Below are 72089 nucleotides of genomic sequence, written 5' to 3' on the forward strand. Positions count from 1 at the left end.
ACACTGAGCGGTACTGCAGGACAGGGGGCGCTGGGGTAATATACATGGCAGCCTATGGACAGACAGACATTACACTGAGCGGTACTGCAGGACAGGGGGCGCTGGGGTAATATACATGGCAGCCTATGGACAGACAGACAGACATTAAACTGAGCGGTACTGCAGGACAGGGGGCGCTGGTGTAATATACATGGCAGCCTATGGACAGACAGACATTACACTGGGGTGGTACTGCAGGACAGGGGGCGCTGGGGTAATATACATGGCAGCCTATGGACAGACAGACATTACACTGAGCGGTACTGCAGGACAGGGGGCGCTGGTGTAATATACATGGCAGCCTATGGACAGACAGACATTACACTGGGGTGGTACTGCAGGACAGGGGGCGCTGGTGTAATATACATGGCAGCCTATGGACAGACAGACATTACACTGGAGCGGTACTGCAGGACAGGGGGCGCTGGTGTAATATACATGGCAGCCTATGGACAGACAGACATTACACTGGGGTGGTACTGCAGGACAGGGGGCGCTGGGGTAATATACATGGCAGCCTATGGACAGACAGACATTACACTGGGGTGGTACTGCAGGACAGGGGGCGCTGGGGTAATATACATGGCAGCCTATGGACAGACAGACATTACACTGAGCGGTACTGCAGGACAGGGGGCGCTGGGGTAATATACATGGCAGCCTATGGACAGACAGACATTACACTGGAGCGGTACTGCAGGACAGGGGGCGCTGGTGTAATATACATGGCAGCCTATGGACAGACAGACATTCCACTGAGCGGTACTGCAGGACAGGGGGCGCTGGTGTAATATACATGGCAGCCTATGGACAGACAGACATTACACTGAGCGGTACTGCAGGACAGGGGGCGCTGGTGTAATATACATGGCAGCCTATGGACAGACAGACATTACACTGAGCGGTACTGCAGGACAGGGGGCGCTGGTGTAATATACATGGCAGCCTATGGACAGACAGACATTACACTGAGCGGTACTGCAGGACAGGGGGCGCTGGGGTAATATACATGGCAGCCTATGGACAGACAGACATTACACTGAGCGGTACTGCAGGACAGGGGGCGCTGGGGTAATATACATGGCAGCCTATGGACAGACAGACATTACACTGAGCGGTACTGCAGGACAGGGGGCGCTGGTGTAATATACATGGCAGCCTATGGACAGACAGACATTACACTGGGGTGGTACTGCAGGACAGGGGGCGCTGGTGTAATATACATGGCAGCCTATGGACAGACAGACATTACACTGGAGCGGTACTGCAGGACAGGGGGCGCTGGGGTAATATACATGGCAGCCTATGGACAGACAGACATTACACTGGAGCGGTACTGCAGGACAGGGGGCGCTGGGGTAATATACATGGCAGCCTATGGACAGACAGACATTACACTGGGGTGGTACTGCAGGACAGGGGGCGCTGGGGTAATATACATGGCAGCCTATGGACAGACAGACAGACATTACACTGAGCGGTACTGCAGGACAGGGGGCGCTGGGGTAATATACATGGCAGCCTATGGACAGACAGACATTACACTGAGCGGTACTGCAGGACAGGGGGCGCTGGTGTAATATACATGGCAGCCTATGGACAGACAGACATTACACTGGAGCGGTACTGCAGGACAGGGGGCGCTGGTGTAATATACATGGCAGCCTATGGACAGACAGACATTACACTGGGGCGGTACTGCAGGACAGGGGGCGCTGGTGCAGCACTAGTTCCGAGGACCCTGCGGTTTCTGCAGCACGTTGCACCCGCCTCCTGCTGTAGAGGAGGGGCGATGACCGGATCCCACATCTCTGATGGATGTCTGCCCGGCTCCTGAAGGGTTAACCCCCCCCCAGTCCTCCCGCAGTTCCTTCAGAGCTGCACTCGTGGAGCTGAGTATCTGTGAGGTCTCTATGGTGCCATGTCCTCCCCCGTGCTGCTGCTGCTGCTGCTGCTGCACCTCTTGGCTCCCTCCCTGCAGAAGAGCCGGGACTTCTACACCTTCAAGGTGGTGAATATCAGGGGCAAACTGGTGTCTCTGGAGAAGTACCGGGGGTCGGTGAGTGCCGCCACACAACCGCTCTAACAATTGCTCTAGAACCTTCATGGATTCTATTAGACTTTATAATCTATCTACATAATGTATAGAACGTTCTAGAACCAAGCTGGACCTGTGCATTACATCTGCTACATAGATCGCTAGAACCTTGCAGTAGATATAGCTAGCTGCTGCATAGAACTTTCTTCTAACCCGTATATAACAACAATCTGCAACACCTAGAACCTTACAATACAGTATCTGTAGAACATCATAGCATTTTCCTTACATAATATTTGCCACATTAACACTTTTCTGTAACAAGCTGGAACCCATATGTAACTCATCTAGAACCTTACAATACAGTATCGTCATAGAATTTTCCTTACATAATACATAGCACTTTTTCCACACCTAGAACCTTGCAGAACTGAATGCAACATTATCGGTTGCACAGAACGGTCCTGTAAGCAGCTGGAACCTGTATTTACCACATCTAGAACCTTGCAATATTGGCACAACATCTCCAGAACACATTTCCTAACCAGGTTTGGGCCTGTACATACCATCTGCTTCATAGAACTCTACACATAGAACATCTATCTACTACTTAAAACTTTGTAGATCCGTCTGCATAGAACATGTTCTATACTAAAAGTAATAGAACCCTGCAATAAATCTGTCTGCACAAAACTCTGTAGCTGCAAAACTACAGCTCCCAGCATACCCGGACAGCCAACGGCTGTCCGGGCATGCTGGGAGCTGTAGTTTTGCAACAGCTTGAGACCACTCAATGGTCTAGAACATTGCATGGAACTTTCCAGCAACTAAATAGCAAATTCTGAAAAGATATATATCACCCTCTATGTCTGTCTGCATGTAAATCTAACATCTGACTCCTGTACTAACCAGCTGTGTGTACCTTCCTCCCTATAGGACGCCCGGCTCATCCATTCCTCCTCTCACACTATCTTGTCAGCTATCCCCAATAAACCAAGGTACTTTATGTCCCGGGCTGTAAAGCTTCTCACTGTGATGTCACCTAGATGTTGCATTGTGCTTGTCTGTTCTTGTCTGAGCACCAAGGGGTTAAGCTGCAATGGAATGAAGCACCCTCCCTCCCTCCAGCAGCCTGTGGACGTGGCATGCGCTGTCATAGAACGTCCAGCACATTGCACTGCAGACTGTGGATACATGTACGGGTTCCATACAGAGTCTCTACCAGCGCCTTGTGTGGGTTGTATTAGTATTTTGCTTCTTCACTTCGAGGAATTTTCTATCAGATAATCTTGATGATCTGTTAATCAGACGTGTTATATTAACCGTGGGGGTCCAGATGTTGTGGCCCCCCAGCAATCCTAAAAATGAGGGAGTTCTGCACTCAGGACCCTGAGAGTACATAATGGGCTCTGCTTCATCATGGGGAGTAAGAAATCTTACAGGCAATAGGAGATAGCAGGGAACTGTTCCTGAAGGAAAAAAAACTCTTTATTGCCACCTAGAGGTAGTTACTGCGTCTGACCCCCATAGAAATTGAAATGGGGTATTCCGGGAACAAGTTCTTTGTTTTTTACATTTCTTTATTAAAGTTATAAAACAGCGTAATATAAGTTTATTAAAGAATTTTTACATTTTTATTTTGAGTAGCAGCAGTTAGGGGTGACACTGCTCTCTGCTGCCACCAATGGCTGCATAAGGAACTGCAGGGCTGCTTAAGACCTTATACTGGAGAAAGCTGTCAGTGTCACTAGTGCTGCATACCCTGATGTCTATATGGTACATGTTACCATTAGCATAGACATCACACTGGGGGGAGCTGTCTGTGTCACTAGTGTTGCAGCCTCCCCCGATGTCTATATATTAAAATGTTACCATTAGAATAGACATTACACTGGGGAGAGCTGTCTGTGTCACTAGTGCTGCATACCCTGATGTCTATATAGTACATGTTACCATTAGCATAGACATCACACTGGGGGGAGCTGTCTGTGTCACTAGTGCTACAGCCTCCATTTATGTCTATATATTACATGTTACCATTAAAGGGGTTGTCCGGCGATAAAAAATTATTCACAGAATAACACACATTACAAAGTTATACAACTTTGTAATGTCTGTTATGTCTGTGAATGGCCCCCTTCCCCGTGTTTCCCCCCCACCCACGCTAGACCCGGAAGTGTGGTGCATTATACTCACCGCATCTCGTGTCGTCCACGGTCTCCGATCCTCAGCAGTGACGTCTTCTTCGGGAGGCCAGTGGATCTTCCCGAGTGCCGGCCACCCTGTGCAGCGTCATCCGAAGCTCAGCCGCGATTGGCTGAGCATAACTGAGCTCAGCCAATCGCGGCTGAGCGGCTGATGACGCGGCCATGTCATCAGCTGCTAAGCCGCGATTGGCTGAGCACAGTTATGCTCAGCCAATCGCGGTTGAGCTTCGGATGACGCTGCAGAGGGCGGCCGGCACTCGGGAAGATCTGCCGGCCTCCCGAAGAAGACGTCACTGCTGAGGATCGGAGACCGTGGTCGGCACGTGACAGGTAATGTATAGCGCACCACACTTCCGGGTACACGGGTGGGGGTGGTGGGACACGGGGAAGGGGGCCATTCACAGACATAACAGACATTACAAAGTTGTATAACTTTGTAATGTGTGTTATTCTGTGAATAATTTTTTATCGCCGGACAACCCCTTTAAAATAGACATCACACTGGGGGGGGGGGGGAGCTGTCTGTGTCACTAGTGCTGCAGCCTCCCCTGATGTCTATATAATATATGTTACCATTAGAATATACATTACATTGGAGGGAGCTGTCTGTGTCACTAGTGCTGCAGCCTCCCCTGATGTCTATATAATACATGTTACCATTAGAATAGACATTACACTGGGGGAGCTGTCTGTGTCACTAGTGCTGCAGCCTCCCCCAATGTCTATATATTACATGTTATCATCAGAATAGACATTACACTGGGGGAGCTGTCTGTGTCACTAGTGCTGCAGCCTCCCCCAATGTCTATATATTACATGTTATCATTAGAATAGACATTACACTGGGGGGAGCTGTCTGTGTCACTAGTGCTGCAGCCTCCCCCAATGTCTATATATTACATGTTATCATTAGAATATACATTACATTGGAGGGAGCTGTCTGTGTCACTAGTTCTGCAGCCTCCCCTGATGTCTATATAATATATGTTACCATTAGAATATACATTACATTGGAGGGAGCTGTCTGTGTCACTAGTGCTGCAGCCTCCCCTGATGTCTATATAATACATGTTACCATTAGAATAGACATTACACTGGGGGAGCTGTCTGTGTCACTAGTGCTGCAGCCTCCCCCAATGTCTATATATTACATGTTATCATTAGAATAGACATTACACTGGGGTAAGCTGTCTGTGTCACTAGTGCTGCAGCCTTCCCTGATGTCTATATAATACATGTTACCATTAGAATAGACATTACACTGGGGAAGCTGTCTGTATCACTAGTGCTGCAGCCTCCCCTGATGTCTATATAATACATGTCTCCATTAGAATAGACATCATGGGAGGCTGCAGCACTAGTTCCACAGACAGCTTCCCCCTAGTGTAATGTCTATTCTAATGGTAACATGTATTATATAGACATCAGGGGAGGCTGCAGCACTAGTGACACAGACAGCTCCCCCAGTGTAATGTATATTCTAATGGTAACATGTAATATATAGACATCAGGGGAGGCTGCAACACTAGTGACACAGACAGCTCCCCCCAGTGTAATGTCTAATCTAATAGTAACATTTATTATATAGACATCAGGGAGGCTGCAGCACTAGTGACACAGACAGCTCCCCCCAGTGTAATGTCTATTCTAATGGTAACATGTATTCTAATGGTAACATGTATTATATAGACATCAGGGGAGGCTGCAGCACTAGTGACACAGACAGCTCCCCCCAGTGTAATGTCTATTCTAATGGTAACATGTATGATATAGACATCAGGGGAGGCTGCAGCACTAGTGACACAGACAGCTCCCCCCCAGTGTAATGTCTATTCTAATGGTAACATGTATTATATAGACATCAGGGGAGGCTGCAGCACTAGTGACACAGGCAGCTCCCCCAGTGTAATATCTATTCTAATGGTAAAATGTATTATATAGACATCAGGATGCATGCAGCAATACTAGTGATATGTAACTGTGTTGAGAGTACTAGAGCTTGGGTTGCCCTGCAGTTCCCTACACATCCATTTGTGGCAGTAGAGAGGACATGTTGCGTCTTACTGCTGCTACTCAATATATATTTTTTTTTCTTCACATTTTTAGGTTTACTATAAAACAAAGCAGGGCTATCAGTCGTCCCAGATACAACCATCTATAGGCGGCTGTTTTGGGGTCTATGTAGATTCCCGGTACACAACAGGGTACCTATAGGTGGCGCTATAAGGACAGGTTCCTGCCTTCACGTACGTTATTTATAGAGTTCCCAGCAGTCATACGGATATAAATGTAATTGTCTGGGAACTCCTGTATATACAGACTTTACCTCATTTTAGGGGATATATTACTGTAAAGGCGGCCCCATAGGCCGTGTCATGTGAACAAACCCTCTAAAAGTGATTCCCTCTTGTGGGACTTTAGCCCTAAAGGGATGTGAAGCCGGGTGACTGGACCCTGTTCATACTGATAACCTCTGCCGCCTAAAGTGCATCTGTCCCTTTAAATATCATTTGAAATCCGCTATATCAGGATACGTGATTGGTGGTCCCCTGGGCTGAGACCCCCTCCGATTACCATGCCGCCTCTTTGGCTCCAGCTCTCCGCATGTCGGAGTGAAGCTGACGTCGGGGCGATCAGGGTGAAGCTATAAGGGCGCAGTGTGCGCTGGAGCACGGCCGCCTCCTCATTCTGACGATCGGTAAAGGTCTAAGATCACAGACGTCCACCGAGAACAACGTCCAACATGTGTCGGGGGGAAATCAGGAGACGTCTAGAGCTGCAGCTCATTCAGCTGTACGCGGTCAGGTCTTCTTCATAGCCGTGCTGCAGGTTTATCCATGAACACAAGCCTGGCATATATCATTATATTATATACAGTCACCATTATAGTACATCTTCATGCCCCTGTGCACCATATTACATCTTCATGCCCCTGTGCACCATATTACATCTTCATGCCCCTGTGCACCATATTACATCTTCATGCCCCTGTGCACCATATTACATCTAGATGCCCCTTTGCACTATATTGCACCTTCATGCCTCTTTGCATTATATTGCACCTTCATGCCTCTTTGCATTATATTGCACCTTCATGCCTCTTTGCACTATATTGCACCTTCATGCCTCTTTGCATTATATTGCACCTTCATGCCTCTTTACATTATATTGCACCTTCATGCCTCTTTGCACTATATTGCACCTTCATGCCTCTTTACATTATATTGCACCTTCATGCCTCTTTGCACCATATTGCACCTTCATGCCTCTTTGCATTATATTGCACCTTCATGCCTCTTTGCATTATATTGCACCTTCATGCCTCTTTGCACTATATTGCACCTTCATGCCTCTTTGCATTATATTGCACCTTCATGCCTCTTTGCACTATATTGCACCTTCATGCCTCTTTGCATTATATTGCACCTTCATGCCTCTTTACATTATATTGCACCTTCATGCCTCTTTGCACTATATTGCACCTTCATGCCTCTTTGCATTATATTGCACCTTCATGCCTCTTTGCATTATATTGCACCTTCATGCCTCTTTGCATTATATTGCACCTTCATGCCTCTTTGCATTATATTGCACCTTCATGCCTCTTTGCATTACATTGCACCTTCATGCCTCTTTGCATTATATTGCACCTTCATGCCTCTTTGCATTATATTGCACCTTCATGCCTCTTTGCACCATATTACATCTTCATGCCTCTTTGCATTATATTGCACCTTCATGCCTCTTTGCACCAGATTGCACCTTCATGCCTCTTTGCACCATATTGCACCTTCATGCCTCTTTGCATTATATTGCACCTTCATGCCTCTTTGCATTATATTGCACCTTCATGCCTCTTTGCATTATATTGCACCTTCATGCCTCTGCACTATATTGCACCTTCATGCCTCTTTGCACCATATTGCACCTTCATGCCTCTTTGCACTGTATTGCACCTTCATGCCTCTTTTCTCCATCTCCCTAGGTGACATTGGTTGTGAATGTGGCCAGTCAATGTGGCTATACCGATGGCCACTACAAGGCGTTACAGAAGCTGCAGCGGGACCTGGGCCCTTACCACTTCAACGTCTTGGGTTTCCCTTGTAACCAGTTTGGACATCAGGAACCAAACAGCGAAAAGGAGATCGATTCTTTTGTCAAAAAGAATTACAACGTTTCCTTCCCCATGTTCAGCAAGATAGCGGTGACCGGGACCGGAGCCAACGCTGCCTTCAAATATCTGACAGGTTAGTAGAGCGGTCGTGGCGGTGACGCGTGTATGTGCCGCGTGGTGTCCAGGAGGATCAGGGGTCGACCAATTAAATGGGCAGTTCAGCAAAAAAAAAAAAATCTTTCCAATCAACTGGTGTCAGAAAGTTGCGGAGATTTGTAATTTACTTCAAATCTTAAGTCTTCCAGTACTTATCAGCTGCTGTATGTCCTGCATGAAGTGCCATATTCTCTCCAGTCTGACACAGTGCCCGGAGTGCCCCTTTATTTTACCATCTCATATATTCTTCTTATTGATATCTTTGCACTTTCTTTCATGTTGTCAGAATCCTTTGGCAAAGAGCCGGATTGGAACTTCTGGAAGTTTCTTGTGGGTCCGGATGGAAAAGTGGTGAATGCCTGGGGTCCCGGCGTCTCTGTGGAGGAGGTGAAGCCTCATGTTATGGACATGGTGCGGAAACTGATCCTGAAGAAGAAAGAAGAACTGTGACACCCGGTGTGTGTGACTGTAACATGGCAGCTCAGGGGATGGGACATAATAAGGAGCCATCAGGCCGTCTTCTTAGAGGCGCCCTCCACCGGTGCAGCACACGGATTGGCTGGTAACGCTGCCATGGAATAGGTGGCTATCCCTGGTAATAGGACAGTGAGAAGCACCGACCATGACTCAAGGATTTCCCAGGATGCTGCAATAAGGAAGCTGTGGAGGCCCGGTGCTGGCTTCACGCCTCATCTTAAAGGGCGTTGACAACCATCACAACACTTTGTTTTTTTAGATTTTTTTTTGTGACCACTAAAATGGCCAAATTTGCTACTAGAACCTTTTCCAATAAAAAAAAAAAGCGAAACTAAATTCCTTGTGTTATTTCGGTGGCGTCTGGGTATTAGATATCGTTCTGGGTTGGCGGCACAGGGGTCAAAGTGCAACCCTCCAGCTGGCGCAAAACTACAGTTCCCATCATGCCTGGAGAGGTAAAGCTTTTTTTTTTTTTTTTTCAAATCAATTGGTGTCAGAAAGTTATATAGATTTGTAATTTACTTCTGCTTAAAAATCTCCAGTCTTCCAGTGCTTATCAGCTGCTGTATGTCCTGAAGGAAGTGATGTATTCTTTCCAGTCTGACACAGTGCTCTCTGCTGCCACCTCTGTCCATGTCAGGAACTGTCCAGAGCAGGAGAGGGTTTCTATGGGGATTTGCTGCGGCTCTGGACAGTTCCTGACATGGACAGAGGTGGCAGCAGAGAGCACTGTGTCAGATTGGAGAGAATACACCACTTCCTGCAGGACATACAGCAGCTGATAAGTACTGGAAGACTGCAGATTCCTAAATAGATGTACATTTACAAATCTGGATAACTTTTGGACATCAGTTGATTAACTTCCTCTGGAGTTCCCCTTTAAAGGAATTCATAAACCTTAAACTTAATTTGGTCAACTATCTGAGCTGATAGAGCCGTGTGGCTGCGCATTACCACTCCGCTCTAGATGGGGGAAACAGGAACGGGGGAGGTTGGGAGAAATAACAGACAAACACTAGAAGGTTATTATAACTATGGATTTGGCCTAACCGTGTGGGATAGAGTCACCCAGACTGTATAGAAGCCATAGTGTCTGCATCCATACAGGAAGCTGTGCTCAGTCTGGGGAACACTGTGCTGTGGCGTCCTATCACAATGCAAGATTGGTGGCCATAGAGACTGGTACATACCCGCTGTCTGTGATGGTGCTCCTCGCTCCTCTTACATAGTAGATATAGAGACTGGTACATACCCGCTGTCTGTGATGGTGCTCCTCGCTCCTCTTACATGGTAGATATAGAGACTGGTACATACCCGCTGTCTGTGATGGTGCTCCTCGCTCCTCTTACATAGTAGATATAGAGACTGGTACATACCCGCTGTCTGTGATGGTGCTCCTCGCTCCTCTTACATGGTAGATATAGAGACTGGTACATACCCGCTGTCTGTGATGGTGCTCCTCGCTCCTCTTACATGGTAGATATAGAGACTGGTACATACCCGCTGTCTGTGATGGTGTTCCTCGCTCCTCTTACATAGTAGATATAGAGACTGGTACATACCCGCTGTCTGTGATGGTGCTCCTCGCTCCTCTTACATGGTAGATATAGAGACTGGTACATACCCGCTGTCTGTGATGGTGCTCCTCGCTCCTCTTACATGGTAGATATAGAGACTGGTACATACCCGCTGTCTGTGATGGTGCTCCTCGCTCCTCTTACATAGTAGATATAGAGACTGGTACATACCCGCTGTCTGTGATGGTGCTCCTCACTCCTCTTACATGGTAGATATAGAGACTGGTACATACCCGCTGTCTGTGATGGTGCTCCTCGCTCCTCTTACATGGTAGATATAGAGACTGGTAGTTTCCCTTCCTTATCGCTGAGGCGGTAGTCGTCCCACAACCCCATTCCTGAATATGTAACTATCATAATAAATAAGGGTGTGAGCAGCAGAGGAAGAAATGAAACTGCAACCAAAGCCGCAGAGCTTGTACACACAATGACTGTGAGGAAATGTCTATGTCAGTGATATACCAGCACCTCATGTGTGCACTTTTGCAACTATTAATTTTATTTCATGCTTGTTTCTCCTAAGAATTTGTTATGGGGCTTTATCTGTCTCCATGGTAACAGACTACATATGTGTAGTCTGATCCTGCACTCTTACATGCTGTAGGTTAGCAAGAAGTGACCTGTTGGTTCCCACCTCTGTGACCCTTGTAATAATACAGTGTAGGGGAGTCCTTCACAGGTTCTTGGACACCAATAGGTGAGTAGTAAGATATAAAAAAAAATAAGTTGCCCCCTAGGGGACAAGTTATTTTATGTTGGAGTACCCCTTTAAGCTCAGTCTGTCTCTAGTAGCTGAGACAGCAGGAAAAAAGAAGAAAGAGTCTGGACTGTTCACATTCCCCAGAGGGTCCACGTTGTCCCTAAAAGGTAAATCAAGACTTTACTCACCACCCATAAAGTAGATTGCCACCTTTTCGTGTGCCTTCGACTATATTTACCCATTGTTCCTCATGAATGTGATCCCCCTCCCCCCCCATATTGTCATCTTCATCGGACGCAGTACATTGCTTAGTGTAACCCTTTACTTTCTGGGATGATGCTGCTGTTTCTTTCCTTTCTGCTCACATAGCATCTTGCAAACACAGTGCATCAGTACTCTTGTGGACTATAACAGGGGTGAGAGGACTAACATCCCTAACGCCCTCAAGGGTTAATGTAAGGGTAATAAAAATCTGACAGGAACCTTAGTGGGACAGAAAATAATAAATCTAAAAAAATAATAATAAAAAATGATGACATAGGAAGAACTCGATGCGCTCAGTCATGGCGCTGGCGAAGCGGCGGGGGCGCCTGACCTATATTATTAAGTGACTTGTAATTAGTGATAGATTTCCCATAGGATGCTGGGAGTCTCCGCTATAATATTAGTCCATCACAGTATAAGATACGGTACTCCATGTACATGTTATTGAGGGCGGGGCAGGCAGCCATCTGCGGGACGACTTATATTAATAGAGCAGATGATACGGCTGATCCGCGATCACAACATCCTGATTACTTGTATTGATCCAATTTAAGAAAACGCAAAAAACCTATTTATAATTAACCGTCTCCATGGTAACTGGGCCTGATGCTGAAATCTGTCAATGAGGCGGGAAGGGGGGGCACCATGGTCCAGCACCACCACCATACAGCGGCAGGCCTCCATGACAGCCACCATGTCCCGACACCACCATACAGCGGCAGGCCTCCATGACAGCCACCATGTCCCGACACCACCATACAGCGGCAGGCCTCCATGACAGCCACCATGTCCCGACACCACCATACAGCGGCAGACCTCCATGACAGCCACCATGTCCCGACACCACCATACAGCGGCAGACCTCCATGACAGTCACCATGTCCCGACACCACCATACAGCGGCAGACCTCCATGACAGTCACCATGTCCCGACACCACCATACAGCGGCAGACCTCCATGATAGTCACCATGCCACACCACCACCATACAGCGGCAGACCTCCATGATAGTCACCATGTCCCGACACCACCATACAGCGGCAGACCTCCATGATAGCCACCATGTCCCGACACCACCATACAGCGGCAGACCTCCATGATAGTCACCATGCCACACCACCACCATACAGCGGCAGACCTCCATGACAGTCACCATGTCCCGACACCACCATACAGCGGCAGGCCTCCATGATAGCCACCATGTCCCGACACCACCATACAGCGGCAGGCCTCCATGATAGTCACCATGTCCCGACACCACCATACAGCGGCAAGCCTCCATGATAGTCACCATGTCCCGACACCACCATACAGCGGCAGGCCTCCATGACAGCCATCATGCTCCAGCACCACCATACAGCGGCAGACCTCCATGACAGCCACCATGCTCCAGCACCACCATACAGCGGCAGACCTCCATGACAGTCACCATGTCCCGACACCACCATACAGTGGCAGGCCTCCCTGACAGTCACCATGTCCCGACACCACCATACAGCGGCAGACCTCCATGACAGTTACCATGTCCCGACACCACCATACAGTGGCAGGCCTCCCTGACAGTCACCATGTCCCGACACCACCATACAGCGGCAGACCTCCATGACAGTTACTATGCCCTGACACCACCATACAGCGGCAGGCCTCCATGACAGTCACCATGTCCCGACACCACCATACAGCGGCAGGCCTCCATGACAGTCACTATGTCCCGACACCACCATACAGCGGCAGCCCTCCATGACAGTCACCATGCCCCCTGGATAGTGGATCCTGTATAAACCTAGCTAACAATACAAATTGCCACTTATCATTTTTTAGGCACAAATTATAGTCTTGAAAGGAGTTGCCCTTTAATCCGGATAGCATATTATCATTAAAGGGATAGTTCACAAAAAAAAAAATTCTTTCATATTAACTGGCGCCAGAAAGTGCCAGAGATTTGTAATTTACTTCTGTTAAAAAATCTCCAATCTTCAAGTACTTATCAGCTGCTGTATGTCCTGCAGGAAGTGGTGTATTCTCTCCAGTCTGACACAGTGCTCTCTGCTGCCACCTCTGTCCATGTCAGGAACTGTCCAGAGCAGCAGCAAATCCCCATAGAAAACCTCTCCTGCTCTGCAAATTGGGAAAAAAAATACCACTTCCTGCAGGACATACAGCAGCTGATAAGTACTGGGGGACTTGAGATTTTTTTAATAGAAGTTAATGACAAATCTCTGGCACTTTCTGGCACCAGTTGATATGAATGAAAAAAAATAAATAAATTGGTGAACAATCCCTTTAACCATGAGGCTAGACTATGGATACCCTCCATCTCCCTGATTCTTCCTGTCTCTTTGGTCCTTGCTGTGCACTTGTCACATATTGTATTACTGTCATAAGTAGGAGCTTAGCGCAGATGGAAGCTCTTGTAATAATGGAGACTGGTGACAGCTTTTAATAATTCTCATCGATCCCATCTAAGAAGGTTGTTATTAGACTCCAGAGTCTTGGGACGGATCTTGGCAGCTCTGAGAGCGTCTATCTAGCAGCAGATACATCACCTTGTAATTAGATATATATATATATATATATATATATATATACACACATAGCCTTCTAGCATGACATTGGTTTTGTGAGCAGCTCGATGGTCCTGACTCATACATCCAGATATCTCAGAAAACCAAAGAGGGTTTGTACATTACTTATTGTCAGGTTATTCGGTGTGGGAACACAGGCTGATACTCACCCCTCCCTGATCCTGTCTGTGTCCTGGCATCTTCCCCTCCACTGCTCCCTCTAGTGGCCATCATGTGATCGTAAGAGGTTGCAGTGCAGCTGAAGATACCGGGCCGGGACACAGCCAGGAGCAGGGAGCGGTAAGGGTTAAATCCTCACAGAGGAGCAGCTGCAGGACATCCGTCAATTTGACAGGAGTTCTGCTGCTCTGCAGTAAGCAGCAATCTATATGAGTAGGTTAACGTGCGTTTACCCAGAGAGATTTTTTCTGACAGATTTTTGAAGCCAAAGCCAGGAATGGATTTGAAAAGAGGAAAAATCTGTCTTTCCTTTATGACCTGTTCTTAGAAAGTTATATAGATTTGTAAATTACTTCTATTTAAAAAAAATATCCAGTCTTCCAGTACTTATCAGCTGCTGTATGTTCTGCAGGAAGTGGTGTATTCTCTCCAGTCTGACACAGTGCTCTCTGCTGTCCATGTCAGGAACTGTCCAGAGCAGGAGAGGTTTCCTATGGGGATTTGAAAACGATTTTCGCTGGACAACCCCTTTAATAGAAGTAAATTACAATTCTCTTGCACTTTCTGGGACCAGTTAATTTGAAAGAAAAAAAAATATTTGTGACCTACCCCTTTAAGTGATATTTTCATACTTGGAGTTTTACTTGTCAAATTAAATATTTTTGCAAACAAATTCATGACAGATGACAGGGAAGAGGAAAGAAGTTTGATAAGTGGGGAAGGAAGCATTTTTTGTCTGATAAGATATATTACAAAGTTTCTTCTATTCTATTGATCTGTACAATGTTTTTGTTCAATTTGTGCAATTACTCTGCCTGTAAGAGGAGAAGGGACAATGTATGCAGACACAAGGGCGCATACACAGCGGCCATCACTAGTCTCATTGGATGCAGACAGGTGACCATGCTTACTCTCCTGCCCTCATCTTACCTCTTATTCAGTCTCTTCTCCCTCTGGTGCCGCTTGGGGTTTTTTAATATGTTGGAAGAATCTCCAGCAGCGTCTGGTGAGGCGCAGACAAAGGACTCTCCAGCTTCTATTACACTGGAGCAGCGTGCTTCATCCCGACTCCGTCCTCTCATAGAGGAATCCTAGCAGGGGTCCCGCACGTCTCATATTGCTTCAATTATGGGAGTCATAGAAAGTGCAATCGGGCTGTATTATTCCTGATATCAGGCGACACATAAACTTATACATTAGGTCTCTTCTTAATGGGAATCGCTTCTTATTATTGAGGTTTTTATAGTCTGAGAAGACGGGATACAATGTAGACAACAAGCGTTCTTGTTTCTATTGCAAAGAACGTGCAAATTCAATGTGACCGTTGCCCAAGGCCTGATGTGACCCCAGCACCCCAGTCCTGTAAGACACCAAGACCATTGAGCCACCGTGCTAACCACTGAGCCACCGTGCTAACCACTGAGCCACCGTGCTAACCACTAAGCCACCGTGCTAACCACTGAGCCACCGTGCTACCATTGAGCCCCCATGCTAACCACTGAGCCACCGTGTTACCATTGAGCCACCATGCTAACCACTGAGCCACCGTGTTACCATTGAGCCATTGTTCAGGTTTCCACCTCTGTCATCTCTTGGTGATTAGCTGCCGCGCCCCCTGCTGGTTGCACATCCCTAGGGTACTAAGGGGTCTGTGTGCACCAAAGATCGGCTTCCCCACCCATGCTCTCTGCCTATGGCCTCTATAATGGACTGCTGAGCAAGAAGGTTCCTATTGCTGTTATTGTTTTCTCTGATCCTGATAGGACTATTTTCCTGACCTACTGTCTGCTGCCTGCCCTGCTGTCTGCTGCCTGCCCTGACCTACTGTCTGCTGCCTGCCCTGACCTACTGTCTGCTGCCCTGACCTACTGTCTGCTGCCCTGACCTACTGTCTGCTGCCTGCCCTGCCCTGCTGTCTGCCCTGACCTACTGTCTGCTGCCTGCCCTGCCCTGCTGTCTGCCCTGACCTACTGTCTGCTGCCTGCCCTGCCCTGATCTACTGTCTGCCGCCCGTCCTGACCTACTGTCTGCTTCCTGCCCTGACCTACTGTCTGCTTCCTGCCCTGCCCTGACCTACTGTCTGCTTCCTGCCCTGACCTACTGTCTGCTTCCTGCCCTGCCCTGACCTACTGTCTGCTTCCTGCCCTGACCTACTGTCTGCTTCCTGCCCTGCTGCCTGCCCTGACCTACTGTCTGCTTCCTGCCCTGCTGCCTGCCCTGACCTACTGTCTGCTTCCTGCCCTGCTTCCTGCCCTGCTTCCTGCCCTGACCTACTGTCTGCTTCCTGCCCTGACCTACTGTCTGCTTCCTGCCCTGCCCTGACCTACTGTCTGCTTCCTGCCCTGACCTACTGTCTGCTGCCTGCCCTGCCCTGCTTCCTGCCCTGACCTACTGTCTGCTTCCTGCCCTGCCCTGACCTACTGTCTGCTTCCTGCTCTGACCTACTGTCTGCTTCCTGCCCTGACCTACTGTCTGCTTCCTGCCCTGCTGCCTGCCCTGCCCTGCTTCCTGCCCTGACCTACTGTCTGCTTCCTGCCCTGCCCTGACCTACTGTCTGCTTCCTGCCCTGACCTACTGTCTGCTTCCTGCCCTGACCTACTGTCTGCTTCCTGCCCGGCCCTGCTGCTAATCCCATCTCTGCCTGTCCTGACACTAGTCTGTCTATTGTGCTGACTAGCCCCTGCCTGCCCCGACCTCTGCCAGTCACTATTATCTGTCATCTCTTACACTACAGCACTCGGATTGGTCACCTGCAGCTATCAGAGACCAATGCTGCAATGTGTGTGATCTCTGCAGAAAAGACCAGATCCAGATCCCTGTATAGAGGTTAAATGGTAAAGACTACGGAGCCACGCAGACTCTGCTTCTCAGTATTACGGTACACAAAATCTTAAAGGGGTACTCTAGTTTCTTTCTTTCAAATCAACTGGTGTCAGAAAATTATATAGATTTGTAATTTACTTATATTTAAAAATCTCCAGTTTTCCAGTACTTATCAGCTGCTGTATGTCCTGCAGGAAGTGGTGTATTCTCTCCAGTCTGACACAGTGCTCTCTGTTGTCACCTCTGTCCATGCCAGGAACTGTCCTGAGCAGGAGAGGTTTTCTATGGGGATTTGCTACTGATCTGGACCTTACACGGCACAATTGTGACAACATCATAAAGGAGCGATTACCTTGTCTACCAGATCATTCCTCATTTTTATTGATTTTCCCGATGACAGCGCCAAAAGCCATCAGAGTGACGGCGTGTATTATTGTTATTATTATTATTATTATTATTATTATTATTATTGTGTATTATGTGTATTATTATTATTATTATTATTATTATGTGTATTATGTGTATTATTATTATTATCATCTGTATTATTATTATTATTATTATCTGTATTATTATTATTATTATTATTATTATTATTATTATCATTATCTGTATTATTATTATTTTTATCATTATTATCTGTATTATTATAATTTTTATTATTTTGCTGTTGTAAATCATTGAATTGTCTTATTGATGATCTGCTAGTCCATTCTGCCTATGGAGCCGATCCGATCCCTAAACCATTGCTGATATAACTTATACCTTTCACTGTCTGTATTAATAGCTTAGATTGTTCCATGTCAGCTATTAGTATCAGTCCTTAAAGGGGTATGCTGACATGCAAGTAAAATGATAAGCACCCTTTAAATGCTAGAAGCAGACGGGATTTACCAGGTATGCAGTACACTGCATATCAGGAACTGTCCAGAGCAGGAGAGGTTGTCTATGGGGATTTGCTGCTGCTCTGGACAGTTCCTGACATGGACAGAGGTGGCAGCAGAGAGCACTGAGTCAGACTAGAGAGAATACACCACTTCCTGCAGGACATACAGCAGCTGATAAGTACTGGAAAACTGGAGATTTTTAAATAGAAGTAAAACCACATCTATATAACTTTCTGACACAAGTTGATTTGAAAGAAAAAGATTGTAACCGGAGTACCCCTTTAAACTTGTTTGTTTTCTATCCACAAGATAAAAGGAATGGTGCTAAATTGTAACACCACACACAACCTGAGGACAGGGGTGGCGGGGATTTTCAAAAGAGCAACTATGTTGTTCATACCCTGGATAACCCCATTAATCCCTGTGATTATTTCCTATTGTGTGCAGTAAGGTTTCTCATTGTGAGGAGGTCGGCGATCCGTCTCCTGTCTGGGGTCTGCTATGCTTCCATTCACCACCAGAGGGCGGCAGAGATGCATCCTGTGGCAGCAGCAGCAGCAGTCGGTTATCCTGGCGGCTCCGGCGCTGGAAGCATCATTGTGGTCCTGAGGAGAGCGCTGGTGCTGAAGCTGCAGCTGTGAGGATCTCCTGCCATGCGTCTTCTCAGGAGTAAAGCATTCGGCATTTCGTCTATGGGATGGTGGTAAGAGAATTTGTCAGCCCTCCGCTGGACTCCTGCCGTCCTTTCATGGTGGTGATTTGGTGAAGCGCCGGGGAGGACTATGAGTGCAGAGTGCTCCAGTTACACCACAGTGGAGAAGGTGCTGGTTGGGGCGTTCAGCTGTCCGAGGGCGGACAGCGACCTGGGAGCCGTATACTGCTGTGGATTTAAGGACTTCAAGTACTGCTGCGATGACCCCAACAGCTTCTTCCCCTACGAGCACAGTTACATGTGGTGGCTGAGGTAAGAGCGCGCCCTCGTGCGCAGTACCGATGACTTTACGAACAAGGAGCAAACAGATAAAAGTTAGAGGTTACTTATTATTATGGCTCCCCGATGCAGCAGAGCTGAATATGTCATGTGGTTCTGGATAACGACTAATAACGAAACATTGTACCAAATGACAAACTGAGCTCTGCTACATGGATCAGGTCTAACTGCAGGTGCAGGGCTGCTGGTTACAGAATATCTCCCTGTGCTGCGTATAACGTACAGTATATACCTCCGGTTACTATGGTTGCTGTAGCGCAGGTCTCTGCATAGTTATATATTACTATGTGCTTGGAGGGGAGATCAAGGATGGGTAAAACATAGCTGCTTGTTTATACAACAGCGCCACATCTATCCTCAGATCACAGGTGGTATTACGCCTCAGCTCCATTCATGTTACAGAAACTGAGATGCAGTACCGCACACGACCTGACGACAAGAGTGGCGCATTATTCAGAAGGAAATTATATAAACAATCAGACACAATTACACACCAAGAAGAGAGTAAGGACCCTGCTCACAAAAGCTTACAATCTATGATATAGGTGACTGGTACAGCAGAAGACATCAGTATAGTGACTGGTACAGGAGGAGGAGACATCAGTGTAGTGACTGGTACAGGAGGAGGAGGAGACATCAGTGTAGTGACTGGTACAGGAGGAGGAGACATCAGTGTAGTGACTGGTACAGGAGGAGGAGACATCAGTATAGTGACTAGTACAGGAGGAGGAGGAGACATCAGTGTAGTGACTGGTACAGGAGGAGGAGACATCAGTGTAGTGACTGGTACAGGAGGAGGAGGAGACATCAGTGTAGTGACTGGTACAGGAGGAGGAGACATCAGTGTAGTGACTGGCACAGGAGGAGGAGGAGACATCAGTGTAGTGACTGGTACAGGAGGAGGAGGAGACATCAGTGTAGTGACTGGTACAGGAGGAGGAGGAGACATCAGTGTAGTGACTGGTACAGGAGGAGACATCAGTGTAGTGACTGGTACAGGAGGAGGAGGAGACATCAGTGTAGTGACTGGTACAGGAGGAGGAGACATCAGTGTAGTGACTGGTACAGGAGGAGGAGGAGACATCAGTGTAGTGACTGGTACAGGAGGAGGAGAAGACATCAGTGTAGTGACTGGTACAGGAGGAGGAGGAGACATCAGTGTAGTGACTGGTACAGGAGGAGGAGACATCAGTGTAGTGACTGGTACAGGAGGAGGAGACATCAGTGTAGTGACTGGTACAGGGGGAGGAGACATCAGTGTAGTGACTGGTACAGGAGGAGACATCAGTGTAGTGACTGGTACAGGAGGAGGAGACATCAGTGTAGTGACTGGTACAGGAGGAGACATCAGTGTAGTGACTGGTACAGGAGGAGGAGACATCAGTGTAGTGACTGGTACAGGAGGAGGAGACATCAGTGTAGTGACTGGTACAGGAGGAGGAGACATCAGTGTAGTGACTGGCACAGGAGGAGGAGGAGACATCAGTGTAGTGACTGGTACAGGAGGAGGAGGAGACATCAGTGTAGTGACTGGTACAGGAGGAGGAGACATCAGTGTAGTGACTGGTACAGGAGAGGGAGGAGACATCAGTGTAGTGACTGGTACAGGAGGAGGAGACATCAGTGTAGTGACTGGTACAGGAGGAGACATCAGTGTAGTGACTGGTACAGAAGGAGGAGGAGACATCAGTGTAGTGACTGGTACAGGAGGAGGAGACATCAGTGTAGTGACTGGTACAGGAGGAGGAGACATCAGTGTAGTGACTGGTACAGGAGGAGGAGACATCAGTGTAGTGACTGGTACAGGAGGAGGAGACATCAGTGTAGTGACTGGTACAGGAGGAGGAGGAGACATCAGTGTAGTGACTGGTACTGGAGGAGGAGACATCAGTGTAGTGACTGGTACAGGAGGAGACATCAGTGTAGTGACTGGTACAGGGGGAGGAGGAGACATCAGTGTAGTGACTGGTACAGGAGGAGACATCAGTGTAGTGACTGGTACAGGAGGAGGAGACATCAGTGTAGTGACTGGTACAGGGGGAGGAGACATCAGTGTAGTGACTGGTGCAGAAGGAGGAGACATCAGTGTAGTGACTGGTACAGGAGGAGACATCAGTGTAGTGACTGGTACAGGAGGAGACATCAGTGTAGTGACTGGTACAGGAGGATGAGACATCAGTGTAGTGACTGGTACAGGAGGAGACATCAGTGTAGTGACTGGTACAGAAGGAGGAGACATCAGTGTAGTGACTGGTACAGGAGGAGGAGGAGACATCAGTGTAGTGACTGGTACAGGAGGAGGAGGAGACATCAGTGTAGTGACTGGTACAGGAGGAGACATCAGTGTAGTGACTGGTACAGGAGGAGGAGACATCAGTGTAGTGACTGGTACAGGAGGAGGAGACATCAGTGTAGTGACTGGTACAGGAGGAGGAGGAGGAGACATCAGTGTAGTGACTGGTACAGGAGGAGGAGACATCAGTGTAGTGACTGGTACAGGAGGAGGAGACATCAGTGCAGTGACTGGTACAGGAGGAGGAGACATCAGTGTAGTGACTGGTACAGGAGGAGGAGACATCAGTGTAGTGACTGGTACAGGAGAAGGAGACATCAGTGTAGTGACTGGTACAGGAGGAGGAGAAGACATCAGTGTAGTGACTGGTACAGGAGGAGGAGACATCAGTGTAGTGACTGGTACAGGAGGAGGAGACATCAGTGTAGTGACTGGTACAGGAGGAGGAGACATCAGTGTAGTGACTGGTACAGGAGGAGGAGACATCAGTGTAGTGACTGGTACAGGAGGAGGAGACATCAGTGTAGTGACTGGTACAGGAGGAGGAGGAGACATCAGTGTAGTGACTGGTACAGGAGGAGGAGGAGGAGACATCAGTGTAGTGACTGGTACAGGAGGAGACATCAGTGTAGTGACTGGTACAGGAGGAGACATCAGTGTAGTGACTGGTACAGGAGGAGGAGACATCAGTGTAGTGACTGGTACAGGGGGAGGAGACATCAGTGTAGTGACTGGTACAGGAGGAGACATCAGTGTAGTGACTGGTACAGGGGGAGGAGGAGACATCAGTGTAGTGACTGGTACAGGGGGAGGAGGAGACATCAGTGTAGTGACTGCTACAGGGGGAGGAGGAGACATCAGTGTAGTGACTGGTACAGGAGGAGGAGACATCAGTGTAGTGACTGGTACAGGAGGAGACATCAGTGTAGTGACTGGTACAGGGGGAGGAGGAGACATCAGTGTAGTGACTGGTACAGGAGGAGGAGGAGACATCAGTGTAGTGACTGGTACAGGAGGAGACATCAGTGTAGTGACTGGTACAGGAGGAGGAGACATCAGTGTAGTGACTGGTACAGGAGGAGGAGACATCAGTGTAGTGACTGGTACAGGAGGAGGAGGAGGAGACATCAGTGTAGTGACTGGTACAGGAGGAGGAGGAGACATCAGTGTAGTGACTGGTACAGGAGGAGACGTCAGTGTAGTGACTGGTACAGGAGGAGGAGACATCAGTGTAGTGACTGGTACAGGAGGAGGAGGAGACATCAGTGTAATGACTGGTACAGGAGGAGGAGGAGACATCAGTGTAGTGACTGGTACAGGAGGAGGAGACATCAGTGTAGTGACTGGTACAGGAGGAGGAGACATCAGTGTAATGACTAGTACAGGAGGAGGAGGAGACATCAGTGTAATGACTGGTACAGGAGGAGGAGGAGACATCAGTGTAGTGACTGGTACAGGAGGAGACATCAGTGTAGTGACTGGTACAGGAGGAGGAGGAGACATCAGTGTAGTGACTGGTACAGGAGGAGGAGGAGACATCAGTGTAGTGACTGGTACAGGAGGAGGAGGAGACATCAGTGTAGTGACTGGTACAGGAGGAGACATCAGTGTAGTGACTGGTACAGGAGGAGGAGGAGACATCAGTGTAGTGACTGGTACAGGAGGAGGAGACATCAGTGTAGTGACTGGTACAGGAGGAGGAGGAGGAGACATCAGTGTAGTGACTGGTACAGGAGGAGGAGGAGACATCAGTGTAGTGACTGGTACAGGAGGAGGAGACATCAGTGTAGTGACTGGTACAGAAGGAGGAGACATCAGTGTAGTGACTGGTACAGGAGGAGACATCAGTGTAGTGACTGGTACAGGAGGAGGAGGAGACATCAGTGTAGTGACTGGTACAGGAGGAGGAGGAGACATCAGTGTAGTGACTGGTACAGGAGGAGACATCAGTGTAGTGACTGGTACAGGAGGAGGAGGAGACATCAGTGTAGTGACTGGTACAGGAGGAGGAGGAGACATCAGTGTAGTGACTGGTACAGGAGGAGGAGACATCAGTGTAGTGACTGGTACAGGAGGAGGAGGAGGAGACATCAGTGTAGTGACTGGTACAGGAGGAGGAGGAGACATCAGTGTAGTGACTGGTACAGGAGGAGGAGGAGACATCAGTGTAGTGACTGGTACAGGAGGAGGAGGAGACATCAGTGTAGTGACTGGTACAGGAGGAGACATCAGTGTAGTGACTGGTACAGGAGGAGGAGGAGACATCAGTGTAGTGACTGGTACAGGAGGAGGAGGAGACTTCAGTGTAGTGACTGGTACAGGAGGTGGAGACATCAGTGTAGTGACTGGTACAGGAGGAGGAGGAGACATCAGTGTAGTGACTGGTACAGGAGGAGACATCAGTGTAGTGACTGGTACAGGAGGAGGAGACATCAGTGTAGTGACTGGTACAGGAGGAGACATCAGTGTAGTGACTGGTACAGGAGGAGGAGACATCAGTGTAGTGACTGGTACAGGAGGAGGCATCAGTGTAGTGACTGGTACAGGAGGAGGAGGAGACATCAGTGTAGTGACTGGTATAGGAGGAGGAGGAGACATCAGTGTAGTGACTGGTACAGGAGGAGACATCAGTGTAGTGACTGGTACAGGAGGAGACATCAGTGTAGTGACTGGTACAGGAGGAGGAGGAGACATCAGTGTAGTGACTGGTACAGGAGGAGACATCAGTGTAGTGACTGGTACAGGAGGAGACCTCCTAAAACTATAGGAGATGGGGCTGAGCTAGGGTAAATAGATAACACAGTATAATACAAACATTTGTAATAAATTTAAAGCCTACTGAGTAAAGAAACATATAAGTAAACATGTAAGTATACACCAACAAGGAGAAGCCATCCAGGTGACTGTGAGTGAGTATACACCAACAAGGAGAAGCCATCCAGGTGACTGTGAGTGAGTATACACCAACAAGGAGAAGCCATCCAGGTGACTGTGAGTGAGTATACACCAACAAGGAGAAGCTATCCAGGTGACTGTGAGTGAGTATACACCAACAAGGAGAAGCCATCCAGGTGACTGTGAGTAAGTATACACCAACAAGGAGAAGCCATTGCATGGTATCATCCTGAATGTGACGTGACAGTATATGACATGTTCTATAGAGGCAGATGGATATACTACCAGAGCGTCTTCTCTGTATACTTCGCCCCCTGTGACATCATTACAATAGTTATTATTCTGAATACAATTATAGCCAGAAAGATGGACGCCGCCCCCTCCGATTATTACACAACGTTATGTAATAATACATCTGTCTCGGCCAATGGGGGTAGTGGGGGATTCGGAAATATAGACATTGCCATCAGCGGGAGACACTCTCTAATGGATATATATATATATATATACCTGCTGTATTTTACATTCTGCGGATTATCTGATTTCCTTCTCAAGTGGTTTTTTATTGATCTCGGCAAAGCGAGGAGCCAGAATGCAGCAATAAAAAGTGACGTCCTGACATAAACCATCTGCAGAATATATGGGGGATACAGGAACCCCCTCCTCCTCGTGCAAACACATTGCAGCTATTACTAGACAGATCACTGCCGTGTGCCCGGGAAAACGTCCAAAGAATATAATGATAGTGAGCTGGCCGAGGATAGCCGGGTATACAGGGGTCCAGCTGACAATTAGGCTTGCCTCTTACTGCTGCATCATACACACTCAGCTCTTCTACATCAAAATACACACACATAGCTCTACTACATAAATGTACACAAACATACAGTGCTACTACATCAGTATACAGAAACAGATCTCTGCTACATCACCATACACAAACAGCTGTTACATACAGAGATACACACAGCTCTGCTATATAAATGTACCTACAGACATACACACCTCTGCTACATCACCATACACAAACAGCTGTTACATACAGAGATACACACAGCTCTGCTACATCACCATACACAAACAGCTGTTACATACAGAGATACACACAGCTCTGCTATATAAATGTACCTACAGACATACACACCTCTGCTACATCACCATACACAAACAGCTGTTACATACAGAGATACACACACCTCTGCTACATCACCATACACAAACAGCTGTTACATACAGAGATACACGCAGCTCTGCTACATCACCATACACAAACAGCTGTTACATACAGAGATACACACACCTCTGCTACATCACCATACACACAGCTGTTACATACAGAGATACACACAGCTCTGCTATATAAATGTACCTACAGACATACACACCTCTGCTACATCACCATACACAAACAGCTGTTACATACAGAGATACACACACCTCTGCTACATCACCATACACAAACAGCTGTTATACAGTATATAGAGATACACACAGCTCTGCTATATAAATCTACCCACAGGCATATACACAGCTCTGCTACATCACCATACACAAACAGCTGTTACATACAGAGATACACACAGCTCTGCTATATAAATGTACCTACAGACATACACACCTCTGCTACATCACCATACACAAACAGCTGTTACATACAGAGATACACACAGCTCTGCTACATCACCATACACAAACAGCTGTTACATACAGAGATACACACACCTCTGCTACATCACCATACACAAACAGCTGTTACATACAGAGATACACACACCTCTGCTACATCACCATACACACAGCTGTTACATACAGAGATACACACAGCTCTGCTATATAAATGTACCTACAGACATACACACCTCTGCTACATCACCATACACAAACAGCTGTTACATACAGAGATACACACACCTCTGCTACATCACCATACACAAACAGCTGTTACATACAGAGATACACACAGCTCTGCTACATCACCATACACAAACAGCTGTTACATACAGAGATACACACACCTCTGCTACATCACCATACACAAACAGCTGTTACATACAGAGATACACACAGCTCTGCTATATAAATGTACCTACAGACATACACACCTCTGCTACATCACCATACACAAACAGCTGTTACATACAGAGATACACACAGCTCTGCTACATCACCATACACAAACAGCTGTTATACAGTATATAGAGATACACACAGCTCTGCTATATAAATCTACCCACAGGCATATACACAGCTCTGCTACATCACCATACACAAACAGCTGTTACATACAGACATACACACAGCTCTGCTATATAAATCTACCCACAGACATACACACCTCTGCTACATCACCATACACAAACAGCTGTTACATACAGAGATACACACAGCTCTGCTATATAAATCTACCCACAGACATACACACCTCTGCTACATCACCATACACAAACAGCTCTGCTATATAGAGACAAACACACACTCATTATCCCTACAGTATCTGTATCTGGACTATGTGACTAATCACATGACTATGACATCACTAAAGGTCCTGCAGGTTCTTCATCTCTTGAGTTCTCAGATGAGGCTTCTACATGTGGGAATCCACATCACCCCCAGATTCCTCCCCTGCCCGGCCCTCATCTCACTCCTCCCATCCATATATCTTGTTGGGCTCCTGCATCTACCCAGCAGCTTATCAGAGCACATAGATCTTCAGAGGAGAGCAATGCAGAGAGACACAGCAGCCTGACCCCTGACCCCTGCATAAGATGGCGGATATGTCACATGATCCCTGTACAGGAGGCTCCTTGTCCTGTACTTAGATCAGGGATGGGGAACCTCCGGACCTCCACTGTTGCAAAACTACAATTCCCATCATGCCTGGAGGGCTGAGCCTTCCCCCACCGCTGCCATACACCCTCATTCCTGCACATCCTTGACGCTTGGCGAGGAGCCACGTTCAGCTACATTTTGGCCGTTGTTCGGGTCTTGTTAGTTGTATCTCCGACAGTAGAAAGTCTTTTGCGCAGATGAATTATTTCTCCTACAATGAAAACCCATCTGAACATTCATTTCTAGTCATTCAGGAACAATGAACCCGAAGGCCACAGAAACCCATTGTCAGCCGAATGCTAAACAACCTAGAACATCGTCGGACACAACGGATACGTATTTCCATGGAACATCAGACAATTCCAGTCGAATTTCAAAAACATTAAGCATTTTTTTTGTTACTGTTTGTTTATATGGTTGTTGGTCTTCTTTTTACTTTATGTGATTGGAGCCGCGCGCAGCGTAGACCGCTCTGTCGATATCTCGAGTGACCTGACACGCTTGGCCTCCAACCGAGACCGAGATTGGTAAAAACGGCCATTGATTGCTGCAGATAGAGCACATTGTTTGGTTCTTGTTATGTTTTCTTGGTATCGATTCTCCAGAGGACGAAGCGTCAGAGATTCTCACCGAGCGCAGACGCTTTTTGTAAAATTGGATGAAATAATAATCAAATGTTTCTTCGTCTTCGGCCGTAAAGTTTTCTCATGGTTTTTTTTTGGCCCCTTTGAAGATTTACTACATTGGAAGTACCTGCCGTACACTCTCCATTGCTGAGATAAAGGGATTTTAGTACAAGATGATCCTTGTGTGGATAGCACAGCGACCGGCCATGCTATTCACATGTGCAGTGAGCCAGGCAGCCCAATGACTGGTTACTTTGGCGGCCCATCGTGCATTTGCCCAGTTCACCGCATTGCCAGTCCGGGCCTAACTATTTCTACTTTTCACTAAATAGTCAGGAGGGCGGAACCTTTTGCAAAAGGGGGTATGAATGTTAAACTATGGGATTGTGATTAGGAGGCTGAGGGGACGTGAATTGTGATTAGGGGGCGGGATTATGAAGATTCTAATTAGCAACCTTGAGCCTAATGGTAACTCCCTACTTTGCAAAAAAGTCCCCACCTATTTGACCATTTAGTGAAAAATACAGACAGTCAGCCAAATAGTAACCCCCCCCCCCCCCCCCCCCATATCTCAGGAACAGAGGCGTTGACTTGAAATCAGGACATCCCAAGGCCATGGGGTAAAAGAAGTGGGACTTTTTAGGACTGACCACAGGTCCCTTTAAGCCTCTTCTCCCTGTTTTCAGTGACGACCGCTGAACCTCTTCTCACTACTGAACTGCACAATCCTCAGATATAGTAATATAATATAGTAGTCAGCATTACTACTCCATACAATTGTCCAAAAAAAGGCTTAAAAAAATTTTTTTTAAATTTTTTGGGCAAAAAAATGGCCCAATGCAAAAACAAAGTATAAAAAACACTTCAAATCTCGTTGACTTTTTTTGAACACATGTAAATTCATCATGAGATGAGTGAGGGGTTTGATTGGCCGATGCCTCCCCTGTACGATGTCCCACCTGTGCTGGTACTTGTAGTGCATAAAGGGGAGCAATGAGCAAATGCAGCAATATTACAGTATGGTTTATTTGTCTGTAAGTGCATTAAATTCAAGTGTCAACTTTAGCCCAAAACATAGAGAACAGAACATTTCTGAATTTCTTCTGCTATCGGCCATCTTGGTCTTGTTGGGGCAGGGGGCTCAGAAATGGAAACAGTCAGCAAGTAGTGTGTCCCTGCTGGGGTCTGTACTGCTATTGGTCCATTGTGTAGACATTGAGTGTGTGCTCTTGTCTCTGCAGCGTGGGGGCGCTGGTGGGCTTGTCCATAGCTGCGGTGGTCCTGCTGGCGTTCATCATCACCGTCTGTGTCCTCTGCTATCTGTTCATCAGTAACAAGCCGCACAACAAGCTGGACACCGGGCTGAGCCTACAGAGCACAGGTGAGACCTCAGTATACAGTATATACCCGGGGGGATACAGAACATAATGCTCCTCCCACCGTAAAAAGGATGAAAACATAAAAACTGCCGGCAGATTCACAAAGGGCTACAGTATATACCACGAGGAGGATAGAGGAGGCCGACAGCGAGCAGGATAGAAAAGACACAAAGAAAAATGACAGGCCTGATAAAGGGTTCAAGTGGTAAAATTAAAGTATACAGATTTGTAAATCTCCAGTCTTTCAGTACTTATCAGCTGCTGTATGTCCTGCAGGAAGTGGTGTATTCTCTCCAGTCTGACACAGTTCTCTCTGCTGCCACCTCTGTCCATGTCAGGAACTGTCCAGAGCAACAGCAAATCCCCATAGAAAACCTTTCCTGCTCTGGACAGTTCCTGACATGGACAGAGGTGGCAGCAGAGAGCACTGTGTCAGACTGGAGGGAATACACCACTTCCTGCAGGTGGCAGCAGAGAGCACTAAAGTGTGTATTATGTTATCTATCTATGCAAAAACCTGATAGAAGACAAGAAGTGCAATAGGGGAGTGTACAGTCAGGATACGCTCCATGTGACCTCACAGGACACGTAGTGGGACACTGCAGTAATGCCACAGGTTATTTATGCAGATAATGTCACCGCCATGCGTCCACCTCCAGGCACGTACTACAAGGTGATGCGTCATTGGCATTTCTCGTACTTCTATTGCGTGATTAGAAATCTATTTATTCCAACTATTCTCTAAATTGACTCTTGTGATTACGAAATTGATTCCTCTATAACTCAATAAAGGTTTTTTTTCCGATAACTTTTTCCTAGAAGCGTTCATCAATATCTGGTTGGTGGGGGTTCCGCTCCAAATACAGTATATACTGTGTATAGTATATAGCTCTGTGTATAACTTGGTACATGGTTATTATTATAATCCCTGCTCCTGCATGGCTTAGGTGTCCAGTGGGCGGTGCTAATCAAAGACTGAAAGCAAACTCTATGCATGAATGCTGCTAATCAGGAAACAAGACCGCCCATTGGACTCCTAAGCCCAAGATGAGCATTCATTTCATGGTATATTACATCTTATTATTATTATTATATATTATTATTATATATTAATCTGCTCTGACTATAACACAATGCTCATAGATTGCACTGCAGTCTTATGGTGTCAGGTTCCCTTTAACTGTTCCGCTCCCAGGTCACAGTCCTCAGAGCTGCCAGACGCATTAGTTATGGACATAGATGGCGGCTAGGAGTCAGATTGGAATTCTCCAGTCTTGCAGTACTTATCAGCTGCTATATGCCCTGCAGGAAGGGGTGTATTCTCTCCAGTCTGACACATTGCTCTCTGCTGCCACCTCTGTCCATGTCAGGAACTGTCCAGAGCAGGAGAGGTTTTCTATGGGGATTTGCTGCTGCTCTGGACAGTTCCTGACATGGACAGAGGTGGCAGCAGAGAGCACTGTGTCAGACTGGAAAGAATACACCACTTCCTACAGGACATACAGTGGCTGATAAGTACTGGAAGACTGGAGAATTCTAAATAGAATTTAATTACAAATGTTGACAGCTCATGTGTTTTTACCCTAATCTCTGGTGCGTTAGCACTGTGATCATCCAGCGTTGCCCCCCCCCCCTCCCTTCGAGGGCCCCCTAGTCGCTATATGGGCCATGTCAGTACTTGGAACCCACAATATGTTTAAGCCTGAAGGATAAAGAAGTGGGATCATTACTGCGGATACATACGTTATTGATCTCTTTGGCACCTATGACCACCTGTATATACTGCAGACATGTTTCTCATTATCTGTTCCCATAGGATTCAGGTGAATACTAATATGTAGTGAACAACACTAGATATATCACTGCCGGTCCGGGGCGTTTCTGTATACTTGTGTACACGCTGACCCTATAATAGACGGAGAGAACATAAGTCCACGATTAACAATTACCAGAAATAACATAAATTAGAATAAAACATAAAGCCGATGTTTCCTTAGTGCGATATATCAGCTTAATGAAGTCAATTAGGTAGAAAAGCTGTTTACATAGGGTCGGCTGGCCGGCTGCCACGGATTGCCGCTGCCGGAGAGTTCTTTAATGAGAAAAAGTGTTCATTTAACATTGAAGTGAAGATGAACCATAACAAAGTGCTGCAGTGTGACGATAAGACGAACAAACAGCGTTTTAATCTTCCGTAAAGTGTAACTGAGAGCCACCTATTCTCCAGTCTTTGTCTCGGATCAGTAGTGGCGTTACGAACAGGATGAGATCCAGTTTTCTCATTTTGTTTTGGTCTTTTGGGCATGTCATTAGATATTAATCCAAATGAAGTTAGACGGTAGGAGAGACAGGAGCCCAAGCTGTTTCGGAGCAGATTTATATAGACGCCTCATTAAGTAACATCCCAGACACTACTACGCTGACTTTAGTGGTAACCACAGTGTATTGTTTATTACAAATGCAAATGTAATCAGGATTTTATTGTCCCACAGTGATTACCGCCTGGTGAGTGAACATCTCCTATATGATCCGTACATACATGAAATGATATCTCATTTTATTCAAACTACTATCAGGATAAATTCTCATTTGTCCCGGGGGGGGGGGGGGGGGGTATGTTAGAGTCCAACTACCTGATCTTTCTCTCCCTTTTTTGTGACACCCCCATGGAAGGATGGATGGTCGGAAGGTTTGCCAGACATTAAGGTTTATAGACAGCATAAGACATTGGGTTTTACTGGACACCATTGGAGCTGATGTGTAAAAGTTGGTTGAGGCCTGTTGGACAATGGGACTACCATGCTCTTAGGAACTTCTGGAGAAGGTTCTGGCTACTGGCTGTTTAGGGGTGCTACCTCCCATAGGTGGCACCAAACAATAAACTCTCTTCCTTCTGGAGGAGATCTACTTTAGTTTACATATTTTTGTCCCAGTGGAGCATCGCATGGCCTTAAAGACTCCACAGTCCTCTTTGCTGTACTTCTTAAAGGGTTTTTTGAATTTATAGTAGTTGTCCTCTATCCTCATGATATGGGACAAGTATCAGGGGATTCTGTAGACCCGGTTGGTGCGCCACTCTAGAGATCTTCAGGGGGCCCAGAGGTCGGACCCTCCTCAGTCTTATTGCTTATCTTCTATGTTGTGTATAGGGGACGAGTCATATTAAATTTAAAAACCACTTTAAGGAGAAAACTAACCCACTCAGTCCTTTGCTCAGTTAAAGGGAATTGTCACGGACAGAGCTTGCCCGACCCCCAGTAGAGCCCCAGACACTTAGGGGCCTAAGTCCCTGCAGCCCTCGCTTAACGGGGTCGTGGAATAGGCCCAGTAAACGAGCTAGCAGATCGGCGCTCGTTTACATCATTGCTCGGTCCGTGGAATAGGGCCCTTACTCACTCACCGCTCCAGTGATTTCCTATGGACGTTGCACTCATCCCTTCTAATTTACATATTGAGCATGCAGAGCGTCTGGCAGCGATTTTTGATAGTTGTCAAGTCTTATGTAGTCAGTACCTCATCTCTTTGACAGCTTCGTCTGTCCAGGCATGATGGGATTTGTAGTCTTGTACCACCTGGAGGGCCGCAGGTTCCCCGTTCCCAGTATTAGACTATGTTCACACTACGTATTAGACCGGCCCCGCCGGGTCACGGAACGGCCGGTCTCTGGCCGGATGATCTTCCTGGCTGCAGAGCTCTGATGCGAGTGCATTAGCGCGCACCCCCATCAGAGCTTCCCATAGCGCACAGTGAAGTAAGGGCCGGAGCTGCTCGCTTCACTGTGTGAACTGAGAGGGTTTCCTACGGCCGCAATTCATTGTCAGTCATTTGCGGCGCCGCACGGGATCCCGGCCGAAGCGTATACGATGTGTCTATGCTCCGGCCGGGATCCCATTGAAAATAAGGCATTGTTCCACATCACAAAAAGTACGGCCGTTGTTGCCGATGGCAACAACGGCCGTACTTTTAGGTAGTGTGAACAGCCTTAAGGTTGAAGTTATTCGTACATATACAAACCAGTGTGAATGAAGAGCGGGGCCATCATTTCGGAGGATACGGCATGGTTTATAATTCATAACGGATCTCGGAAGGGTTAGAATAGTCCAGAAAAGTGCGTTTCTTCTCGTTGTAAAAACAATTTGCGGAAACGAGATTTTGAATGATAATAAGGGAATTAGTATTCCTTTGTGGATTACGACTAATTAGGACTCGTGTCTCGGCACAATATTTCCTAAAATTCCTAATGAACTAGTTTAGGCCTCCGACCCCCTGGGAAGCTTCTAAATCCGTATCCTCTGGGCTATTAGAGCTGGAGGCGAGATCTTCTCTCACACTTGAGATCCTCATGGAAGTGGCCGTCCTTCTCTGAAGAAACCTTCCATATAGAAGTGTTATTAGCGTTCAGTCCTGAAGGACACAGCGCGCGTCCATAGCGCCTCCCTATTCTATCTGCATCGTGGTGATGGGTCCTCGGCAATTGTGCGCAGTCCGGAATAATGGCCATTGTACAGGGAGGATTTGTAAAGGATTGTATTATTTGCTGTATTATTCTTCTCCATGAATATGAGAGTCAATGAACGGACTCCATCGCTCCTGAATGGCCGTCCATAAACTGCATTGTTGGTTTCAATGCCGGGTTATGACTCAAGGATAAACTGCATCTTCTATAGACAAAGCAAAGTATCTGAATGCTGGTGATTCATGGTAACCTTGAAACTATGGCCAGGTGCGTGCTATTCCTCAAGGCCGACAGTAATAGAAGGCGACGACCTACATTACATCATATACAGTATGACATCACATAGGAGAGAACCTCTCTATAACGTAAGGCCATTATATGCTTCATACATGCGCAATGTGATGTGGGATTGTGTCCACGGATCCTGGTCCTGGGGTCTGTCTGTCTCCTGGGGCCGGTATTTGGGCTAAAAACATCTTTTATTCCTGCTCTAAGGTGTCAACCAGGCGGGGCCTAGAGTATCAGTGCCCTACTAGGCCCAGCAAAGACGGAGATCCCGCTCAGGGGGGGTGACAACAGAAGAAAGGCGGACAGCGAGGCGCTGCAGTTGTTTCTAGCTCGAATACCAGCCCCAGGAGGCAGTCAGACCTCAGAACCAGGAATACAGTAATGAAGACAACAGAACGGTACAGGTAGTTTGTGGGGGGGGGGGGGGGGGGGGTTCCCGTGCCCATTTACTTGGCGGTAAAGCCAGCGGAACCTGTATAGAAATAGATGAATCTTTACACGGACTTCAGTGCTTAAACTTAGTGATGCTGAGGAGGTGCTTGAAGAAGTAGAAGAGAAGAGGTAGTTGTAGCAGTGCTTGAAGAGTTGAGAGTAGAGTAGAGTAGCGTAGTGGAGTTGGTTGAGGGAGTCCTAACCCAATGTAGCAATGTACTCTGCCGGAACTTGGAAGAAATATACTGTAGTGAAAGTTACTTGTACCCATGTATAGACTTTGGTCTGACCACCTTGTGCCCTACAGTGTCGAGTGACCCGTCCTAATAGGGTGATATAAGCCCCAGTCGTGGTTACCTGGATGAAGCTAAGCTCCCGGGGGTGTCCCAGTTACCTGCACTGTGAGATAGGATACGTATACCTTCTGGTAGCTTTGTCCTATCCAGGCTACTTCCTCTTTGTGTCTCAGGATACTGCTCTACACTTTTTAGACTGGTTCATGGCGTGGGCTAGGATGTTCCTGGACTCTTCTCCCTTGTACGGTTTAGCACTCCATAGTAGATATAGTAAGAATACTGTAAGAACTGGTTGTCTGTAGCTGCATCTGCATACACACGTGTCTTAGACTTAACCAACTAACACACTGAACTGACTTCCTCCCACATGGGGATAACTAACTCCTCCTACAGGGGCTGTGTGTGTGTGTGTGTGTGTGTGTGTGTGTGAAGAGCAGAAGAGGTTTTCTACGGGGATTTTCTGCTGCTCTGGACAGTTCCTGACATGACATGGGAGAGCACTTTGTTAGACTGGAGAGAATAAACCACTTCCTGCAGGACATACAGCAGCTGATAAGTACTGGAAGACTGGAGATTTTTTAATAGAAGTAAATTATAAGTCTCTGGCCATTTCCAGTCAGTTGATTTGAAAGAAAAAAACAAGCCCTTTAATGACTCCATTCCCTTCTTTTTCTGGCCGCCTTAGTAAATCACGTCTTGGACGCTACATTTAAACCGAAATAATTACAGAAGTAATTGACCTGGTTTCATCTGACGGAGAGCGAGGCAAAGATTACCGCTGGTAAGGATAAAATTAAAGTAGAGAAATCGATGTTGCCTATAAATATGGCTTAATGCGAGTAACGGGGAGTACAGAACGTTACGGCTCCATCCACTTCATCACATGTCTGATCGGCACATGGGTCACGGCTGTCAGGTCAAGTGGCTTCCGGGAACATGAAGTCCGTCCTTGTGAATCACCGAGACGACTGTAAAGCGGCTTCACCCACTTGGGGATAAGTGGCCATATCAGGTCCGGGGTTATTGGCGAGGAAGCAGGTGTTGTGTCACCGAGACCCGACTATTAGCTGCACAGTCTATTATAGTCCTCCATTGTATTAAACAATAGGCGGCTGAAGTCCCCGAATTCATCATCACCGGCTCATAATACCTTTTGTGTTCTTGTCCATTGGGACATGTGTAAGTGGCATGTGGGCAAGTCTGATACAAGAATAGTCAATGTTGCCGGGAACAGGTTGTCTTTTGGTGCCCAGAGCCCATCTTATAGAGGGTATTACTGCAATATGCTGCCGTATGTAGTGAAGAATGGGAAATCTCTGCCAGGGACAGCTCAGACTTAGAATAAGCATGTATACTATAGCTGCCTATGGGGGGAAAGGTGGAGTAGTCGGGGCAGCTGAGGGTAGTAGTTTTAGAGATGTCTTTTGTGGTTCTGACCCCTCATAATTTTTGTCAATGGGGATCCACACAAGATGGAAGGTCTTTGTCCCCGGGGGTATCTGGAAGCCTACAAAGAGTAAAGTGCTGCAGGAGAGTCCTTGCTCAGCTGTTCCCTCTCCTCTTTTGACAATAGATAGCAAATGGATCAGGATTCTATTCTTTTGGGGCCTACAAGTCTTTGATTACTTGATTATAGCAGGTGTTAACTGGGAACTGGATCTTACCTGTGTGAGGTCGTAACTGAGCGCTGATCAGCGTGATCGGCACTTGTTCGTGGTGCCTTTACATAGCAAAATTACAGGGAACCTGGCACTGCGACAAAGCTATTTGATCTATGGCCATCATATTATAGAGCAGGAAGAGCTGAGTGGATTGATATATATCTTTGTGGGAAAAGATTCCCAATAACTTGTTGATTGAAATCCCTACTAATTCAGTGTTAAGGAGTCCAGTGGGCGGAGTCACATAGTGGACTGGACTCTTTAGCATGGAGACGTCACAGTTAACTATAAGCACTCATTAGAGCTTATAGTTAAAGGTGTGGGGTCGGCAGGAGCGGGGCTTCCCACGGCGGGGAGCGGACATACCTGGGACATGGTTTTGACGGAACTGTCTCCTGTCTCAAAATCTGGACAGTCCCAGCAAAACCGGCACTGTTGGCAACTATGTAATTGCCGCCACCTTATCATTGTCACCACATCATCCGGTCACCACATCATCCGGTCACCACATCATCCAGCCACCACATCATCCAGCCACCACATCATCCAGCCACCACATCATCCGGCCACCACATCATCCGGCCACCCCATTATCCTTCAGTCACTCCATTATCCTTCAGTCACCCCCGTAGTTCTGTGCCGCTCGCGGCGGTAATGTACTCTATGCTCCGGTGAGCCACATGAGACCAGGGCACGCGGCGGCCCTGTCTGTTCTTTTCTTCCGGAGCTTTTTGTATCAGTAATTGAAAATACTTCGAGCGTGAACGGACTGAGATCCTTTTTTCCTGACAGTTATTTCTTTTTATTGAATCTAAATGGCATCTAAAAAACACAGATTTCTGGGAAATGCCGTCATTGGATTCGACTTAGTGACTCAAGTTAAAAGTCTTAAAGATTTTCAGGCACAACGTCGGCTCTTGTGTTTTCAAGGTCCCTTATGAAATCCATTTAGAGTGATCCTCCGGCAATTTAAAGGGGTTGTCGGGTTCACACTACCGCTTCTCTCACGTCCCATTGGGTCATCCCTGAAACCATCTATTAGCTCTGAGCTCTGAGCGGCCATTGGAATCAGTGAGAGTATTGATTCCTGTTCGTCTTAAGGTGAATGTACCACTAGATACATCGCTTCGGGTTTTTCATATGAACAGACCCACGAGAATGGGGATCGGCAGTGCACATGCACGTCCACCATTCATTCAGTACGGCCAAACATTGTTACGTACGGAAGTAGATTTTAGAGGTGCTTGGACATGGACATTGCAGCTTCTTTTACTAGAGGGACAATTGATCTCTGTTCTCATGATCAGTGGACGGGGATGATGTTTAATCTTGGCATCAGCCCATTTACACACATACTAATGCACATTTGTGGCGGTGCTTCCTAGAGGCCCTTTAAGCTTAGAGTTACAACAACATATACAGGCGAACGGTTCTTATAAAAATTATTGCAAACCTCTCCTGCTCCGGACAGTTCCTGACATGGACAGAGGTGGCAGCAGAGAGCAGTGTGTCAGACTGGAGGGAATACACCACTTCCTGCAGGACATACAGCAGCTGATAAGTACCGGAAGACTGGAGATTTTTAAATACAAGTAAATTACAAATATGTATAACTTCCTGAAACCAGTTGATTTGAATTTTTTTGCCAGAGTGCCCCTTTAAATGTCTGAATCCAGAACCAATGGGATTCTGGCACTGGCTCTTTAAATTACATTTGATCTTCTTGTCCTTGTGTCAGGAAGCTGAAAGGTTTGCGGTGAGTGATCTGATGAAGAAGAAGGAAGGAACAAAGTTATTGTTTTACAGCAGATTTAGAGACTGAGCTAATAACAAGGTTCACACACAATAGGAACGTGAATAATTATAAGCAGAGCAACAAGATACAAAGAAGTAAATAGGAAGAAAACAACAGGAGACACTTAAAGGGACGGTGTCACCTTAATTTTCTCTTACCGATTAGAGTCAGATACTAAAACTTCTTCTTTTATTCTAATCTGTCTCTATTTTCTTACTTAAATTTTTTATATTTCCCTATTTGTACATTGTTATGGGGGCGGCCCATTGCCTGGGCTGTTCTTAACAGCATTTAGTAACCTTCTTTACAGCAAGACTCATGGACATAGACCACAATAGACAGACTATCCCCTTGAGGTGAATGTGAGACATTACTGAGCGCGTTGTGTGACCTGAGAAGAGGTCATTCCACAGGGAGCTGCTATTGTCTCCTCTATCTACTGGTGTCACATGACGCTGCAATGCTGTGCAGATCACTTTACTGCAGCCTCCTCTTATCACCACAGACACAACAGGAAGTCTCAGCTTAGTTTTAGCCCCAGTGGTGGGAATGAGAACTGCAACATATCAGGATTATTATATAATGTAGATAGAAAAATGGAAAATTAGACAAATGTCACCAAAAATTCTTTAAAAATGTTTACCATAAATTATTTATACAATAAGTCATTTTCTGAGGACACTGTCCCCTTAACTATACAGCACACAATAGTCCAGGGGGTCTGGGCTGAGGGGGAGGGGGGCACAGTTACATTGCTGCGAGTTACCGGACTGATGGCCTCTCCAGCTATTATACTCCCCAACTCTTTCAGAAAGTCCTAACAGATCCTGAATAGCTTCCTAATTCACAGTCATCCAAGCTGTGCATTACATTACAGATAAGAAGACTGAATTAGAGATTAACATCCAGAGCTGAATTCACAATTCTTTAGGCTTCAGAGCAGAAATCTCCCAGAATTCCTTATTTGTGCGGTGATGTATAGTCTTTTCCTGGTAATGAGTTATTGGAAACCATCAGTAATCTTTTTACCTTATTATAATCTGACACCAAAATTGCTGCCAGTTTTATTTTTTCTAGAAGCGTGACGGTCCGTACAGTATGAAGCCGCGCGGCGTATCTGCCAATGTGTCAGCTTTCAATTACAGACGATACGTATGAATATTCAGCGTCTAATGGTGTTTATTTATCTGTAATTCACTGTTCACACATTCCTGATACCGGGAGAGCTCTCAGGTCATCACATTACTACTGCGTGTTTCTCTGACAGCGGCTTCATCAGGTGACAGTGTATGATGGCTGCCAAACTTAGAGGGAATATATAAACTTGTACATCTCTTTTTTGCTGTGTGTGATTCCAGCATAAAAATTATGTGACGACAATAGTTGTGTCTGCTGTGTGTGAGGCCAATCTTTTAAGTGATGCTCAAGTTTGAAGTGAAGTTCCATGGTGAAACCATTTTTAAGGGGTACTCGTGATGTCATAAAGTTATACAGATCTGTAAATTACTTCTGATAAAAAAAATCTCCAGTCTTCCAGTACTTATCAGCTGATGTATGTCCTGCAGGAAGTGGTGTAATCTCTCCAGTCTGACACAGTGCTCTCTGCTGCCACCTCTGTCCATGTCAGGAACTGTCCAGAGCAGCAGCAAATCCCCATAGAAAACCTCTCCTGCTCTGGACAGTTCCTGACATGGACAGAGGTGGCAGCAGAGAGCACTGTGTCAGACTAGAGAGAATACACCACTCCCTGCAGGACATACAGCAGCTGATAAGTACTGGAAGACTAGAGAGTTTTAAATCGAAGTAAATTACAAATCTGTGAAACTTTCTGAAACCAGTTGATTTTATAAGAATAAACATTTTGCTTGAGTACCCCTAAAGGAGACCTTAGGGGATATTGCTACACCAGACAGTGACACAGTGATCCTATGTAGCCCTAAAACCTTATCGTAAGGGTCCCACATACTGGAACAATACAGCATATTGGAGGACATTTTAGGAAATCTCATCTACAGGCTGCGACTTGAAGAAGGAACAGATAGTGAAGCTTTGCAGTTTGTTTTTTTTTCATTGGCCTCAATAACAAAGTCAGAATTCACAATAAATCTGCAAATGTGGATTCAATACTTCCCCATTTTTAAGACGTTATCAGAGGATTAAAAAATGTTGTATGTGGTTGAGGGGGGTGAGGTAACACTAAAAGGTGGTCACAGGCTCCCGATGCCAGAACATGTGCCCTGCGCCATGACCTCATCTCATGCCGCCCTGTAACATGTATATAACAAAAGTCTGGTGCAAAACCAGGTCTATATTCTATTATCTACAGGTGTGTATTCTATTATCTATAGTACAGGTCTGTATTATCTATAGTACAGGTGTGTATTCTATTATCTATAGTACAGGTGTGTATTCTATTATCTATAGTACAGGTGTGTATTCTATTATCTACAGGTGTGTATTCTATTATCTATAGTACAGGTGTGTATTCTATTATCTACAGGTGTGTATTCTATTATCTATAGTACAGGTGTGTATTCTATTTTCTATAGTAGAGGTGTGTATTCTATTATCTATAGTACAGGTGTGTATTCTATTATCTATAGTACAGGTGTGTATTCTATTATCTATAGTACAGGTGTGTATTCTATTATCTATAGTACAGGTGTGTATTCTATTATCTATAGTACAGGTGTGTATTCTATTATCTACAGGTGTGTATTCTATTATCTATAGTACAGGTGTGTATTCTATTATCTACAGGTGTGTATTCTATTATCTATAGTACAGGTGTGTATTCTATTATCTACAGGTGTGTATTCTATTATCTATAGTACAGGTGTGTATTCTATTTTCTATAGTACAGGTGTGTATTCTATTATCTATAGTACAGGTGTGTATTCTATTATCTATAGTACAGGTGTGTATTCTATTATCTATAGTACAGGTGTGTATTCTATTATCTATAGTACAGGTGTGTATTCTATTATCTATAGTACAGGTGTGTATTCTATTTTCTATAGTACAGGTGTGTATTCTATTATCTATAGTACAGGTGTGTATTCTATTATCTATAGTACAGGTGTGTATTCTATTATCTATAGTACAGGTCTGTATTATCTATAGTACAGGTGTGTATTCTATTTTCTATAGTACAGGTGTGTTTTCTATTATCTATAGTACAGGTCTGTATTATCTATAGTACAGGTGTGTATTCTATTATCTATAGTACAGGTCTGTATTATCTATAGTACAGGTGTGTATTCTATTTTCTATAGTACAGGTGTGTTTTCTATTATCTATAGTACAGGTGTGTATTCTATTATCTATATTACAGGTGTGTATTCTATTATCTATAGTACAGGTGTGTATTCTATTTTCTATAGTACAGGTGTGTATTCTATTATGTATAGTACAGGTGTGTATTCTATTATCTATAGTACAGGTGTGTATTCTATTATCTATAGTACAGGTGTGTTTTCTATTATCTATAGTACAGGTGTGTTTTCTATTATCTATAGTACAGGTGTGTTTTCTATTATCTATAGTACAGAAGTGTATTCTATTATCTATAGTAGAGGTGTGTTTTCTATTATCTATAGTACAGGTGTGTTTTCTATTATCTATAGTACAGGTGTGTATTCTATTATCTATAGTACAGGTGTGTATTCTATTATCTATAGTACAGGTGTGTATTATCTATAGTACAGGTGTGTATTATCTATAGTACAGGTGTGTATTCTATTATCTATAGTACAGGTGTGTATTCTATTATCTATAGTACAGGTGTGTATTCTATTATCTATAGTACATGTGTGTATTCTATTATCTATAGTACAGGTGTGTTTTCTATTATCTATAGTACAGGTGTGTATTCTATTATCTATAGTACATGTGTGTATTCTATTATCTATAGTAGAGGTGTGTATTCTATTATGTATAGTACAGGTGTGTATTCTATTATCTGTAGCACAGGTGTGTATTCTATTATCTATAGCACAGGTGTGTATTCTATTATCTATATTACAGGTGTGTATTCTATTATCTATATTACAGGTGTGTATTCTATTATCTATAGCACAGGTGTGTATTCTATTATCTATATTACAGGTGTGTATTCTATTATCTATAGTACAGGTGTGTTTTCTATTATCTATAGTACAGGTGTGTTTTCTATTATGTATAGTACAGGTGTGTATTCTATTATCTATAGTACAGGTGTGTATTCTATTATCTATAGTACAGGTGTGTATTCTATTATCTATAGTACAGGTGTGTATTCTATTATCTATAGTACAGGTGTGTATTCTATTATCTATAGTACAGGTGTGTATTCTATTATCTATAGTAGAGGTCTGCATGGGAAGAGGTTATAGCAGGATGAGGGACGGAGAGGAGAGCTGGAAGCACCAAGGAGGAAATCCACCTGGAATGATAATCTGATACGTCCCATAGACGGACGCGGTAACGTCTGTGCAGCATTAAGGCTTCCATAGAGACCCTGCGGGTCATACGAGCTTTCATCATTACATATGATGGTATTTGATGGAATTGCCCTTTAAGGAAAAATAGAAGTAGAACTTCCACTCTAACTATAAATTGCTACTTTCATCTCTTGCATGTAATGGCCGTGTCCGTCACTGGGATCCTTCTGCTTTGTGTAAATAGATTGAAGTGTCTGTCACCGCCATGTAATATTCTCTCCTCCTTTAGATAAATGACGCTGCTGATTATTGGCGCTGGGGATACATGTATACACAATCACCGGATCCGCTGACGGCCGGCAACTCATCTGCCTCTCAGCCAGTAATAACTTCTCTACAGACAATGAACCTGTGCAGCATACAGATACACTATATACGGTATTATACACTATATACACACACACACACATATATATATATAAATACACACACACATATACTGTATATATATATATATATATATATATATATATATATATATATATACACACACACACATATATATATAAATACACACACACATATACTGTATAGATATATATAAATACACACACACACACACATATATATATAAATACACACACACACACACATATATATATAAATACACACACACACATATATATATATATATATAAATACACACACACACAGAAAAATAAGACAGGTTTTTTTCATGAACAACAATCCTATTCTTGTCCTCCATGGAGAAGCTTTATTTCTGTTTGAATTCAAGTTGTCTGGGGGGTAAAATTGTTCCGTTGTTATGGATAAAATAGCATAGCAGTTAATTAAAAAGATCACACCTACCGGCACAGGTCTATGTCTGGTCTGGACCGGGTGATATATACATCTCACGCGTTTCCTAGACAAAAAATACTGAGCGCTTTTTTAAGACGAGCAAAATTTTTCATAAATTCACCAAGCAAAGTGAGAAATACAAACAACTAAAACAAGATAGAAGAATCGCAGCCATTAGACTCAACAATAAATGTTCCCCTCTCCAGGTTTTATCTATTATACATTACTTTTTTTTAAAAACACAGGAAGTTGTCATGTCAAATCCCCATAGAAAACCTCTCCTGCTCTGGACAGTTCCTGACATGGACAGAGGTGGCAGCAGAGAGCACTGTGTCAGACTGGAGAGACTACACCACTTCCTGCAGGACATACAGAAGCTGATAAGTACTGGAAGACTGGAGATTTTTAAATAAATTATAAATCTAAATAACTTTCTGACTCCAGTTGATTTAAAAGAAAGAATTCTTCGCTGGAGTTCCCCTTTATTCTTCCTTTGCAGTAAATATATCCCTCATACCCACTTCTAAGACTATTTGACTGAGTAATGATCTATTCAGAACTTCACGTTTTCTGTGTTATAATTGTAATCAATGTAAATGACTCTCTAGTGATTTCTCACATGAAAGAGTCTTTCTCATTTGATCAGCGTCAGAAGGCTGTGATAAAGCCACAGAGCAGAACACAGCAAGGCGTGGATCCTTATTATGGGCACTGGATGAATATAGAGACATGTGACCCCCCCCCCCCCCCCCCCCCCCGGGGTGTCCGTGCATGGCGACCACTGTAATGAGTTCCTGTATGCTGAGAAGATCTTCAATGCAGAATCAAAGTAGGATGCGGCTCTGCGCCGGGCATAAAAAATGCATCAAAAACACATAAAACCTGCATCTGGCCGTGCGTCCAGGAGGAAACTCCCAGTCCTCCCAATAGATTTAACATAAAACATTTTCTGGATTGTAGAAACAAATGAGAATCCTCATAGATCAGTTGAAGGATTTTATGGAGAGTTTTGTTGCCTTCCAGTGAAATGAATGAAATGCTCTGAACCTTGTACGTCCGCCATCCAAACCATTCCCAATAGTTCTAAAAAAAAAAATTATAGTTTTAAAATTAATTAGAAATGTCCTATCAGTTTGTGTCTCCTCTGTGGATCTATGTCAGTAGTGGAGGCATGGAGGCAGACCACACAACTGCTACAGGGCCTGTGCAACAAGGGGGGCCCAGGAAAACTGTGGTCTGCCCCCATGGTACTAGCTGGTGCTCACAGGGCAACCCAGCAGCTGCCTAAACATCCCACCCGGGCAGCAAACACTGAGCCAAACAGTTTAGTCAGCTGCCACCCCCCGCCCCTTCCGGCCCCCGGACACAGAGCCACACAGCAGAGCCGGCTGCCACCACTGATACCCATTCCCATCCCACACCAGAGCCAGCTTTCACCAGCGATACCTTCTCCTCCCCCAGACACACCCAGCAGAGCCGGCAGAATCCTAGTTAGGCCCATGATTTATCTATCTCCATGGTAACAGACTACAGTCAAACCCTGTGTAGTCTTAGGCCTAACTTACTTGTTCAGTAGTTTTTGAGGACCGTATATTATGTCCGCAATCATACTCCGCAGTTCTCAAAAATATTTGTCTGCAGTGCGTCCATAGTGCATCTGTAATCCGTATTTTTTGCAGATGTGCAAAAAAAATGGGAAGGTGATGGTTAAATTAAGGAGATCCATATTTTTTGCGTACGTTAAAGATGTTTTATCTATAAAAATTATGGATTATTTCACAATCTGTGCCTCGATTATGGTCCGTACTACGACATGCAGATCTGTAAAACTAGTGAGTGGGAATAGCCATATAGAAATCAATGAATAAGGCCTCAGGATGTGTTCATAGGGCCTATACCCATGTGGTTTTTGGAGCAGAAACCACCATGTCAATAACCATGTGGTGTGAAACATTGACTTCAATGGGAGATGGGTAATTGTGCGGACATGTCACTTCTGAGGCCCCCATTGAAGCTTTTCCTGTGCTACTGCTCAAGGAGACATGGTGCAGTATTCAGACTATGCACATCCCCTCACACTGCCATCATACTACCTCAGACCTCTTACTCTACAATCGGTAGGTTACTACGATGTACGAGACAGGTAGAAGGAAGCATGGCTGCAGGATCAGACTACACAGGGTTTGTTTGTTGTCTGTTACCATGGAGATGTGTGGCTCTGCATGGCTACTGTAGACACCAGCAGGTAAAACATGTCGTCCTCTCTCCCATCCCCCCCGAATTCCCCAGACGGCTATTTACCTCAGTGTGAGATCATGTTACATGTTATATAAGGGCCAGAGGCGGTGCTGCTCTCGTGTACCCCCGCAGGTTATCCTGGAGGGTTCCCTAACTCCACAGGTACCGTACGCCTTACCCACCCGGTGACCCTGTGCTGAGATGGATGGGGGTCTCAGCCATTAGACACAGTGATCATACGTTTGGATGGGTAATAAATGCTGTTTGTAGTTCAATCAATTCACTTTAATTGAAGAGTAAATTACTTCTCCAGAGATGAATAACTTCATGGCCGCAACCAATTAACTTCATATCCTGAGTAATAATCCCGGTCACTGACTACTCCCTCCTCATTCATTACACAGCCGGATACTTCATATATACTGGGGCTGATAGGAGATAGGAGATAGATAGATAGATAGGAGATACATAGATAGATAGATAGGAGATAGATAGATAGGAGATAGATAGTTAGATAGATAGATAGATAGATAGGAGATAGATAGATAGGAGATAGATAGATAGATAGAGAGATAGATAGATAGATAGAGAGATAGATAGATAGGAGATAGATAGATAGATAGATAGATAGGAGATAGATAGATAGATAGATAGATAGATAGATAGATAGATAGGAGATAGATAGATAGGAGATAGATAGTTAGATAGATAGATAGATAGATAGGAGATAGATAGATAGATAGATAGATAGATAGATAGATAGATAGGAGATAGATAGGAGATAGATAGATAGATAGATAGATAGGAGATAGATAGATAGATAGATAGATAGATAGGAGATAGATAGGAGATAGATAGATAGGAGATAGATAGATAGATAGATAGATAGATAGATAGATAGATAGATAGGAGATAGATAGATAGATAGATAGATAGATAGATAGATAGATAGATAGAAGATAGATAGGAGATAGATAGTGAGAGATAGATAGATAGATAGATAGATAGATAGATAGATAGATAGAAGATAGATAGGAGATAGATAGTGAGAGATAGATAGATAGATAGATAGATAGATAGATAGATAGATAGATATAGTTCTCCCTGAGTTCAGTGATTGTTGTGTTTTGTTGGTCTATTTATCATTGCCCCAGTAGTCCGAATCCTGCTCCACACTGATGAGGGGCAAATACCCTGAAACTGCAGTCTGTGGATGGATGCCTAGCCTTGGTAACCCTTGTCTTATGTCGTTATACTCGCCACAGAGTTAGACTTTGACTCACAGGGGCCACCCTGGTGTTTCCCTATTTAGGTCCCAAAGCTCGTAACAGAGTGAGGACCTGAGGGACTACGTATCAGGGTGGTTTGGTGCTCTCCCCACTAGGAGGCACCCCTTGGCAATGGGCTTCCTTCTCTGGAGAGAGGGATATCTGGCTATTCCCGTGTTTTGAGACTCGTAACTGAGGCTCCACGGACCCCTTTTTTGCATAGATAGATAGATAGATAGGAGATAGATAATAGATAGGAGATAGATAGATAGATAGATAGATAGGAGATAGATAGATAGGAGATAGATAGATAGATAGATAGATAGATAGGAGATAGATAGATAGGAGATAGATAGATAGGAGATAGATAGATAGGAGATAGATAGATAGGAGATAGATAGATAGATAGATAGGAGATAGATAGATAGATAGATAGGAGATAGATAGGAGATAGATAGATAGATAGATAGATAGATAGATAGATAGATAGATAGGAGATAGATAGGAGATAGATAGGAGATAGATAGATAGATAGATAGATAGATAGATAGATAGATAGATAGATAGATAGGAGATAGATAGATAGGAGATAGATAGGAGATAGATAATAGATAGATGACACGTTGATCTGTATTGGGGAGATATAATAAGTCGTCTTCTGTATATCTTATAGCTGTCAGTCATCAGGGACACTGCTGCGGTCTGTAGGAGTTCAGCTCTGGGCTATGATCCGTGTCCATCCTGTACTATTATACAGTCAGGTAAATCAGACACCTCGGCCATTCCCAGGGATACAGACTATGAGGAGCAGAATGATGTATACCTGGACACTAAAGATATATAATATTTGTATATACAGTGGTACCTTGGTGTAAGAGTAACTTGGTTTAAGAGCGTTTTGTTTTAAGATCTCACAGTTTTTCAAAATAGTAACTTGGTGTAAGAGCATTGCTTTGGTGTAAGAGCTCCCTGTACTGGGTGGGAGGGGGAGTGGGGGAGGGGCATGGTCTGTATAGCAGGGTCTGCAGCTCTGTACTCTAATCCAGGAAGTCTCCCTCACCTTCCAAATCATAGCAGATCCACTTCAGGCTGGGGCTTACATCAGGGGACAGGACTGTGGAGGTAATCTCTCCATAGCTGTAACCCCTCTCTCCCCGGACAGAGAGCGCTGCATGTATGTGCCCACATCTGTCCTGCTCATTCCTTCCTACTCCCTGCAGTCTCTGTCAGCCCTTGTGCTTCCCATCCTCTCCATTACTGCTATAATGTACCTGCACTCACACTCAGTTATACACACTGCTGCTATAATGTGCTTTCACTCATACTCAGCTATATACACTGCTGCTATAATGTGCCTGCACTTACGCTCAGCTATACACACTGCTGCTATAATGTGCCTGCACTCACACTCAGCTATATACACTACTGCTATAATGTGCCTGCACTCACACTCAGCCATTCACACTGCTGTATAGAAAAGTTTTTGTCACTGTCTTCCTGCACAGCTCTGTGATTCTCACTTCCTGATTGATCCAGGCTAAACACACACCTTCCCCGTTGCTTTCAGGTGACCACACAGACCTCTGACAGCAGCCCTGCTTCTCTATTCTAGCCTGTTGTACTGCGCTCCTGCATTATGGGGATCTGCAGTTCCATCCTGTATCTACAAACTGCTGCTGTGTTATCAGGGTTATACAGTTACTATACATTATATACCACATGCTGCTATACTGTACAGTAACTTATATATCACATATCCAGCTGCTGTGTTATCAGGGTTATACAGTTACTATACATTATATACCACATGCTGCTATACTGTACAGTAACATATATATCACATATCCAGCTGCTGTGTTATCAGGGTTATACAGTTACTATACATTATATACCACATGCTGCTATACTGTACAGTAACTTATATATCACATATCCAGCTGCTGTGTTATCAGGGTTATACAGTTACTATACATTATATACCACATGCTGCTATACTGTACAGTAACTTATATATCACATATCCAGCTGCTGTGTTATCAGGGTTATACAGTTACTATACATTATACACCACATGCTGCTATACTGTACAGTAACTTATATATCACATATCCAGCTGCTGCTGTGTTATCAGGGTTATACAGTTACTATACATTATACACCACATGCTGATTGCTATACTGTACAGTAACTTATATATCACATATCCAGCTGCTGTGTTATCAGGGTTATACAGTTACTATACATTATACACCACATGCTGCTATACTGTACAGTAACTTATATATCACATATCCAGCTGCTGCTGTGTTATCAGGGTTATACAGTTACTATACATTATACACCACATGCTGATTGCTATACTGTACAGTAACTTATATATCACATATCCAGCTGCTGTGTTATCAGGGTTATACAGTTACTATACATTATACACCACATGCTGCTATACTGTACAGTAACTTATATATCACATATCCAGCTGCAGTGTTATCAGGGTTATACAGTTACTATACATTATACACCACATGCTGCTATACTGTACAGTAACTTATATATCACATATCCAGCTGCAGTGTTATCAGGGTTATACAGTTACTATACATTATATACCACATGCTAATTGCTATACTGTATAGTAACTTATATATGACATATCCAGCTGCAGTGTTATCAGGGTTATGCAGTTACTATACATTATATACCACATGCTGCTATACTGTACAGTAACTTATATATCACATATCCAGCTGCTGCTGTGTTATCAGGGTTATACAGTTACTATACATTATATACCACATGCTGCTATACTGTACAGTAACTTATATATCACATATCCAGCTGCTGTGTTATCAGGGTTATACAGTTACTTTACATTATATACCACATGCTGCTATACTGTACAGTAACTAATATATCACATATCCAGCTGCTGCTGTGTTATCGGGGTTATACAGTTACTATACATTATATACCACATGCTGCTATACTGTACAGTAACTTATATATCACATATCCAGCTGCTGCTGTGTTATCAGGGTTATACAGTTACTATACATTATATACCACATGCTGCTATACTGTACAGTAACTTATATATCACATATCCAGCTGCTGTGTTATCAGGGTTATACAGTTACTTTACATTATATACCACATGCTGCTATACTGTACAGTAACTAATATATCACATATCCAGCTGCTGCTGTGTTATCGGGGTTATACAGTTACTATACATTATATACCACATGCTGCTATACTGTACAGTAACTTATATATCACATATCCAGCTGCTGTGTTATCAGGGTAATACAGTTACTATACATTATACACCACATGCTGATTGCTATACTGTACAGTAACTTATATATCACATATCCAGCTGCTGTGTTATCAGGGTTATACAGTTACTATACATTATATACCACATGCTGCTATACTGTACAGTAACTTATATATCACATATCCAGCTGCTGCTGTGTTATCAGGGTTATACAGTTACTATACATTATATACCACATGCTGCTATACTGTACAGTAACTTATATATCACATATCCAGCTGCTGTGTTATCAGGGTTATACAGTTACTTTACATTATATACCACATGCTGCTATACTGTACAGTAACTAATATATCACATATCCAGCTGCTGCTGTGTTATCGGGGTTATACAGTTACTATACATTATATACCACATGCTGCTATACTGTACAGTAACTTATATATCACATATCCAGCTGCTGTGTTATCAGGGTAATACAGTTACTATACATTATACACCACATGCTGATTGCTATACTGTACAGTAACTTATATATCACATATCCAGCTGCTGTGTTATCAGGGTAATACAGTTACTATACATTATACACCACATGCTGCTATACTGTACAGTAACTTATATATCACATATCCAGCTGCTGTGTTATCAGGGTTATACAGTTACTATACATTATATACCACATGCTGCTATAGTGTACAGTAACTTATATATCACATATCCAGCTGCTGCTGTGTTATCAGGGTTATACAGTTACTATACATTATATACCACATGCTGCAATAATGTACAGTAACTTATATATCACATATCCAGCTGCTGTGTTATCAGGGTTATACAGTTACTATACATTATATACCACATGCTGCTATAGTGTACAGTAACAGATTCAGCTGCTTCTCATTGTTTCATCTCTTCTACATGTTATTCAGAATAAATAATAATTATTTTGGGGGGGTGGAACCAATTGTCTGCATATCAGTGATTTCTTATGGGAAAATTTGCTTTGGTGTAAGAGTGGATTTGGATTACAAGTGCTGTCCCTGAACGGATTATACTCGTAATCCAAGGCACCACTGTTATATATATATATATATATATATATATATATATATATATATATATACTCTTCTCTATACAGTAAATGTCATTGATAAGAGGGATCTGCCTCATTTGTATTCTCCTCTATCACTCGGCTGTTTGAGTTGCTTTTCCCTCCATCCTTTGTATCATGTGACTGAGCACTTTCCACCTTCTTAGTAAATCACGGATATGACTGATCCCCGCTGGCAGCGCCATATAACACTACATTTTCTCTGCGGGTGATAATAATGGCGGTATAGAGCTCTTCCTGATGGTAACAACAGGGCGGCTTCAGAAGTAGTCGTCCAGCCGCTGTATTTCTCTCCTGTAGCTCTTATGATCCAGTGTTCTCATGACAACACTTCCTGTCCAGTTTAGCAGGACTATTGTATCAATCAAATATCCATTCATGTCACTGTGCACATTCTGATATAACATGGTGGGAGAGATGGAAGCACAAACTGTACTATGGCAGCTAAACTACTGGAGAGCTGGGTTACGGTTATCATCATGGCGACACTAAGAGAAGACAAGGAGGCTGTGCTGAGCTGCAGTATGCGTGCCCCCTACTACCCTTCCTGGTTTGACTGAATGAATCCAGAGTTCAGTAATGAAAACCAATCAGGGAGGGGTAGAGGAGAGAGCAGGCATGCATACTGCAGCTCAGCCGGCTTCTAGGATTTTATAACTAATGTCTAAATATCACCCTATCAGCTATCTGCCATGTCTGCAGCTCTCAGCATGATGTACAGCTGACAGATTCCCTTTAAAGGCAAAAAGAGCAAAAAAAAAAAAAAATGTTTTGTTTTAAACAACTGGTGTCAGAAAGTTATATAGATTTGTAATTTACTTCTATTTAAAAATCTCCAGTCTTCCAGTACTTATCAGCTGCTATATGTCCTGCAGTAGGTGGTGTATTCTTTCTAGTCTGACACAGTGCTCTCTGCTGCCACCTCCATCCATGTCAGGAACTGTCCAGAGCAGGAGAGGTTTTCTATGGGGATTTGCTGCTGCTCTGGGCAGTTCCTGACATGGACAGAGGTGGCAGCAGAGAGCACTGTGTCAGACTGGAGAGAATACACCACTTCCTGCAGCATATACAGCAGCTGATAAGTACTGGAAGACTGGAGATTTTTAAATAGAAGTAAAATACAAATCTATATAACTTTCTGACACCGGTTGATTTGAATGACTATTTTCTTATGCTGGAGTACCCCTTTAAGCGGGCTGTTTGGGTTGGGGAACAATCAAACAATTGTAGGTGAGAGTAATTCTTGTACGAAGTGTGTCTGTCTTGTATACACCTGCGATACGTCACGCTATACTCACTATATACTCACTGTGACCTGCCCGTTTCCTCCTTTAGGTACAGAACAGAACTCCCTGGAGGGTCCCAGCAGGTCCAGCCAATCCACCGTCCCCAACGGCTTTAAGCGCCATTTTCTGAGCCATAAATTGGACTGTGACAACCAACCCCAGGACCCGGACAGATTGTTCCAGAGATGTTTCCTCGCCACTGTGACGACCATCAACGTCCAAGGCCCCTCCTGAGCTCGGCTGTCACTGCCGCCAGTATGTATGGATCACGTGCTGACAGCTCCATTACTCCCAGTGTATTTCCCGGAGGTTTCTGTAGTAATCCCAGCTACGTGCCATGCTGCGCTTTGTATGGGAATAACCGGCCGCCCCTCCCCCCAGCGTCATCCCACATAATCAATTTCACACAAAACAGAACGTTTATTCGGGTTTTCGAAGTTGCAGAATGTTCAGTAAAATAGTCTTGGAGAATTATGACCCCGGTCCCAAGACTTGGAATAGGCACCAATAGGAGTTATAGGCTGGACGTTCCACTCTAGACCATTTACGGAGAACGTCCTCATAAAACACGCTCATACAGAGATATCAGGAGAGGCTATTCAGAGCTGGAAGCCATTGATTTGCACAGTGATTGGCTTACAGCAAATAATGGAGGGATTCTGGCTTGATTTAAAGGAATAGTTCAGCAAAAATTTGCCAAAGAAAGTGCCAGAGATTTGTAATTTACTTTTATTAAAAAAATCTCCAGTCTTCCAGTACTTATCAGCTGCTGTATGTCCTGCAGGCGGGGTTTATTCTCTCCAGTCTGACACAGTGCTCTCTGCTGCCACCTCTGTCCATGTCAGGAACTGTCCAGAGCAGCAGCAAATCCCCATAGAAAACCTCTCCTGCTCTGCACAGTTCCTGACATGGACAGAGGTGGCAGCAGAGAGCACTGTGTCAGACTGGAGAGAATACACCACTTCCTGCAGGACATACAGCAGCTGATAAGTACTGGAAGACTGGAGATTTTTTTTATCAAAAGCAAATTACAAATCTAAGATCATCTGAGATGCCGGAAAATACCTGATCATTAGCTGATCGCATGTTTTAGCCTACTTTAAAATTTGTTCTTATCGGCTGCACATCTTCCTTGTATCATTCATGCAGCCGTGGAAACTGAAAGCGCAGATATGTATATATCCGTACTGTCACTTTTCAGATCACACAACTGTACATACTTACCTTCTGCGCTGCTGTGTGATCCGGCATCCCAGACAGGTCAGCCTGAAGATGCAGCAGCAGGATGGGAGAGCTGGAGAGTAGTACATACTTACCTTCTGTGCTACTGTGTGATCCGGCATGCCTGATAGGTCAGCCTGAAGATGCAGCAGCAGGATGGGACAGCCGGAGAGTAGTGCATTCTTACCAATCATGCTGCTGTGTGATCTGGAAACTGACAGCATGGATATATGCATAGCTGTGCTGTCAGTTTTCAATGCTGCACATACAACACAGCGATCGTTCTTTCGGCCCGGCCGCTCAATTGTGCAGTGTAAAGACACTAAAAACGAGCGCCAATCATGCTGATCGTAGCTCGTTTCCATCCGTCTTTGCACGGCCCCATGTTGGTCAGTGTAACGGGACCCTTAGTTTTAGGCAGATTGATATCTGTCCCTTTATGTCCAGAGATTTCCAGCAATGATCACTGACCAGAGCCAAATTGCTGCTACAGTCTTAAAGGGGTAGTCCACCCAAAAAAATTTTCTTTCAAATCAACTGGTGCCATAAAGTGCCAGAGATTTGTAATTCACTTCTATTAAAAATTTTTAAGTCTTCCAGTACTTATCAGCTGCTGTGTGTCCAGCAGGAAGTGGTGTTTTCTTTCCTGTCTGACCCAGTGCTCTCTGTTGCCTCCTCTGTCCATGTCAGGAACTGTCCAAAGCAGGAGCAAATCCCCATAGAAAACCTCTCCTGCTCTCCAGACTGGAAATAATACAACTTCCTGTTGGGCATACAGCAGTTGATAAGTACTGGAAGGCTTGAGATTTTTTAATAGAAGTAAATTACAAATCTCTGGCACTTCATGGTAGCAGTTGATTTGAAAGAAAAATTTTTTTGGTGGACTACCCCTTTAAGGTTCCCTATGACTTACATATGTCCGGCTTACACTTCCCTTATGTTCCTTACAGCAGCACCGTAGTGGGGATGTAGCGAGAAGAACCCCATAAGGAGAAATCTACAGTGACACTATGGGACTCTCTATATTCTTTACAGTAAGAGCGGTGAGACTATCAGACTCTCGATATTCTTTACTGTAAGAGCAGTGAGACTATGGGACTCTCTGTATTCTTTACTGTGAGAGCGGTGAGACTATGAAACTCTTTATATTCTTTACTGTAAGAGCAGTGAGACTATGGAACTCTCTATATTCCTTACTGTAAGAGCAGTGAGACTATGGAACTCTCTGCCACATGATTCATTACATAAGTGCAGGGGAGGCCGGGATGCTTTTCTTGAAGTTATGGACACTAGATTACAAGTGATAGGACGGTGATCCAGGGATTATTCTGATCGCAATTAGAGTTGGGATGGGACAATTGGGATGGGGTTTTTTATTCTTCCTCTGGATCAACACAGTAGGGTTTTTGTAGGATGAACGTGATGGACTCTTTTTTTTTTTTCAACCTTGTTAACTATGTTACTATGTTATTATAGTCTATCTATAGTACCTATACTATAGTTACTATCAGTCCGCTGGGTAGAGAAATCCCCACAATTATGCGGCTGTAGGGAACATAAGGGAAACCAATAAAATATCCCTGTAAGACCATGCATGACTATCACAGCGCTGACCATTATTGCCACCATTTGCCTGCCCGGCTGTGGCTGTAATGTCAGTAATGTGTATTCTTCTCTTTCCCCAGGTCATTGTGGTAGATCTCCATGTTGTCACACAGCTGCTTGGCTTTGATCTCCTGTGCCGCTGCCTTACCGCACACACACCGGACGTTCCATCAATAAACATTTCTATTGCCTCTTTTACTCTCTTTGTCTTTGTGTTATTTGTACTAATCTTTTCCAGGAACACGGTGACATTGCTTGGGAATATAATGGCCGGGCAGGCTCCGGCGGGTTTCTAATTACCAGGATCGCTGGGCTGATGAACGGGGCGAGGCGTCTGCCATTACCTGCTTCTGTCTCCCCTTTATATGATAACTGGCTCCATGCTTCAGGATGACAAACAACCTCCCCATAATCTCTGCAAACACAAACTCCGACATATCATACATAACCTATGAATAAAGAGGCGTTTTACCTATTATATCTTTATTATGAGCGCAGCTCCGGCAGTCCGATCGCTCCGCATGTGATTACCAGTGGCTGAAGAAGTTGGCTGCCGCCTTGGGAGTCCTGGTGGGTATAGTCTATGGCCTATGGCTGTATCCATGTTCTCCCCGACTCCCTAGGGCTGCATCCAACTTTCTCAGACACCTGTAATCACATGCGGAGCGATCGGACTTGCGCATATCTCTAATCTTTATCCATCCATGCACACGGACCATCAAGACAACAGTTATTACCAAGAAGATCGCCAATACATTAAGGGTACGCAGCCATATTCCATCCATATTCCGAGGGTGAATGAAATATATTTAGTAGAGAAAGGCTCTCTTGGATGTGGAGAGCTGAAACGCGTTGTGCCCAATAAATATATTTCATTCCACCCTCGGGCTATGGATGGTCAAAATTAGCCTCTCATCGAAGAGTTCCACCCCATCTAGAGATTGTATACCTGCGCCCGATTACAGACTGGAGTTGCCCTGGGTCCAGTGTTCCTCCTTCCTAGGATAGAAATAGAGTTTCTTAGGAAAAGAGAGAGGACCTACCTGGTACAGGACCTACCTGGTACAGGGGACAGGACCTACCTGCTATAGGGACAGAACCTACCCGGTATAGGGGACAGGACCTACCTGGTATAGGGGACAGGACCTACATGGTAGAGGGGACAGGACCTTCCTGGTATAGCGGACAGGACCTACCAGGTATAGGGCACAGGACCTACCAGGTATAGGGGACAGGACCTACCCGGTATAGGGGACAGGACCTTCCTGGTATCGGTGACAGGACCTACATGGTTTAGCGGACAGGATCTACCTGGTATAGGGGACAGGACCTTCTAGGTATATGGGACAGGACCTACCCGGCATAGGGGACAGGACCTACCTGCTATAGGGGACAGGACCGACCAGGTATAGGGGACAGGACCTACCTGCTATAGGAACAGGACCTACCAGGTATAGGGGACAGGACCGACCAGGTATAGGGGACAGGACCTACCTGCTATAGGAACAGGACCTACCAGGTATAGGGGACAGGACCTACCAGGTATAGGGGACAGGACCTACCTGCTATAGGAACAGGACCTACCAGGTATAGGGGACACAACCTACCTGGTAAAGCGGACAGGACCTTCCTGGTATAGGAAAAAGGACCTTCCTGGTATAGGGGACAGGACCTACCAGGCAAAGGGAATGGGACCTACCTGGTATAGGGGACAGGACCTACCCTGTATAGGGGACAGGACCTACCTGATATAGGGGACAGGACCTACGTGGTATAGGGGACAGAACCTACCTGGTATAGGGGACAGGACCTAACAGGTATAGGGGACAAGACCCACGTGGTATAGGGTACAGGACCTACCTGATATCGGGGGCAGAACCTACATGGTATAGGGGACAGGACCTACCTGGTATAGGGGACAGGACCTACCAGGTACAGGGGACACGACCTACCAGATATAGGGGACAGAACCTACCTGGTATAGGGGACAGGACCTACCAGGTATAGGGGACAGGACCTACCTGGTATAGGGGACAGGACCTACCTGGTATAGGGGACAAGACCTACCTGGTATAGGGGACAGGACCTTCCTGGTATAGGGGACAGGACCTACCTGGTATAGGGGACAGGACCTACCAGGTATAGGGGACAGGACCTACCTGGTATAGGGGACAGGACCTACCAGGTATAGGGGACAGGCCTTTTTGACTCTGGAGCAGCGCCCTGTACGAGGTTGAAAGCGTCACTGTAGCGGGAACAGGTAAGGAAACAACACAGACACAGAAGCCATGTGAGCGGACACCTTGGATGAGGAATTCCCATTTCTTTCCTTTCATCGTCCGAAAGCGAAGAACAAGAAGTCTCATTGTGTTATATCTGGCAATTTTAAAATGTTCTATTTGTTTTACCGGGTTGTATACCTTAATAGCTACCATAGTAGTGAGGGGGTGGTCGGGTGGTGGGGGTTAGTGTGGTTGATCTTGTGTCTTTGACTTCTAGACACCTTAGGAGACGTCTTCTCTCCCCTTCTTGGCCTGGAGTGTCCCCCGCAGCAATCAGGCTTCACCTGTTTTCATGTATAATATAATGAGAGATCAATGACGCTGAGAACAGTGAAGATAAGACAAAGCAGTTAACCCTTACACCTTCAGCTGTGCACAACAAACAGGGGAGAGTGAGACACCAAGTGGTGATAGTGCGGAAAGGCACCCGTCATCCCAGAGTGTGACACCTGACAGAGACACCTGGTGGTAGACAAGACATAGTGGCACACCCGTCCTGGGACACTCCATGTGCATGGCCCCATGTTACCAGGCATCAGATGTAATGGTGCTGAGGTTCTTTTTAGAAGGGTTCCTTTATAATAAGGCCGACCTCTAAATGCCCCTGTGTTGGGACCCCCGCCATCAGCTCAAATCTGTAAGAAAACTTGGCTGATTTCCCTGCAGGAAAAATTCAGAGAAAATGAAGTATTAGACCGAGCTCATTAAAATCAATGGGCTGTCTGTGTAATACAGGACGGGACACGTCCTCCATGCCAAAGACCCTACTGCTATAGAGATGAGACCTCAAACACAGATAAACACGTCGTGGAGCTGGAGGGATCAGTTTCCATGATTCAGGGGACTATATTATAATATATACTATACAATAATACATACTATATAATACTACATAATGTACAATAATACATACTATATAATACTACATACTATACAATAATACATACTATATAATACTACATACTATATAATACTACATACTGTACAATAATACATACTATATAATACTACATACTATACAATAATACATACTATATAATACTACATAATGTACAAGAATATATACTATATAATATTACATACTGTTAATTAATATATACTACATGCTATATAATACTACAAACTATACTATAATACATACTATATAATACTACAAATTAAACAATAAAATATACTATATAATACTACATACTGTATAATATAAAATAATATATACTATATACTGTATAATACTATGTGAAAGAGCCGTAGTAACAAGTCCGTTTATTTTTTTTTTATATTGATTGTGTTTAATTCCCCAAACGTTCGGATGACATTGTGACTGATCCCCATCCCCCGTCGCTGAGTATTATGTGGTTGGATACCTCGGTATATGTACGTGTCCTTTATACACAGGTTATTTGCGTTAGTTTTCTTCTTATTTAGATCTCAATAGTTATTATTCTAATCATCCAGTAATGGCGGCTTCTCCGGCATGCGCCATTGTTATACGTATCCATCAGACACCATTGTTCCCCCAGTTCATCCCAGTTTACGTGCTGTTTGTGCCGCTCAGTGATTTGCATGTATTTTAGCCTCTTATATATGTATTTTATCTTATGTATGTATCTTATCTTATGTATTTTAGCCTCTTATATTTTAGCCTCTTGTATTCATTAGGAACACCTCCGCAGCCTCATTTATCATCATTAGGAATCCTTCCCAGGCAGTTATGTTTATTTATGAGCTCCACATCAGCTAATGTTAAAGGGGACCCCTGACCTCTCCTGACCTGTCTGCAAGGCCATGAAATAACCGTTCTGTAACATTCTTGTAGCTGTGTGAAAATAATGGAGACAAACAGATATTGCTCAATATTGTCCACGACTACTGGCAAAGCTATGGACGTGTGAATGTGACCTCACGCTGCTTACCATTCTCTCACAGACTGCCCCATAACTCATAGACTGCCCCCATCTCTCACAGACTGCCCCATCTCTCGCAGACTGCCCCCATCTCTCACAGACTGCCCCCATCTCTCACAGACTGCCTCATCTCTCACAGACTGCCCCATCTCTCACAGACTGCCTCCATCTCTCACAGACTGCCCCCATCTCTCACAGACTGCCTCCATCTCTCACAGACTGCCCCCATCTCTCACAGACTGCCCCATCTCTTACACACTGCATCCATCTCTCACAGACTGCCCCCATCTCTCACACACTGCCCCCATCTCTCACAGACTGCCCCATCTCTCACAGACTGCCTCCATCTCTCACAGACTGCCCCATCTCTCACAGACTGCCCCATCTCTCACACACTGCATCCATCTCTCACAGACTGCCCCATCTCTCACAGACTGCCCCATCTCTCACACACTGCATCCATCTCTCACAGACTGCCCCCATCTCTCACAGACTGCCCCATCTCTCACAGACTGCCCCATCTCTCACAGACTGCCTCCATCTCTCACAGACTGCCCCATCTCTCACAGACTGCCCCATCTCTCACAGACTGCCCCATCTCTCACAGACTGCCTCCATCTCTCACAGACTGCCCCATCTCTCACAGACTGCCCCATCTCTCACACACTGCCTCCATCTCTCACAGACTGCCCCATCTCTCACACACTGCCTCCATCTCTCACAGACTGCCTCATCTCTCACAGACTGCCCCATCTCTCACACACTGCATCCATCTCTCACAGACTGCCCCCATCTCTCACAGACTGCCCCATCTCTCACAGACTGCCCCATCTCTCACACACTGCATCCATCTCTCACAGACTGCCCCATCTCTCACAGACTGCCTCATCTCTCACAGACTGCCCCATCTCTCACAGACTGCCCCATCTCTCACAGACTGCCTCCATCTCTCACAGACTGCCCCATCTCTCACAGACTGCCCCATCTCTCACACACTGCCTCCATCTCTCACAGACTGCCCCATCTCTCACACACTGCCTCCATCTCTCACAGACTGCCTCATCTCTCACAGACTGCCCCATCTCTCACACACTGCATCCATCTCTCACAGACTGCCCCCATCTCTCACAGACTGCCCCATCTCTCACAGACTGCCCCATCTCTCACACACTGCATCCATCTCTCACAGACTGCCCCCATCTCTCACAGACTGCCCCATCTCTCACAGACTGCCCCATCTCTCACACACTGCATCCATCTCTCACAGACTGCCCCCATCTCTCACAGACTGCCTCATCTCTCACAGACTGCCCCATCTCTCACACACTGCATCCATCTCTCACAGACTGCCCCCATCTCTCACAGACTGCCCCATCTCTCACAGACTGCCCCATCTCTCACACACTGCATCCATCTCTCACAGACTGCACCCATCTCTCACAGACTGCCCCATCTCTCACAGACTGCCCCCATCTCTCACACACTGCATCCATCTCTCACAGACTGCCCCCATCTCTCACAGACTGCCTCATCTCTCACAGACTGCCCCATCTCTCACACACTGCCCCATCTCTCACAGACTGCCCCCATCTCTCACAGACTGCCCCATCTCTCACACACTGCATCCATCTCTCACAGACTGCCTCCATCTCTCACAGACTGCCCCCATCTCTCACAGACTGCCCCATCTCTCACAGACTGTCCCCATCTCTCACAGACTGCCCCTATCTCTCACAGACTGCCCACCCACTGTCACAGACTGCCCCCATCTAGCACAGACTGCCCCATCTCTCACAGACTGCATCCATCCCTCACAGACTACCCCATCTCTCACAGACTGCCCCTATCTCTCACAGACTGCCCACCCACTGTCACTGACTGCCCCTATCTCTCACAGACTGCCTACCATCCCCGTTCTGCACACATAGATAAAGCTGGCGTTACATACAGTAAAAATAATAATAAGTTCGCCCCCCCCACCTAATATCTTGTGTACAGAACGGTTCATAGTTGAATTTATACAAAGAGATGAAAGACAAGAAAACTTTGATTCATCTGGGTGATTACACGACCGCCGCCCTCATCCCGCTTTGTCTCTAATTTATTTATGAGAGAAATGTTTTGTACAATTACATAGTAGAAATAATACTTGTCCTGTACTCGAGCGCTGATCAATGTAATTACCTCTGATTATTGCTTATTCTACAATCATTCATCTTCATGACCTTTTAATGACCTTTTGTGCGGTCGGATTAGGTCTCCGCATCTAGCAACAAAGTAATGTGAAAATGCAGAATTATAGAAATTACATAAAAATATTGCATCTTGTATTAACCCTTTCCCACTGATCCTCTCTGATCCCTCCAAGATCGCTAACACTTTCATATTTTCCCGTTAGCAGAGCTGCATTAGGGCTTGTTTTTGTGGGTGCAGATTTGTGGGGTTTTCATTCACGTCGCTGTAGTTATGTTAAAGGGGAACTTTCATGGAAAAAAATATTTTCAAATCAACATTATTATTATAGGAGAGCAGGTGCATTATTACTATATGGGGCACAGCAGGGGGCATTATTACTATATGGGGCACAGCAGGTGCATTATTACTATATGGGGCACAGTGGGGACATTATTACTATATGGGCGCACAGCAGGGTGCATTATTACTATATGTGGGCAAAGCTGGAGACATTATTACTATATGGAGGGCACAGCCGGAGACATTATTACTATATGGAGGCACAGGGGACATTACTACTATATGAAGGCACAGCGGGGAAATTATTACCATATGGAGACGCAGCAGGAGACATTATTACTATATGGAGGGCAGAGCAGGGACATTATTACTATATGGAGGGCACAACAGGGACATTATTACTATATAAGGGCAGAGCAGGGGGCATTATTACTATATGGAGGCACAGCAAGGGATATTATTACTATATGGAGTGCACAACGGGGGGCATTATTGCTATATGGAGGGCACAGGAGTGGGCATCATTACTATTTGGAGGGCACAGTGGGGGCATTATTACTATATGGGGGTACAGCAGGGGTAATTATTACTATATATCGCACAGTGGGCATTATTACTATATGGGGGCACAGCAGGGGCATTATTACTATATGGAGGGCACAGGGGGAGGCATTATTACTATATGGGGCACAGCAGGGGGCATTATTACTATATGGAGCACAGTAGTGGTATTATTATCTTATTGTACACAAATAGTCTACAGAGTTCCATTTGGGAAAAGTCATCATGGCCGTCTGTGTCAGAAGAAGAAGAAAATGGAGAGAGTGGACAACACTGGTCAGAGAAGACTTAAGATTTGAGCCCCTGGTTGTAACTGTAATCACTTACAGGCTGCAGATCTGCTATATAACGCTAGTATCTACCACTATATGTGCACTGTATGGGGGGGAGGGGGCAAGTTTGTTAAATTAATATATATATGTTTTCACAGTGACAGTTTCCCTTTAAGGTGTACACCAACATGCACATTTCCCCTTATATTCATACATTCAGCCATCGACCTCCTCTACTCTTTGTATTCAATAGGACGACCAAAATTTCCCTGGGAATCAAAGTCTTTCATGTTCAAAGGATTCCATGTTCAGAGAAGCCTCGGAGTGGTTCCGTCGTGCGTTGAGAGGGTCCGTGTAACGGCCTCACAATCAGCTCTCCCCGTCCTTCCACTGGGGATACACAAATAAAGCGAATCCAATCTATAATAGATTGCGGGAGCACTTCAGCCCGCAGACTTCCTGCCGTATAATACCACCATTTACCAGCTAAATAAATAGCATTCTCCCTAATAAAGCCACCCAGGAGTTCTCCGCTCCCGCTCCCGCCTTATAATTTCTCGGCTTGTTAATATAAATTGGAAACTCTGAATTAAACAGCCGAGACGACAGAAAACATTGGATTTTCTATTTGCTTTCTGAATCAGAAGAAGTTTAAATTTTGGGCCCATTTATTTTAATAAAACTTTTGGCTTTTTTTGCAGACTTACGTTACTTCCCGAATGTTACTATGCATGGCAGATTGTAATTGGCCGCTGCTTCCCTCTTTCTGCTCAGAAAGGGCAGGATGTCAACTGGCATAAAGTGGTGCCCTGGATATAGCTTGTCCAATTACCCTTCCTCATACGCAGTGTGCACTTGCACAGGACTTCCGTTTCCATACGTAAAGTAAATTTAGCTGGACATACTGGCCCTTCATGCTGTACAATGGTCTTTGCGTGAATCAGCACTAGGAAGGTGCCCATAGTTCTCCCATAAAGTCTTATTCTATTATATTCTTTTATGGCATAAAGTGTATCAGGTAACTTTTTAACATAAGCTAACGTGTACACTCTATAGATGTATATGGGCAGCATGTAACTTGATCCCTCAGTATACCACTAGTCTAGCTTTATTTGTGCTGTAACAGAGGCTGGGAACAAGATACTTTGTCCATAAACTGGCAATCAGAAAAGACGTTATTGATGGGTAGAAATGGAGTCTACCACTGTAACATGCAACACATTATCAAGTCCCTTTTTGCATAACCACACACACACACACACACACACATGATGGTGTGTGCCTGTATGGCTATTCTCTGGAGTATGGACCCCCACTCACCTGAAGGGTTGAGATTTTGAGGGGTTAGTTTCTTATCCCCTATCCATAGCTGATTGGTGGGGTTCTGATTGCTGGTGCCGCTAGCGATCCTAAGAATTCAAGTCTTAAGATGAGTACAGCCTCTAGAGATGGGGCAGACACCTAACTATGAAACATTTCTTGAAAATTCGTACCCCCTTATTCTGGTATTCGGGTGATACAAATTTTTTTCTGCAATAATAAAAAAGAAACCATACTCACCTACCTAATCCCCCACATCTGTCGTTCCAATGATTCCTGGTCCCGGCAGCTCAATTGTTTCCTGTGTTCCTGTGTTGTACCTGTAAGGACTAAGCTGGACCACCGCTAAGTGGGACAATCCATCAGGAAAAACATGTTACAGGAACCAGGGCGCAGGCCGGAGCAGAGGGGACCAGGGCGGTGGATCAGGGCAGGTGAGTATGTTTTTTTTTTTTTACAGCACTGTAGCCAAATAGAACATTATTTTGCTGTTGGAAGACCCCTTTATGTTTCAGACCTTTAGAAAGACTTGATAAAAAAATCGACTTTCAATTCAATAAAAAAAATCCCATTTTTATTGAATCCTAAGTAGAATTTTTATAAGCTGGGATCCCAGGCACAGCAACGCGATCTTCTTCACACGAAGAGCATGACAAACGTGCGGCCATTATCTCCCCTCATTACTTGTGAGGCCGCTCCGGAGACATCAGAGCTTAATTCTGCTCTTTGTGTTATTCTTGACAGGTTCGGACGTTCCTAATGTGGTTTAATTATTATAAAGAGGCCGATCCGGCAGATCAAAGGCTTTTATGGCCGAGGTGAAACGCGTTTCCATGAAATAAATGATGTGATGAGTCCCCATAATGCGTCCTTCTAATAGTGCTGTACGGCTCCTAACACTAAGATCTGTACATTATCCGTAATAACGCTATTACCTGCCATATATACAGCTATCTGCAGCCCCACTCATTGTAATGCACACCCGTAACTAGTGACTTACATCTAAAGGCAAGTCCCCCCTTAAAGGATTTGTCTCCCCTATCTTCTTTTAGCGACTGGCTCACCAACTCTTATGTGCTCGACCCCTTTGTTCAGAGAGAGATAAGCTGCAGCGAGAGCACGTACTCCTCTCTTCCCCATAAAGAACACATGGTGACCATGAGCAGTGGAACTGCGGGGGAATCAGAAAGGGTAAGTATAAATGATTGTTATGTTCCCACCACCCTCTGTGGTCCCTGGTTTTCAAAGAAGAACTCCGGGCCCCATCTAAAAATCTGTTGCAGGCAGAGGGTAGGGGGAACCTAAAGCAGAAGTCCGGCGCCGGGCCGAAAAATTAATCCAGGCAGGGGGTTGGAGGAACATTAAAAAAAGTCATACTCACCTGTCCCGGTGCCCGTGCAGCGCCGCATCCATGGATCCCAGCCGGCTGCCCTCTTAGCTCCCCTCCGGATAAGCCTTAAACCCGGTTGACAGATCCCCGCTCAGCCAATCAGTGACTGCAGCAGTGTCCCACACCACCCATTTGTCAAATTCAACCTGGGTCGTGAAGTACCTGGAAATCGGGAGGACACCCGTCAGAGTATGGGGTAATGGGGATGCGATGCCCTGGCCCCTGGGGGCCACTTCCGCAGTGCTGGTGTTATGAGCGGGCAATGACCGGGGCAGCTGCAGGGTGTATACTTGTCACGGTATAGGCCTGAGGGCAGCACAGCTGTAGGGCCGGTCTGAGGAATCTGCGGGTGATGATGGGCATGCGATTCTTCGCTGCACTTAGTCAGGGCACCAGTTAGTGGACACCAATGCCAGGGTTCAGTAACAGCGGTTTTATTATAGATGAAGTAACTAGTAGCAACAGTTCTGTCCGGATGCAACCGGGTATATAGCAGGCTTTGACAAATAAGGCAGGAGTGGTGCTGCATAGGCTGTGAGAATACGTGCCGGATGATGGGAGTAGGAGTATGAGAGGAATAGCGTTGCTGGGTGGATTAGCTTGAGAATAATACTTGCTGTGAATCCTTGCAGCGATGAGGAGAGATAACAGAATGACACCCAGATGAGAGAGAAGACTCCGGACACTTGAGCAGGCAGATACAGCCGAAGACTTGAATACTGCAGAGCACCTGATCCACACTTCTAGTGGTGAAGTGGGAGCTGCAGAGAAGAAGCCCAACTCCTCTGAGGCAGGAGAGGGACGACACACATCCTCCTTGCTTGGAAGCAGGGGGAAGACTAACTTGTCAGCAGGAAGTGGGAGGTCACATGGTTGCTCCTGGCCAGAGCTAGTCGGCCATTGGAGGAACCATGGTTACAGGTCACGTGATCAACAGCCTTGCATACCACTGTACACTGTAATAATACACAGGAACACATGAGAATACACATGAAAATGCACAATACCAGAGAATACTAGGGGAAAACCAGTAGCAGTTGCAGTGCAAACACTTACCAGAACAGGCATTGACACAGCAATAGAAATGGCCATAAAAGGAGTAGTAGTCTGCATGTTCTGGGACACTGCATACCTCCCTAGCAAGTTTGAGCCGACCTCGGCGAATCTAGAAGGCAGCAAACACGAATAGACTGGACAATCAAACAACAGGAATGAATGATGAGAGTGAGTGTGATGAGGTGTGTGTTTCCCACGCCCAAGGCACAGGTGAGAAGAGAGAGAGGATGAGAAACCCTAGTGGCAGGACTTCACCTAGGGGTGCCTAACGTACTCTGGCGACCAGGTAGCTAGTGCGTGAACCATCTGACGTGTAAGCCAGGACAACTTAACTGCTGGCGGGTGACCCTCCATATTCCAGCCAGTTAGACAGTAGGTTTTCTGTTAAATGTGTTACCCTACTGGAAAAGAGAACTGTGAAGACCTGTGTACTACCTTGGCGTGTCTGAGTAGTGTCTTGGATACCTGGAAGAGAAAAGAACAAAATAATAAAAGCAAACATACATGGGGAGCTCCCTTTCATACCACTCAATCACACACACAAGCACTCCACAGTCCAAACACACGAAAAGGCATCCAAGGTGCGATATGTATGGACCAGTGTGAAGGTCAGGTATGACTATGTGTGATAACTACTGTGTTGGGACAAGACAGAGGTAAACAAATACTGGAAACAAAAGGAAGGGAAACACAAAAGACAACAAATACTGCGAGGTCTTGAGGAGAACTGGCTCACATGAATCTGAATGAACCCTGAGAGAAATCTGAATGAAAATCTGAGAAAAATCTGCATACAAACTGGCTCAACTAAATCTTTCCAGCTATAGATATGATAAGAATACACAATAATGAGACTGGATGAGAAAATACACTCCTACATAAACTGGACTTTCTCTGAGGTATATATAAACTGACTTCTCTTACTCAGAGGAGGAGCTATCTGACTTAGACACTGGAAAAATATACTGTTTTACAAAAGAGGCGCTCTACTCTGAGGCAATCTATGTAACCTTGTGCTTACTCAGAGGAGGAAATACAAAGACTTCGATAACACTGGAATGCAATGGTAGGAAAAGTGCAATAATGAAATAAGTGCAATAATACCCTGTGTGGAACACACAATCACAGGAAAGTGCATTAGGAAGGAATGGGTTAAGTGTCTCTGTTAGGTAGAGTCTCTTTTAGGCAATTAGACATCGTCCATGTAAAAGGCTCTGGGACAGGCACTAGAGAACCTTTTGTTATTGTAAGTGTCCATCAGCTCATGGCTGGTTAGTACAGGGAACTTGGTCAGGAGGTCCAGGCACGAACCTTGAACGTTGCATGAACTGGAATGGTGAAACAGCACACAAAAAAAAAAAACACAGTCATAGAACTCAGCCCTTGGGAGGACATTTAACAGAAATGTCCTGGAGGACCCCAAGTGGCACCCCTCTTTTTCTCCCAGGGATAATACCGGGAGGAAGCCGGAGCAGGAGCATCATCTGCTGCGGTGGTGACCACGAGGCTAGGGGTCACGGTGGTCACAGGAGAGACAGTAGGGGCTACTGTGGTCACAGGAGAGACACAGTCATTATCAATGGCGCCAAGCAATTCCCGCTTCTCGGCCGCATGGCAGTTAACCCCCTCGTCACTGGGGGATGGCGCAGGTAGAAATAACAGCAAGAAGCGGCCATTTTGTGTACAGTCCCAGCCGTGCAGCGACTCAGTTATCAGAACTCCCATGGCAATTTTAGCACAGTCTCTGGAGACGATATTAAACTGTTGATCTGGTACACCGCGTGGCGGGTAGATCCTGTTCGTGACGCCAAAAATGCGATGCCCTGGCCCCTGGGGGCCACTTCCGCAGTGCTGGTGTTATGAGCGGGCAATGACCGGGGCAGCTGCAGGGTGTATACTTGTCACGGTATAGGCCTGAGGGCAGCACAGCTGTAGGGCCGGTCTGTGGAATCTGCGGGTGATGATGGGCATGCGATTCTTCGCTGCACCTAGTCAGGGCACCAGTTAGTGGACACCAATGCCAGGGTTCAGTAACAGCGGTTTTATTATAGATGAAGCAACTAGTAGCAACAGTTCTGTCCGGATGCAACCGGGTATATAGCAGGCTTTGACAAATAAGGCAGGAGTGGTGCTGCATAGGCTGTGAGAATACGTGCCGGATGATGGGAGTAGGAGTATGAGAGGAATAGCGTTGCTGGGTGGATTAGCTTGAGAATAATACTTGCTGTGAATCCTTGCAGCGATGAGGAGAGATAACAGAATGACACCCAGATGAGAGAGAAGACTCCGGACACTTGAGCAGGCAGATACAGCCGAAGACTTGAATACTGCAGAGCATCTGATCCACACTTCTAGTGGTGAAGTGGGAGCTGCAGAGAAGAAGTCCAACTCCTCTGAGGCAGGAGAGGGACGACACACATCCTCCTTGCTTGGAAGCAGGGGGAAGACTAACTTGTCAGCAGGAAGTGGGAGGTCACATGGTTGCTCCTGGCCAGAGCTAGTCGGCCATTGGAGGAACCATGGTTACAGGTCACGTGATCAACAGCCTTGCATACCACTGTACACTGTAATAATACACAGGAACACATGAGAATACACATGAAAATGCACAATACCAGAGAATACTAGGGGAAAACCAGTAGCAGTTGCAGTGCAAACACTCACCAGAACAGGCATTGACACAGCAATAGAAATGGCCATAAAAGGAGTAGTAGTCTGCATGTTCTGGGACACTGCAGGGACAGGTGAGTATATTGTCTTTGTTAATTTCCTTCCACCCCATGCCCATAATACATTTTTGCCCATCCTCTCCCCCCTATCTATACTTACTCGCCCCCGTGCCCCCTGCAGCACTATGTCTACAGCACACTGACAGCCTGGATTATATTCCCCCTGCCTGCCTCATTTTTAGATGGGGCTCTGTGTTCTCCTTTAAAGTTTGCCCAGAGTAGCCCTGAAGGTGCGGCTGATGTAAGGGGATCCAGGAGGAGGGAGAAGTAGAAGTCCTGTTCTGTCTCATTCCCTGAAGTCTGTTTCCTTCTCATTTTCCCTGCAATCATTACTGTGTGAGCCTATAGGGTTAATGGGCGAGGGGCGTTCTCTGATGTCGGCCGTCACCTCGGAGGCGTAGATGTCAATTACCAAGAATAACAGGTCCATCCAAATGCACCGAAAGGTTAATAGGGATGTCTCCTCATGACAAGGCCATGTTCAGATGAAGCTGTCAGTCCCAGCGCTCAGGCTTCAGCAGTCAGCTAAAAATATACGAGAAATCAGACGAGAAGCGTTCAATCCCAATGCAGCACCAGCAAATGACGACTGTCACTCCGAGGGGGAGGGGCAGCATAGTCCGAGAGCGGGGCCCAGTGCTGAGAACCCCACCAATCTCTGGATATAGCCAGGAGAAGCGTGCGGCCAGGTGCTTCGCTCCCTGCAGTCTTCATCCCACTATAGAATTCTGTTATAAGTTTATAGCGTTCGCCTTTAGAAAATCAGAGGCCGTTCTTCTGGTGACGGCCGAGGGGGACACTTTGACTACTAAAAGGGCTTGTCAGACTTGAATACTTGCTGACCGATCCTCAGGATAAGTTATCACTATAAGATCAAACTTTGCGTCCCACAAAGTAAACGTACAGGAAAATATCTTAAAGGGGCACTCCAGGTGAGAAAAAAAAATAATCTTTCAAATCAACTGGTGTCAAAAAGTTATATAGATTTGTAATTTACTTCTATTCTTCCAGTCTCCCAGTACTTATCAGCTGCTGTATGTCCTGCAGGAAGTGATGTATTCTCTCCAGTCTGACACAGTGCTCTCTGCTGCCACCTCTGTCCATGTCAGGAACTGTCCAGAGCAGCAGCCAATCCCCATAGAAAACCTCTCCTGCTCTGGACAGTTCCTGACATGGACAGAGGTGGCAGCAGAGAGCACTGTGTCAGACTGGAGAGAATACCCCACTTCATGCAGGACATACAGCAGCTGATAAGTACTGGAAGACTGGAGATTTTTTTTTTTTAAATAGAAGTAAATGACAAATCTGGCACTTTCTGGCACCAGTTGATTTTAAAAGAAAAGATTTTTAGGTGAAGAATCCCTTTAATGTATACGAAACAAATTGTGATGTGAAGTAAAACTAATAATGGCCGATCCTGAGGATTTTTGAACTATTACAGGCCGATCTGTCTACCTTTTCTGGGGGAATCGTAACATCTGTCCTCCAGTCTGGTTCATGAACATAGCCGTGTAATGCCGTCCCTTAATAACGTCCTGATAGGGGACATGGGATGGGTGTTTCCTGTAATAAGTCTGAATATTGCAGCAGCGCCATCTGCCTTGTCCGTGCACAAGGAGAGACGTCCACCATGACAGATCCAGGAGCGGGGAGCAAAAATCCCAGATATGTTTCCCTCTAAGCGACGTGACGATATGATATCCGTATAAATGAGCGCAGAAATCCGCCATTATTATTATATTATTATTATAATGAGAGACGCTGAATGAGCACGAATGGGGATGCGGAGGATTTCCATAATAGCGCCATTATCTGGCTCCGCTTCTCTGTTTGCAGAATCCCCTAAGTGTTAATTACTATTCGTCGTCACGGCAACAAACTGAAAATAAATAATGAGGATCAGAAAATGGCAATGCTGGCTGGGATCTGTAGTGCCACAATGAAGCGATAGGATTCTGCTCTGTTTATGACGGCAGCCATATTTCCAAGAAATGTTGACAACCGGATAATTTCCATAAAGGGGCACTCTGGTGAAAATCTTTTTCTTTCAAATGAACTCGTTTCAGAAAGTTATGTAGATTTGTAATTTACTTCTATTCAAAAATCTCCAGATTTCCAGTACTTATCAGCTGCTGTAGGGCCCTATTACACGGGACAATTATTGTGCGAAAAATCGTTATATTCCTCTAATTTAAACAATAATTGTTCTGTGTAATTGCAGGCGACAATCGAAAAATCGTTTGTATATTGTTGATCGTTGATTTAGATCTGAACCTAAAATTATCGTTAATCGTTCGCTCAAATTCCGCATTTTTTCACTAATCGGTCAGTGTAATTGCACATTGTCCGTTGTTTTGCTGGGATCAGAAGGATTAAATGATCACAGTAACGATCGAAACTAACGACCATCATTCTGTGTAATATGGTGAACAATTTCAGGTTAATGATAAACAATCTCGTTTGCGATCGTCGTTAATCGCTCTGTGTAATAGGACCCATAGGTTTTCATACACCAAGGTGACTGTGCCTTTATCCAGCTTGGAAAAATTCTAGAAAATTATGTCATAGATTCTGGAAATGAGGCGTTGCCTTAAGGCTATGTTCACACACTGTAAAATAAAGATAAAATACGGCCAAAATTTTGAGGCGAAAATACAGCTGTATTTTCAATGTTATAATGTGGCAATCGGGCATATTGACCGACATCATTGTGATGGCTGATGTCAGTCATTAGTGATGCCAGTTGCTGATAGCAGCCAGTACTCAGGTATGAGCTTGCTTTATACAGCTTGATACAGCTCCACTGCTTGGGTGCCATACATGTATGGAGTAGAGGGCC

At 45.2% G+C, this 72089-nt stretch overlaps 2 protein-coding genes across 3 annotated transcripts; both read left to right on the forward strand.

The window, feature by feature from the left end:
* The first annotated feature begins 1809 nt into the window (after positions 1-1809).
* Positions 1810-9350, forward strand: GPX7 (glutathione peroxidase 7). 2 transcript variants are annotated; one of them, XM_069981618.1, is made up of 3 exons: positions 1810-2098; positions 8270-8531; positions 8841-9350. In XM_069981618.1, the coding sequence occupies exons 1-3, from the start codon at positions 1961-1963 to the stop codon at positions 9002-9004; spliced, it is 564 nt and encodes a 187-aa protein (XP_069837719.1). In that variant the 5' UTR covers positions 1810-1960; the 3' UTR covers positions 9005-9350. The 2 variants fall into 2 exon arrangements, with proteins under 2 accessions (XP_069837719.1, XP_069837720.1); XM_069981619.1 differs by lacking the exon at positions 1810-2098 and adding an exon at positions 3253-3310.
* A 9288-nt stretch (positions 9351-18638) lies between these two features.
* Positions 18639-55459, forward strand: SHISAL2A (shisa like 2A). Its single transcript, XM_069979497.1, has 4 exons — positions 18639-18990; positions 28902-29041; positions 52485-52690; positions 55342-55459. The coding sequence occupies exons 1-3, from the start codon at positions 18809-18811 to the stop codon at positions 52667-52669; spliced, it is 507 nt and encodes a 168-aa protein (XP_069835598.1). The 5' UTR covers positions 18639-18808; the 3' UTR covers positions 52670-52690; positions 55342-55459.
* Positions 55460-72089: the final 16630 nt, after the last annotated feature.

This window comes from Dendropsophus ebraccatus, chromosome 8 (assembly GCF_027789765.1).
Source record: "Dendropsophus ebraccatus isolate aDenEbr1 chromosome 8, aDenEbr1.pat, whole genome shotgun sequence".
NCBI classification, from domain to species: Eukaryota; Metazoa; Chordata; class Amphibia; order Anura; family Hylidae; genus Dendropsophus; species Dendropsophus ebraccatus.

Coding starts and splice junctions, on each gene's coding strand:
- GPX7 (XM_069981618.1), top strand. CDS start 1,961: ATGTCCTCCCCCGTGCTGCTGCTGCTGCTGCTGCTGCACCTCTTGGCT. Junction 2,099..8,269: donor TGGAGAAGTACCGGGGGTCG/GTGAGTGCCGCC, acceptor CCATCTCCCTAG/GTGACATTGGTTGTGAATGT. Junction 8,532..8,840: donor TGCCTTCAAATATCTGACAG/GTTAGTAGAGCG, acceptor TCATGTTGTCAG/AATCCTTTGGCAAAGAGCCG.
- SHISAL2A (XM_069979497.1), top strand. CDS start 18,809: ATGAGTGCAGAGTGCTCCAGTTACACCACAGTGGAGAAGGTGCTGGTT. Junction 18,991..28,901: donor AGTTACATGTGGTGGCTGAG/GTAAGAGCGCGC, acceptor TTGTCTCTGCAG/CGTGGGGGCGCTGGTGGGCT. Junction 29,042..52,484: donor GCTGAGCCTACAGAGCACAG/GTGAGACCTCAG, acceptor TTCCTCCTTTAG/GTACAGAACAGAACTCCCTG.